This window comes from Saccostrea echinata, unplaced genomic scaffold (genome assembly GCF_033153115.1).
Source record: "Saccostrea echinata isolate AGI-Se365-2 ecotype Australia unplaced genomic scaffold, CSIRO_AGI_Sech_v1 ptg000083l, whole genome shotgun sequence".
Taxonomy (NCBI): Eukaryota; Metazoa; Mollusca; class Bivalvia; order Ostreida; family Ostreidae; genus Saccostrea; species Saccostrea echinata.
The window spans coordinates 1,361,991-1,434,079 of NW_026889832.1; the positions used below are offsets into that span (position 1 = coordinate 1,361,991).

At 33.4% G+C, this 72,089-nt stretch overlaps 1 protein-coding gene and 2 long non-coding RNA genes across 3 annotated transcripts; 1 reads left to right on the forward strand and 2 right to left on the reverse strand.

Annotated features, from left to right (window-relative positions):
- Nucleotides 1–19,567: 19,567 nt before the first annotated feature.
- Nucleotides 19,568–31,135, reverse strand: LOC133176857 (uncharacterized). Its single transcript, XM_061311919.1, has 4 exons — nucleotides 31,049–31,135; nucleotides 30,423–30,672; nucleotides 24,689–24,802; nucleotides 19,568–19,764 (listed from the first exon to the last, which is right to left on the reverse strand). The coding sequence occupies exons 1-4, from the start codon at nucleotides 31,106–31,108 to the stop codon at nucleotides 19,568–19,570; spliced, it is 621 nt and encodes a 206-aa protein (XP_061167903.1). The 5' UTR covers nucleotides 31,109–31,135.
- LOC133176849 (uncharacterized) lies at nucleotides 26,688–27,367 on the reverse strand. The gene is made up of 3 exons (XR_009719566.1): nucleotides 27,330–27,367; nucleotides 26,954–27,024; nucleotides 26,688–26,758 (listed from the first exon to the last, which is right to left on the reverse strand). It is a non-coding gene; the product is annotated as an uncharacterized LOC133176849 (long non-coding RNA).
- A 28,334-nt stretch (nucleotides 31,136–59,469) lies between the features above and the next one.
- LOC133176843 (uncharacterized) lies at nucleotides 59,470–63,026 on the forward strand. The gene is made up of 3 exons (XR_009719563.1): nucleotides 59,470–59,731; nucleotides 60,463–60,563; nucleotides 62,971–63,026. It is a non-coding gene; the product is annotated as an uncharacterized LOC133176843 (long non-coding RNA).
- The last annotated feature ends 9,063 nt before the right edge of the window (nucleotides 63,027–72,089 follow it).

The following is a 72,089-nucleotide window of genomic DNA, read 5'->3' on the forward strand; positions in this document are numbered from 1 at the left end:
CTTTTAACCTTTCAAATACATTATTTACAGTGATTAATTATCAAAGGTGAATGACAAAGGGGAATAACTTTGCTCAGCAGAATACAAGTCAACAGAGCCCTGGCCAGGACCAGAATACTTGACTAAATGGTCCAGGTTTCAAAATTCTGGTAAAAATACCCTTGCATATTAAAACTTTTACTCTGTTTGCCTTGAATATGCCCAGAAGCATAGAAGATTTTCAAAGAAATGCATTTTCACTTCATTATTAATAAATACGGTACCGACCAGACACAACCTAACAGAAAGCGAACCCAGAGCGCACCCCGGGTTCACTCTCTGGGTTCGCTTGGGGTTCGCTTGGGGTCCGCTAGTGCTGACCCCGAGCGAACCCGGAGCGAACCCACAGCGAACCCAGAGCGGACCAAGAGCGAATGCTGAAAGTGAACCCCAAATTCAGTAGCGGTCCCAGAAAGCGAACACGCGTTTTGTGTTGCGTAACAGAGCTGTCAATCAGGATTAGCGATTAACTCATCAGCGCGTCAACCAATCAACATGCCGAACAGGTCTGTCAATCAGGATAAGGGATAAAATGCGTTGACCATCAGCGCATCGACCAGTCAACATGCCAGTTTGTAATCTAAACATTGTACAAGCAAAGTGTGTGAATATACAGTATAACAATATTATTAATATGACTTTTAAACATGATTTTACATTTATATATTTGAATTCTCCAGACAACATGCAACATTTACACATCTATTTTCAATATTTTTTATTTTTAAAATCTATTAATACATTATATATTTTTATTATCCAGGTGGCATGGTACATGTATAGTTACATATTTATTTTCTTTATATTTTTAAAATCCATTAATATATAAATATACATTGCGTAAATTTATCAGACAATAAGCACTTTAATTCATAATAGAAAAAAAGAAGATAATAATGGTTATAACAATTGTTACTAAAAAAAAAGGATTTAAAAAAAAACTGTTCTCCAATAAATTATAGAATTTTATTATCTCAAGATACAGTATAAGAACATGTACGTGCTTTAATTTAAAAAAAAAATAACCATCGCAATTGCTATTAGCGCCCGTAATATCTTCGAAACAGGAGGATGATTACCGACACCTTGGCTTCACTTTGAAACTATATTTACTAAAGTGTTAAAATTAAATAATTATGACAATTACAAAGTTCAAATACAGGTACCTAGTATGTAATGAAAAAATATATGTACGTTTTCGTATTAAGGTATCTTTGCAAATTCAATTTACTAATGTTGGAATTACATGTACATTTCATGCACAAGTACAAAAGGTACCCGTCTAGTATTTTTTTTATATCCATATAAAGTATTTCGAAAATTACATGTAGTACATGTAAGAGGTTCATAAACATGTAAATCCGTATAATTATATATTACGACACGAAGGAAAGTGATAAGCATTTTTTTTTTTTTTTTTTTTTGTCTGACTCGTCTACATGTAGGATAATTAGAATTGACAAAATAATCTTTCCCTACAAGTATTTAGATCAAGCTAGTTTTTAAATTTTGGTAAAAGATTAATTAAAAAAAAATCATAGTTAAAAAAAGATGAGATTTTTTCTCTCCAATTTACGTATTGACATAATGCACATTTATACTGTACAATGTACAATTTAATTTTTTTCATGATCAATTATTAAGATCGATAATTTCGATGGTGATCTGGATAAATTAAAACGTGCATGTAAATTGAAATAATAAATAAAAAATATAATTGACACTGGCTAGCTGGATGTATACTGTCTCCATGGTCATGGTATACCAGAGTATATACTCCCCCTACATTCGATGCCCCTTAAGTTACATGTACCTGGTCTGGGCACGTTATCAATGAGAAATTCAATTATTATTCTTATTTTTTTTTTTTTTGATTTTTGAATTTGGAAACGTCATAGTTCTTTGGTACGTTGCATGAAGAGTACATGTTCATGTAATTTGCTGCCACCTGAATGCTGAAAATCAGTAAAATAGCTTTACGAGACAGAGAGAGAGAGAACACTGTATATTATTTGAAATTAAAATCGCTACAGCCGGCCCATAGAAAACAATTCGAGTATACGGAGAGGAGTGGGGGGGGGGGGGGGCTCATCGAAATAAAACAATTAAAAAAAAAACAAAACAAAAAAAAAACAACAAAAAACAAACATATATCGGGCGTTATCATCTTAATTTCATCTACTTAATCATGCAAGTTTACAGTTATTGAATTTTTGTTTTGTTTGTTTTCTTTCTTGATTTTATTCATTTTTAAACATTTAGAATTTTGTTTGTTAACATGCTGCTCCAGTATGTACATGTATGTAGTGGGGCGTAGGGGGGGGGGGGGGGGGGATGGTCATGAACTAGTAAGGAACACAAACTATTCAAATGATCATTTACATGTATTTGAAAACAACTTGAAAAAACAATATATTCTTATCAGTGGACCAGGTATTAGTTTTTGTTTGTTTGTTTGTTTTGGTTTTTTGATTGTTGTCGTTGTTTTTTTTTATAAGTCTTCCGTTAAACTCGCCTTTTAAAACAATGATTTATAGCATGGAAGTAAATTATAAATGATCTGTAAACCGATACTCAAGTTACACTGTATGAGAATTTTTAGTGATTATCTCTACCTACATATACATGTAATGGGTGACAACCTGGCTTAAATGTAAACTGCTAAATATGAAAACTTGGCATTTTACGTATACAGTGTGTCTCAGCTATTTCATAGATAAGATCATAATTCAGTTGTTTGTCTTTCAAACATTTAAATTACGATTTAGCAATTAGCAATTACAATTGGAAGTTCCAACTTATTTTAAAACGCACGAATAATGTAAACAAATGAAATTGAAAGCTTTTTTTTTTTTATCAAGATACTCTTATCAATTTCACTCCATCCAATACATCGAAAATAAATTTAACACCTTTTATTCTTTTTCTTTCGAGACACACTTAGCTTGTAAGTTATGAAAAATAAAAGTGATAATTCTATGTCGAATGCACGGTGAAATTCTTGAAAATTTATCAACGTTCTCCATATTGGCACTTACATGTACATGTTTCGATTGCCATAAAAACAATAATGATCGATTTCACTAATGTATTTGGAATATACAAGGGGCGGGGCTTACTGGCGGCAAGATTAAAGCAGGGTCCGCTTCACGCATGAGTGCGTAAAGCGAACCCGGAAAGCAGACCCAGAGCTGACCCCGAGCGAACGCAGAGCGAACCTGAAGCGCACCCAGAGCGGTCCCAAATTTTCTGAAAGCGGACCCACAGCGGACCCCGAGCGAACCCAGGAAGTGAACCCGGGGTGCGCTTTGGGTTCGCTCTGGTGTTAGGTTGTGTCTGGTCGGTACTGTAAAGCACCATCCTTACACCAGAACATCTGACCATTGGCCATGAATTCTGGAAGAAGCACCCTTGCTCATCATAACTATACACTTGTTTCTTTGCTTTATAGCCAGTAGTAGAAAAAATATTTCAAAAAAAATTATGCATTTTCACTATATAATCAATAGCCCCCCCCCCCCCCCGAATCCCTGACCCAGGGGCCATGAATTTCACGATTTTGGAAGAGGCATTCTTCCTTATCATAACCATGCACTTCCTTTGTTTGAAAAATACCCAGGAGCAGAGAAGAAGATTTTAAAGAATTTATGCATTTTCCCTATATAATCAATAGAGCCCCGCCCTAACACCAGAACCCCTGACCCTGAGGCCATGAAATTCATAATTTCTGAGGAGGCAGCCAGGCTCATGATAACTATGTTCTTAGTTTATTTAATATCAAGAGGCAGAGAAGAAGATTTTCAAATACAATCAACCAGAACCCCTGACCCTGGGGCCATGAAATTCACAATTTTGGAAGAGGCACTCTTGCTCATCATAATTATATACTTGGTTACTTTATTTAATACCCAGGAGCAGAGAAGATTTTCGAAGAATTAATGCATTTTCACTTTATAATCAATAGAGCCCTGCCCTAGCACCAGAACCCCTGACCCTGGGGCCATGAAATTCACAATTTCGGAAGAGGCACTCTTGCTCATCATAACTATATACTTCGTTAGTTAATTTAATATCCAGGAGCAGACAAGAAGATATTCAAAGAATTAATGCATTTTCACTATATAATCAACAGAGCCCTGCCCTAACACCAGAACCCCTGACCCTGGGGCCATGAAATTCACAATTTTGGAAGGGGCATTCTTCCTTATCATAACCATGCACTTCCTTTGTTTGAAAAATATATACTTTTTTAGTTTATTTAATACTCAGGAGCAGAGAAGAAGATTTTCAAAGAAATAATGCATTTTCACTATATGATTATATAGCCCCACCCTAGCACCAGAACCCCTGACCCTTGGGCCATGAATTTCAAAATTTTGGTAGAGGGATCAATGCTTATTACAATCATGCCAACAGTTTGACTGCTTGATGTCCAGGAGTAAAGAAGAAGATTTTTAAAGATTGCATTAATTTTGGTGGTTTTAGCCCCACCCCTCAGGTCCCAGGGGGGCAGGGACCATGAAATTCAAAATTTTTGTTCCCCTTTACCCATAGATGCTATATGCCAAATTTGGTTGAAATTGGTTGATCGGTTTCAGAGAAGAAGCTAAAAATGTTAAAATGTTAATGCACATCACACGACGACGGACAAAAACGGATAGCAATAGGTCACCTGAGTGACTCAGGTGACCTAAAAATGATCTATCAGCAATCAATGCAGTGATACAAACTAAGGAGTGCATTTAGAAGATTGTTTGTTTGTTGTTTAACCTCCCTCTCGAAAATTTTTCTCTTATATGGAGATGCCACCTCATGCCGGTGGAAAGCTGCAAATTTTGAACTATGCTTGGCACTCACAGCCATTGAGCAGTGAGGGATCTTTTTCATGCCAGCATTTACTGCAACATGGGTCCTCCATTAATATGGGCTCATCTGAAGGACCTGTCTCCACATCCCATAGTGGGATTCGTAAGGATCAACTCCTTACTCCAACACTTGCCTCTTAGCTATACAATAAACTTGGAAATACTTGCTACCAGCACTAGCAACTTCAAGCAGACTCTAGCACTCTTAACTCTGATCTCCATGAATTTACCTGACCATAACTCTTTCTATCATCAAACAGGACACCCCAGTGCACACATACTAAGTACAAGTAGCCCTTTGCTACATAAATAATCTTTATGTCAATCCTTTATATCGCTTGCTTAGCAAGAATTCAATTTTGTGCATGCTTTGTTCATTTAAACCAAACATTCATTTTTATTTTGTTTTTATATATATAAAATTCCTTCTTGTATTCTCATTCAATCAAATAAAACTGTTAATTAAATTAAACAGAAGAATTTTTGATTAAACACAATTTAGCAAAGGTAAGTAACTCTCATTTGCTTCACTTATTACAATTTTGTACTCTGCCTTCTAGATACCCTGGAGCAGAGAAAAGGCACATTTAGTTATATTTATATTTAAACCTTTACATTTATATTAGAGAAGATTTTCAAAGTATTAATAAATACGTTTCTGTTGTTTACTCAATAGAGCCCAGTCCAAATACCTGACTCAGGGCCCATGAAACATTAATTTAATTTCAGTATGTATTAAATACCCCCTCCTCGAAACCCCTGACCAAGGGGCCATGAAATTCATAATTTTGGAAGAGGCACTCTTCTTCATTATAATTATGCATTTAGTTTGTTTCCTTAATACCCAGGAGCAGAGGAGAAGATTTTTAAAGAATTCATGCATTTTCACTATATAATCATAAGAGCCCCACCCTAACTCCAGAACCCCTGACCCAGGGGCCATGAAACTCACCATTTTTAAAGGGGCAATTTTCCTTACCATAACTATGTAATTAGTTCATTAGCTTAATACCCAGGAGCAGAGGAGAAGATTTTCGAGGAGAATTTGTGCATTTTCACTAATAATCATTAGTGCCCCACCCTAACTCCAGAACCCCTGACCCAGGGGCCATAAAATTCACAATTTTGAAATAGGCACTCTTCCTCACCATAACCATGTACTTAGTTCATCAGCTTAATACCCAGGAGCAGAGGAGAAGATTTTCAAAGAATTAATGCATTTTCACTATATAACTATTACAGCCCCGCCCTTACTCCAGAATCTGTCATGCCAGGGGCCATGAAATTCAGAATTTTGGAAGAGGCCTTTGTCCCCATCATTACTATGCATGAGCCCCACCCTAACCTCAAAACCCCTGATCCAGGGCCTATGAAATTCACAATTTTGGAAGAGGCATCCTTTCTCATCAATTATGTACTTAGTTTATCAGCTTAATACCCAGGAGCAGAGGAGAAGATTTTCAAAGAGTTTATGCATTTTCACTATATAACCATAAGAGCCCCACTCAAACTCCTGAACCCCTGACCCAGGGGCCATGAAATTCACAATTTTGGAAGAGGCACCCTTCCTCATCATAACTATGAATTTAATTTGTTTCCTTAATACCCAGGAGCAGAGAAGAAATTTTTTTAAAGAAATAATGCATTTTCACTATATGTTCAACAGAGCCCCACCCTAGCACCAGAACCCCTGACCCAGGTGCCTTGAATTTCACAATTTTACTAGAGGGCTCCATGCTTATTACAATCATGCCAGCAGTTTGGCTGCTTGATGTCCAGGAATAAAGAAGAAGATTTTTAAAGATTGCATTAATTTTTATGGTTTTAGTCCCACCCCTCAGGCCCCAGGGTGGCAGGGGCCATGGACTTCAAAATTTTTGTTCCTCTTCACCCATAGATGCTATATGCCAAAATTAATTGAAATTAGTTGAGTGGTTCCAGAGCAGAAGCTGAAAATGTTCAAATGTTAACACACAACGGACAAAGCACGACGGATGAAAAGAGACAGCAATAGGTCACCTGAGTTTAGTCACCTGAGTAAACTCAGGTGACCTAAAAATCATCCATATTTTTTCAAGTTTTAATTTTTTCCCTTCAAATTTTAATCCTTTTTCCTGAATGCATCTTTATAAAATTGAAGACAGTGCTGAAATAAGCAAGATTTTTGTTTTCCTATAAGGGAATAATTTGTTAAAATACAACCCCCCCCCCCCCCCCCCATGTGGCAAATATTAACCAGAAGTCTTTGACAAGATTGTTCTACTGGTGCAGTTGCACTGAGGAATGAAGCAGTTGAATAGCTCTTCTTCAATATGTATCAGCATATGAAGTTCGATAAAAATAGCTTGATAACCAGCTAGTTGTATTTTAGCACCTTTCAGAACAGTGGTGTTTAACAGATGTAAGTGCCATTGTGACATGGAAAGTTAAATAACCCAAATGAATATTATGAGGGAAAAAAGACAAATTAATTTTAAACATACACTTACTATATTTTTACAATTATTTAACAGCCTAATTGTTTTAACTGAGCCAAAACAAAATGCATTCTGGTTTTTCTATAATTGAAAAGGCATTATATAGTGCCTACTGTGTTTTCTACTGTGCTGTGACAATAGCAAGGTTTCCTGGGTGTTATATTTGGTATTGAATGTTGTAAATTTCCAATGGAGTTCATAAAGAAGATAACAATGAATGTAAATTGACATGTACTAATTGAGTTTGATATCAATCAGACTTCATTAACATTAGTAGTAATTTACTTCTCAGAGGGTACCAGAGTACCAAAAATGATGTCACTAAAGCAAATGTTTCTCAAGAAGCTGAGCTAACAATATCTTTCTATGTTTAATGTCTATGCTTTTTACCCTTAATCTTTCACCTTTAAACCTTAGAATTAATATAATTTTCTTCCTCTCTATAAGTTTTTGGAATTAATTATTTTTTTCTTTAAAGAGGAAGAGGGGGGGGGGGGGGAATTTATGACTTCTTAAATGAAGCTCATATGATAAAAAAGAATTACATTAGCTAAATAGTCACACTTAAACAGATGTTCTATACCTGGAGTTTCCTCTTCTTGATGAACTTCTATATCTGTGAATAAAAATGTTATACAGTTGTGTAGTTAATGTAACGCATTAAAACTAACAATAATACACACATAATAAAATTGTTGCTAAATCATTTGTATCTTTGCTTATTTGTTTTCCCATCACTTTAATCATAAAAGAAGCCTTTAATCAAGAAATCAAAAACAACAATTCAAAAAGAAGAAATGAGGGTGGGATTTTTTTTTTTGGGGGGGGGGGGGATAATCCCTACATATTCCTATGAAAAACTTTATTCCCCTTGTAGCCACATCCTACTTTGGGGGGGGGGGGGGGGGGGCATGATTTCAACGGATCTGAGTCTGCACTACCTGAGAATGCTTGCATATCAATATGACCATCATCTTTTTGTTAATTAATGAGATTTTAAAATAAAGTGCCCCGCCACAGCATGATACGCCCGTCAAATACTGTTCAATTATCATAAACAGTTTAGAGTGCAAGAAAATCATGTCAACCTTGATACAAAAATTTCAATGACTTTTCCATTTCTTATAATGTTTAATATTTATACATCTCCTGTGGTGTAGGCATTAATTATAGCAAATATTACATCATAGATTTCTCAACTGGTTGTATTAGAGCTTAACAAATGCCCATCTGCAGCTTTGTTATTGTATATTTATGATAACTTAATCTATACCAAATAAATTTTGAAAATAAAAGGTTGGCCATCAAGTGACATATGCTATAAGAAAGAGACCAGCTGTTCTTCTGCCTAATTCCCAATGGATAAAGATAAGAGCTGCTTGATGAGACATGCTCTAACAGAAATGATTGAGACAGCTAGCTTTCCTACAATGAACTCATTAATTAATCTTTAACTGGATGCATGTTCACTCATTACTCCCAAAAAATGAATGGATCTGCAATATCTGCTTTGTAGTCTTTAGTTAAAAAAATGTATATTCATGTCATTCTGTTGAAAACAAAGTTTTTTTTTCTTAATTTGTTACAAAGATTTATAACATAAAAAAAAATTGTGTAATCTTGATGCAACATTTTTAAATAAGGTTACTGCATGACTCTTAGATTTGTAGGGACTATCTAAGGTACCATAAATATTTGTTCAATACTTGGTGATTTTTTTAAAATTTAATGACTGGATTTAATCTGATATTCATAGGGACAGACGGACATGCTGATTTCAATATATGCCCCCCCCCCCCTTTTTTAAATAAAAATTATAAAAAAGTTATATACAATATCAAATTAGTTTTAATTATACTATACATTATCAAATTAGTTTTCATTACTTTACATCAAATTTATTTTGAAAGTTAGGCTAGCCAACAAGAACTATTTAATCCAGAGGCTGATTCCTTTGCCCACTACAGATACATGTAACATCTGCTTGATCAGAGATGCCCTACCAATTATCCCCTCACACTCTTCTCATTATCTCTAATTTGACATGCAATTTTCTGTTATCAAAATTCTCCTTGACCAGTGCTTGATAATTACACCCATGGGAGAGGTGGAATTTCTCTTATAACATTAAAATTGTTATAATAGATTGCAGAAAAAAATATTTAATGAAAAAAAAAGTATTTTCTTGATTTAACATTTTTTTAATAAGTATATTGCAATACTCTTACATTTTTTGGAATTATGTAATTTAAGAGTTAAAAGACATAGTTTTTTTTTTTAAATTTCACTTCAAATTAAAGGTCACAGTGACCTTGAAGTAGATTGTGACAAACCTTCGTGATCTACCTAAGATGCATTAATTGGCCAAGTTTGATGATTTTAGGTCTAATAGTTTTCTAGTTATGAGCCGGACAGGGTTTTTCCATATTTGGCCATAGCATCTTAATTTAAGATCAGAGAGACATACTTTTTAATGTGTGACACACCTTCTTCCCAAGAAGTATTAGCTGACAAAGTTTAATAATCTTAGGCCACATAATATTGAAGTTATGAATCAACGCAGCATTCAACATTGATCCTGATGCAAATTACATCAATTCCATTATGCACACATGAACAAACTAGCCCACACAGTGTGTAACTATATCCCCTCCAACTCCGTTGTGAGGGGATATAATAAAAAGAAATCCTCCAACTCCGTTGTGAGGGGATATAATAAAAAGAAATCTACAATGTATACAGAAAATTTACACAATTTGAAATAGACTTATTAATAAGTATTCTTAATATTACATTTAACCAAGATAAGGTTATTGGAAACATTTGTAGGTATTTTCCCTATGTAAACAACACGTATTTCTCTTCAATAATACTAATAGAATCATTCATTACTATGAGTGTGGGATAGTGAAATTCCACCGAGGAGACAAGATTCACAGTGTAGGACGAGGCTTTGCCTAGTCCTAGACAGTGAATCTTGGCCCCTCGGTGGAATTTCACTATCCCACACGAGTACGTAATGAATGATTATTTTTCTCGTATTATTTTATCCAAAATAACGGCATGCCATCACCATTGAAAAATTTATATTTTTAATTTCAGTCCACTTAAATCATTCTGAATTAAATAAACTGGATTTTAAAAAAAACGATAGCGTAACATTTTAGAAGAATCCTTCCATGGCCTACAAATAGTGCCATTTAGAAAGTGAAAATATGACAATCTTTTGAATGAAAATAAGTTTGATTAAATAAATAAAACAAAAACATTTAAGAATATGTGATTTTTTTAGACATTGTTACAAGTATTTTATAAGAAGGAATGTTTATGTTACCATTCGCAGTGTAGTAATACACAGTGTAAGACAGAAAAATCTCACACTGCTGTCTCACACTGGATAGGTCTATCTACAGTCCCTGAAACGTTCTACTTTCCCACTTGAACGGTGAGCGAACGCTGAACGAACGCTGAAGGAACGCAGAGCGAACGGTGAGTGAACGATGTGTGAACGCTGAACGCAACTTGGTGAACGATGAGTGAACGGTGAGCGAACGCAGAACGCGAACGGATCGCAAACGCGAGCGCAAAGTGAATGGTGAACGAACGGTGAACGCAAGATAAACGATTTATTCGAAATGCCTCTGATCTTTTCCTTGTATTGAAACTATTCTATTGCATTCTAATGCCTGGTGCTAAAAAAATTAATAAATAATAAATAAATAAACAAATCAATGAAAATTGTCCTAAGAAAGACGATACATGCACATTAAGTAAAATTATTAATTTAAGTTTCTTACAATATTTTCTGCACATATGTACGATGTTTAAATTCAACTTTTTAATAACACGATTTTTATCGCTGTAAAACATTGTAATTGTTATTGAACGCTGAAGTATAACAGATGAAATAAATCTAGTTGTAAAATAAATATGTTTATTCTTATTTAATATATAAAACCATTTCAAATAATGTGGATTTTAGAAGAGAAAACTATGGACTTATAAAATGAATTACAACGGCTGTAACAACCATACAAGGCAATTCCGTGTTAAATAATGAGAAAAAAAATTTACAAAAGTATGTGTACCTATTGCATAAATACACTCGTATTTTAAAATTTTAATGCAATAATACATTTATGTGTCAGTTTTATTTTTTATGATGATTTATTGAGCAGACTTCAACATGTACATGTATCTGTAGACATTTCCCGGCCGTGATTATACTCGGACAATATGACACAAAGAGGCAATGATATTATTTGTTATACATTAAATTTTCACAACTTGATATTTAAGTAATATGCTGTCATAGTTGTTATTAAACAGACAAATGAGAGAGAGAGAGAGATTCGGTTTTAGCCCCCCCCCCCCCCCTCAAATGTTTGCACCTATATCAAACAAAAATTCTAAATCTTTTCTAAATATATCAGGCAGTGAAAGTAACCATTTTTTATCAACAAATCCATTTGTTTTACAGTCATAATCGGTTTTTATTTCACACGAAGTCCATATGCTTGACCTGTCAATCAAAATCATTCGACACTGTGCAGGTGTGAAAGTCTCGTCACACCGATTGAAGCCAAAGTGTTAGTATTTCCAAGAAGTTTTAATATTTTTCTTATCATTTCTAGATCCGATTCCAACATTTCTAAAATAAATAAATAAATAAATGAATAAAATACATTGGGAAAAAACACTTGGAATGATTAAGCCGCTTGAATTTGAAACAAACTCCCTGCCAATTCAAAAATATCACCACCGGCACATGTATATTTTGAACTACTATTGTTTAATGACTTTGTTTAGATGCATGTTTGTTTTGAGACAGAAATTTCTGTGCTACAAAACACATTAACTTCTTTTCAAATGTTAACTAAAATGTACTGGAAATACTAACCAAGTAACCGATTTATAGGGGAAGGGGGTGGGCTCTTAATAATATCGAATGACAAACATATAAAGTTACGGTGGAAAATATCATAACTGGAGAATCACCTTGGTTATATAAATGATAATCATGTTATAAAGGCATTTCTCTCTCTCTAATTAAAGACTTTATATATGTAAAGTAGGAAAAAAATCTTTAATGTATTAAACTAGATATCCGCAGTACTGTTTATCATTCTCAGAACAAGCTCTAACACGTTTTTCTGTATTATTTGAAAAAAATGTGATAGAAATAAATATTTTCGTAATTTTGCTGCAGTTGGTAAATTTATTGACATGGATTATTATCTCTCCATTAACGACTTGTCGTCTTTAACATAACAACAAAATGTTGCAGTGCTTGAAGTATCTGTATATTGCCCGTATTTAAATTTAATTTTTCAGCATCGTTCTACATAGGCACATACATGTACTTATAACAACATTTATTTTCCAGATAAATTTTATAAATAACCTAACAGCTAAGTTAGAATAATAAAAAAAAAATATTGTAGATAATTTTTTTTCCCATGAAATAATGATTCTTTAAACACGGTATGTTATTTATTAAATTCAAAACCTGTAAATCCTTCCTTAAAAAAAGATAAGTCCTTTCACTTCGGAGTTCCGAATGACACTGAAGACTGAACAATAAGTGAACACTGAACGCAAGGTGAACGCAAAGTGAACGAACGAAGAGCGAACGGTGAACGCGAGCGCACGGTGAATGCTGAACGCAAAACTGTGAACGGAGAGTGAACGGTGAACGCACGGTGAACGAAAGGTGAGCAAACGGAAAAATGGGAAAGTAGAACGTTTCAGGGACTGTATATATATATATATATATATATATATATATATATATATATATATATATATATATATATACATGTCTTACGAGTCTTTTGAAGCTTTTTCTGTTTAAAAGCCGGGAAATTTAATGAAGTCAATTTCCAGAACAGTCCTTTTTTACACTTTTTTTTTGATGGTAACATTTACATTTTCAACTCATAATTAAGCAAATCTTGAATCTTTTGAAAACATCCAGTTTTAAGGGCTTAATAAAGTCAAAAGTGCACGTTCTTCTTTTCTCAAAGTCCAAAAACATTTTTCGTTCATGTTTAACACTTCCTTAAATCAAAATTTTTATAACCGTTGAAAAAGATGGATCAGTTACTTTGACCCCACCCTGCATTTACTAAGGGGTTTTTATTTGACTTGCATACATAAATGAGGATGCTTTCATTTAAATATGATAAAAGGACATGAGGGACTTATCGCATGCTCTTAATAAACAAGAGGCCCATGGATGAATTTACTGATGTACTTGTTTTTTGATAGGACTACAGTGAAGGTATGCTAAAATGCTTTGTACAGGTAATATGCTTTCATGTTTTAGTCCTGATAGACAAAAAGAAAATGAACATACCCTTCATATTATTTTTCAGCAATTCTCCAGATGGATACAGGAGAGCATCATTTTCTTCTGCAAAGTATGAGTGAAAAATTATCTCAAATTTATTCCTCCTTTTTCCATTACAGATTTCTGGGTTTATAACTTTCTAAGTTAGAGAACTTTCACCTTGTAAGTGCATGTAAAGATTACATTCATAAAAATTAAATTATGCCACAATACCCAGTTTTGTTTGTTTGTTATTTAACGTCCCTCTCGAGAATTTTTCACTCATATGGGGATGCCATCACTTCCCAGTGGAGGGCTACAAATTTTGACCTATACTCGGCACTCAGGGCCATTGAGCAGTGAGGGATCTTTTTCATGCCTGCACCTACTGCGACAAGGGCCCCGGTTTATACGGTCTCATCTGAAGGACAGGTCTCCACGCATTGCAGTGGGATTCGAACCCGCAACGTAAGGATCAACTCCTCACTTCGCGACTCTAGAGCAGATGCTCTAACCACTGTGCCACGCGGGCGACCACAATACCCAGTGATACACGTATAAACAGACAAATATGCTTTGTGTATTTTTGTCAAGCCCATAGCAGTTTTTTACAGCAGTCTCAGATCTTAATTTCTCCTCTGACAAAGATGACAGAACAAAACAAATTATTTAATTCAAAATGGTGTCTACTACGCTTGTCCTAATGTTTAAACTTTAAATGTACTAGAAAATCACTTAAAACTTGTTTACCTGAGCTTGCTTCCACCACTGGTCCAGATAACATAATTAAATTTGTGCCAGGCTCATTCTGATTATCTTCTTCGTTTAGATCAATGCTTAGTTCTACAAAAGATGAGATGAGCCACATATATCAATCTTAAAAAAAAAATCTAGCTATTATTAGACAGTACCAGACAATATGACATATGAATTTTAGTAGGTAATATTCTCTATTTCTTATGTATTTCAATGTAAAAAATTCATCCCCATTGTGGCCCCACCCTAAAACCAAGGGTCGTGATTTGAAGAATTTAAAATCAACAGTTCCTCAGAAACCTTCAATGAAAGTTAACCTTTTCAGGCCCAGTAGTTCTTAAGAAGATTTTTAAGATTTTTCGTACATATTTCAATGTAAAACTTTCATCCCCTTTTGTGGCCCCACCAAAGCCCTGAGGGTCATGATTTGAACAATATGAAGTCTACACTTCCTTTTAGAACTTTCCATGAAAGTTTCACTTTTGCTAGCCAAGTGGTTCTTGAGAAAATTTTTAAAGGATTCAACCCTATTTTTGCCTATTCTTGATTATCTACCCTTGAAAGGGGACTTGGCCCTTCATTTGAATGATTTTAGAATGTGCTTTACCAAGGATTCTTCGTGCAAAGGTTGGTTAAAACTTGCCTAGTAGTTCTAGAGAAGTCGAATGTGAAAAGTTTACAGACGGAAGAAAGACAGATAGACAGACGGATGAACAGATTGATGCCAAAGTTGATCAGAAATCTCACTTGAGGTTTCAGCTCAGGTGAACTGAAAATTTCTTTCTGCATGCAATGTGCTAAGTAAATACATACATTGTTGTTACATGTACATCAAATGTTTCCCTCCATATTTTGCAATTAAGTTTCTTGTGTACATTCAAACATTCATTATAACAAGAGGCCCAAGGCCTTGAATCGTTCTTCTGATAAACTGTACAACTTATCACTTCTATTTGAAGCCTCTAAGTATCCTGTATACATGTATTAGATAAGGCCCTGAAATTCCAAAGTAGGTCATCATGACCTACATTTTAGATGAAACACTCTGAGAACCCAAGATGATTCTAAGCCAATTAGTACCTGAGAGTAGGTCATGGTGACCTACTTATCACCTGTCATTCTCTGAGGACCCAAGATGCATCAACTAAGTTTGATGATTCTAAGCCAATTAATACCTAAAATATTTTTAAAAATTATATCCATAAAATTTCAAAAAAAGGTCAGAGACCTACTTTTCATATGACATACTTTGAGGACCAAAAAGGCATCAACTGACAAAGTTTGATGATTCTAAGCCATTAAGTACCTGATATATTTAAATAAAGCCAAAAAATTTCAAAAGTAGGTCACAGTGACCTACATTTCAGTCAACTTACTCCGAGGACCCAAGATGCATCAACTGACAAAGTATGATGATTCTAAACTAAATTGTACCCTAAATATTTCATTGAAGCCTTATAAATTGAAAAGTAGGTACCGTGACCTTCTTTTCAGTAGACATACTCCGAGGAGCCAAGATGCATCAACTGACAAAGTTTGATGACTCTAAGCCAAATAGTAACCGAAAATATTAAATACAGCCATTAAATTTCAAAAGTAGGTCACGGTGACCTACTTTTCAGTTGTCATACTCCGAGGACCCAAGATGCATCAACTGACAAAGTTTGATGATTCTAAGCCAATTAATACCTGAAATATTTAATTAAAGCCATAAATTTTCAAAAGTAGGTTATGGTGACCTACTTTTCAGTTGTGGTGCTCCAAGGACCCAAGATGCATCAACTGACAAAGTTTGATGATTATTAGCCAATTAGTATCTGAAATATTTAATTAAAGTCAAATTTTTTTCAAAAATATGTCACGGTGACCTACTTTTCAGTCAACTTACTCCGAGTCAAGGTGACCTACTTTTCAGTTGACATTTTTCGAGGACCCAAGATGCATCAACTTACAAAGTTTTATAATCATATGCCTTAAAATGTCCAAATTATGCCTCTAAAACACTTTGAAATCGAGTTCAAAAAGTAGGTCAAAATGTCTTAAAATGTCCAAATTATGCCTCTAAAACACTTTGAAATCGAGTTCAAAAAGTAGGTCACTGTGACCTACTTTTTGATAAATATATTTTATGGCCCCAAGATGCATCATCTTACAAGATTTGATGATTCTAAACTTCTCAGTATTCAAATTAATGACCTTAATTGTTTTGAAAAAGATTAGCCATAAAGTTCAACAAGAGGCCCATGGGCCACATCGCTCACCTGAGCACATTAGCTAGGAAAAAGCACATAGGATTTTTAAAGATTTTTTCCTATATATTCCTATGTTAAACTTTGATCCCCCATTGTGACCCCACCCTACCCCCAGGGGTCATTATTTGAACAAACTTGAATCTACACTACCTGAGGATGCTTTTATTTCAATATGACTAATCATGGCTTTTCCATTCTTGAGAAGAAGATTTTTTCCTATATATTCCTATGTAAAACTTTGATCCCCCATTGTTGCCCCACCCTACCCCCGGGGGTCATCAAGTTTGAATAAACTTGAATCTACACTATGTAAAGATGGTTTCCTAAAAGTTTCAACTTTTTTGGCTGAATGGTTCTTGAGAAGAAGATTTTTAAAACATGCCACCAAATTTTCACTATTTCTGGATTATCTCCCCTTGAATGAGGGCATGGCCCTTCATTTGAACAAACTTGAATCCCCTTCAACCAAGGATACTTTGTGGCAAGTTTGGTTGAAATTGGCCCAGTGGTTCTGGAGAAGAAGTCAAAAATGTGAAAAGTTTACAGACGGACAGACAGACGGACTACAGACAAAATGTGATCAGAAAAGCTCACTTGAGCTTTCAGCTCAGGTGAACTAAAAAGTTGGTCAAGGTGACCTACTTTTTAGTCAATGTACTCCAAGGACCCAAGATACATCAACTGACAAAGTTTGATGATCATTGGAATTGAATTATTCAAAATGTGCCTCTAAATCATTTTGAAAAAGAACGGCAGCAAAATTTAAAAAGTAGGTCACCGTGACCTACTTTTGAGTCAACATGACATGAGGTCCTTAGATGCATCAACTGACAAGATTTGATGATCCTAGTCCTTATATTAAACAAAATATCAACATTTTAATAAAATGTATTTTTTGGTCAACTTTGAAGTGACCTTGAGACCATGCCCTTTGCCCCAGGGTGATGCGTTGTACAATTTTTAATGTACAACATATCTTCATCCTTTTGTGTAAGTTTGGTGATAATCTGCCCAGTTGTTCTTGAGAAGATTTTTTTAGCAACCAGTACTTTTGTTTCTATTTTCCTAATTATCTCCCCTTTTTTAAGGGTCACAACCCTAGTTTTAGAACAAACAGAAGCCCTTTGGCCAAGGATACCCTGTGACAAATTTGACAATAATTGGCCAAGGGGTTCTTGAGTTATGGCCCATATTCTAAAAAGTTTACGCACACCGCACAAATGGCTATAGCATTAGCTCTTTGAGCCTCTGGCTCAGAAGAGCTAAAAATGTAACAAATTAAGGTAACAAGTTTTTTTCCTTGGTCCCTTGAAATTCAGTATAAATTACCAATTTTTGCTGTATACACGTACCATTTTGCTTGTGGTTGTACTTTCTTTTTTGTCTTTTTCTACAAAGGTAGACCACAAGGAATGCAACATATATTGTCAATAAAAGAATCAGAGATACAACTATCACAGCAATACCACAACATGGTACTGAATCTTCACTGCCTGACCTAAAAATATTGAAATCATATTAACATTTTTAAAAAAAATCATTTTTATATGCTAATACAGACTCTTAACACAATGAATGATTTATAGATTCATTGACTTATAAAGATATAAATCATTGTGTAAAATGTAAAAAACAGACTCTTGGAAATTTTCCCAGAAACTTCACATTAAAAAAAACTCCATGCATGTTCATGTTAAGTGGGTTCTTATGATGTAAATTCATTTTCAACTTATCTTGGGGTTAAGCTTTTACTTTTACTTTACATTACCTCACTATTATATAAATAGTGCACGTTTTTGAGGGTAACAGTTGAAATTGACACCCCAAGGAAAACCATTGTCAACCGACGCGTCAGCAGAGGTTGACAATGGTTTTCCGAGGGGTGTCAATTTCAACTGTTACCCTCAAAAACGTGCACTATTTATTTTATTATACTGAATGTCTTATTGATTTCGGATGTCATAAAAAAAATTCGGAGATCGTCGTTAAGTTCACGCTTAGAAAGCTTTCAAACTCCCTGCTTCTATTTTTCTCAATAAGAAAGCTTCGGAAAAGATTTATCAACCTCTCTATTGTTTGTTTGCTACTCAAAAAGTCCTTTATCATCTAAAGTTTACACTCGCAAGGATGTTTCGTCTGTCGTTTGTTGTTTTCAAGTAAGCTACATGGGACGCAAGCTTTTATTGACGTCATTTATTCGGCTTCTTTCAAACGCACAACCGACGTTTTGAGAATTCTATGGTGAACCGTACGCGCATGATTTGAACGCATGTGATATTTTCGTAATGTTACCCGTTGTCAAGTGTGTTTCTAACGCTGAGGGTAATATTACGGATTGTTAAATGCTTCTAAACCAATCAGATTTTAGTATTTAACATGAAAGTATAATAAATGTATTTGCTATATTTGACAAAGTATTTGTCTCAGTATGATAATATAATTCATTTTGGTTAATGCAATATGTACATGTATTTTGGGATCAGTAAATTATATCTCACTGCACAATATAATTCTGTGTGCAGTCTGCATGGTAAAATAGGCATCCAAACTTAACAGTACTGTAAATACTTAGACAGAGAAAACCTTATCATTTTCTTCTAAAAAAAAACTTCCATCACAAAATATAGTCCCTTACTTAATGCTTCTTGTATTGAATTTGTAGATATTAAATTGAATGTAGATTATTTGGCACTGTAGAATCCATATTTATTTTCAGCTAAAATATGATGCAGAATTTTAGATATATAGTTCCAGACAAACATCTGCTCAAAAGCACAGAACTGAAATATCAGAAGCATGGTATCAAGATATGCATCTTATTGAAATGTTTGTGGATCATTTAAATAACTACACTCTTGTAATCATTATAAACCTCTCTGTTATGTTGTCTGAAGTGGAAGAGTCTCCCGATGAGGTTGTCAATGGAATCCCCTCTGTTGATTCTTTACCAATAAAGTGTTGTCCTGTTGTTGACAGAAGCGAATGCCTAGTCGTTAATGGTTGACTTGTTGTTGGTCTCTGAACTAAATTATAGCAGCCCTGGTCTACAATCAGAAAATTCATTATATTAATGTTATTTTACAAATAATGCAGTCATTCAGTTTTCCAAATGAAGATATAAAACTGAGACAAAGTATTGGACAAATGTTAACTATAAAATACATGGCTATTAATCAAAATTTTATAATTTTGATAAGGGCTAAGTACTCTATGTCATTGTGCTTACAGTTTGACAGCTACATTTGGATGTTAAACTGACAATTATATTCTTGAAGATTATGAGAAAAGTAATGTATTATCAATATATGCCAAATTAAGCCCCATTCTTGGGCCTAAACCATGGGCTATGAATTTTACATTTGTGGTGAGAGTTTTAAAAGTGTAAATTATTGCCAATCTAATTCAAATCAGACTTCTTAGATCCCCACAGTATGCACTTGGTGCAGAAAAAGGAAGTCCTACTTTAATTATTATGAAAAAATTGTGCTTTTTACATGAATGCTTGTAACAGATTTTATATCACATATGATTAAAATAATTCAAAAAGTAACTAGAAATATGTCCATAGGACATGAATGCCCCGCCGAGGGTATATTAGTAATGCAACATTTTAACACAAATTGAGAAAAGTGAGGTCAAGGTCAAAGGAAAGGTCTAGGTGAAAAAATATTGATGCAGTTGAATAGCTTACATCAGTATGTATCAGCATATGAAGTTTGACACTAATTTAAGAAAAGTGAGGTCAAGGTCAAAGGAAAGGTCAAGGTCAAAAAATGTTGATGCAGTTGAAAAGGTTACATCAGTATGTATTAGCATATGAAGTTTGATAAAAATATTGTGAATGGTTTCTTTAAAACTGAGCTAAACACTAATTTAAGAAAAGTGAGGTCAAGGTCAAAAGAAAGGTCAAGGTCAAAAAATATTGATGCAGTTGAATAGTTCTCATCAGTATGTATCAGCATATGAAGTTTGACACTGATTTAAGAAAAGTGAGGTCAAGGTCAAAGGAAAGGTCAAGGTCAAAAAATGTTGATGCAGTTGAATAGCTCTCATCAGTATGTATCAGCATATGAAGTTTGATAACACTATCTTGAATGGTATCTTTAAAACTGAGCTAAAACTTATTTCAGAAAAGTGAGGTCAAGGTCAAAGGAAAGGTCAAGGTAAAAAAATTGATGCAGTTGAATAGCTCTCATCATTATGTATCAGCATATGAAGTTTGTAAAAAATATCTTGAATGCTTTCATTAAAACTGAGCTAAACACTAATTTAAGAAAAGTGAGGTCAAGGTCAAAAGAAAGGTCAAGGTCAAAAAACGTTGATGCAGTTGAATAGCTTACATCAGTATGTATCAACAAATGAAGTTTGATTACATTATCTTGAATGGTATCTTTAAAACTGAGCTAAACACTAAGTTAAGAAAAGTGAGGTCAAGGTCAAAAGAAAGGTCAAGGTCAAAAAATGTTGATGCAGTTGAATAGCTTACATCAGTATGCATCAACATATGAAGTTTGATTACACTACCTTGAATGGTATCTTTATAACTGAGCTAAACACTAATTTAAGAAAAGTGAGGTCAAGGTCAAAGGAAAGGTCAAGGTCAAAAAATGTTGATGCAGTTGCATAGCTCTCATCAATATCTATCAGCATATGAAGTTTGATAAAAATATCTTGAATGGTATCTTTGAAACTGAGCTTTGAACAGAGCTAAACGCAAAGTGTGACAGAAGGACAGACGGAAGGACGGAAGGACAGAAGGACGGAAGACGGACATGATAAACACTATATGCCCGGCCATATTCATGGCGGGGCATAAAAATGATGCAAATTAAACTAAGACAAATTAAATATCAACATATTTTACTAAATGCACATCAAATTTACATTTGTATGCATTTCCAAATTATTTTAATTGATATAATTTTTTTAAGGATGTTGTGTACATTTATCATGTTAATTAGTTTACTTTTCATGGTATTGATTTTTGTTTCCATTTTATATGGTAATCTCCTAATTTAGGTGAAATTGTTGCAATGAAATCCATGAATATTTTTGCTTTGAAGTCACACATGCAGAGCAGTATTAAGCGATTGAAATTAGCCATGTGTGCAAATTTTGCTTTCAGTGTTAGCCCAATTGGACTAGCCCCCCTCCCCTTCCCCTCCTAGTCCTTTGAAAAGTGTGAAAAATTAAATGACAGTTTTATTTCAGTCCTTAGATTTTTTAAAAATCTTTGCTGTTTCTTAACTTTAAATAGTGGCAGCTAGTCTCTGCAACTTTTTTTCTTGAACCCTTCCCTTGTTCAAATTCTTCAGCAATTCAACATAGTGATCTGACAGGAACAATGAACTATAAATACCAAACAAAGCATGGACAGAAAGACATCAACTGGGATATGAAAATCATACGAAAATCATTGATTAAGTTGTATAATACTATTATCAAGATAATATTCAAGACAAAAATCTCACTAACATTTATAACAATACTGATAAAAATAGGCATTTATCAATGAAAATTCCACTAATCTGATTGGCTAATCGGGCTAGTTTCGACTAACATTGTACTAGCCTGACCAAATTTTTACTATAGTGTTCCAGCGCATCAGGCTAGTGCTTTTGGCGCACACTGAATTAGCAAGTAAATGCCAGTTAATTTGAAAAAATATCAGTGAAATTACTGAACACTTAAAATCTTAGAAAGTGGTGATTTGAAAACTATTAAGATCAGTTTTGTATCTTTTTTGGTATTTTGATTATACAAAATTTGTCATTTTTATACAGAATGAATCACACAAATGCTTCTGTCAAACAACCAATTCAAATAACTTTTTGTTTTCTTTTATATTCATTCAGAAATTCAGCATCAAACAAATAATGTTTTACAAATCATGGTTATAAACTATGTTTAATTCAAGAAAATGTAGTGAGTCTGATGGTAACAATAATTCTTCCAAGCTCCAATCGAGCTGTCTGCAGTTCAGGTAGACACTGATCTGTTGGTTTTTCTGATGTATACTATAGTCTAATTTCCACTGCACACTTGAGATGGTGATGTACATGAGATAGCAATTGATTAATAAAAGCATGGAAAAAGCACCGATTCATTCATTAAATTTTAACTGTAGATTTTCATCTTAGCTTGACTTGTGGATTTCATTTCCATAGGCTGAAATAAGCCTGTGGGAGAAAACGTTAATTCTAATCCTTAAATTTGTCTATACATTTTTATCAGTTAATCATGTTAATATAATTATGTTGCTTTGTTTTTTTTCTCCTTTCAAAAATAGCATATCTAATTATATCTGACCACTGACATTTGGAAGGACACTTAAAACTGTTATGCAAAATTTAAATTCAAATTAGCTTTGCTTAGCATTCACACAGAAGAACGTAATGCAAAGTAGTTTGATGCAAAGTGAATTAATTGGAGTTAATTATTAATTAATTTTAGGGATGTCAACGAATAGTCGACTATTTGACTATCAGTCGAATGGACCGACGATCGAATAATGAAACGACATTCGAATATTATTATCATTAAATAAATTCAACAAAAGAGTGATATAAGGAGATGGCATTCTCATCTTAAAATTGAGAAACTGCCTTTCCTCAGAGACAGTCGAAAATTTTCCTCAACAAAAACGATTGACTTTCCATGTACTCGTACTTATAGAAAGTACAGTAACTGTAAGTGCTTTACTACCGCGGGAATTATATGTCAGATACTGCTTCTGTTATTTTTGTAATAAATTACCCATCAAATTACTGGACTTTGTTTGGAAAACTATTAATTGGGCTTGATCTTATACCTTGTACCAGTTATATTTTGTTATTTTAGGATTGCTCAAATCCAAGGAACACCATAGCCGTGACAAGTTTTGACACTTCTATAATTATTAAAACAATCCGCTTACACTTTAAGGACATTTTGATAGCCGGGGCAATCAATTGAATAAGCTAGTATCTAACTGTTTAAAAATATCACGAGCACCTGATTTTTATTTATTTCATAATAAGCTAAAAAAAATTGTTTTTAAAAATATCGGCTGGCAATTTTTAAATAATGCTTACTAAAACATAAATTGACTGTTTAGACCGATCTATGAATTCGATTGATGGGGAAATTATACAGTTTGGAGAATTAGGTGTCTAAGTTTATTTCATATAATCATACTATCCACACGTTACGTTGCATTAATTTTGAGGTTACCTTTTCAATAGATTTATGTAAAAGGGTTTTTAAGTTACAAATACGTCATGTACCCGTGAAGTTTAAAATAAAATTTTATTTTCAGAAAATGTTCCGAATATTCGACTATCGTTCGAATAATGCAACTGAATAATCGACTAAGGAAAATAAATATTTTGACATCCCTAATTAATTTACATTAAATGTTTTTTGGAAGACAGTTCATATTTAATTTTTAACAACTTAAATGATCCTCTCCCAGTGTGAACAGGACATATCTGCTATAAGTCGATCAATAAGTAAACAAAATTAATGTACACTCAATACCCGACTAACTTGTACTCACATTATGGAGCTTTACAAAAGCTGCATTTGTGTACCTGTAACATGTCCTTTAGAAAAGAAAAGGACCCAAAGCCAAGAATTTCAAAATTCTGTATGGAAAAAAGGTTGAGCATACTCATTTATATATCGGATGTCTGTTTTTTTTCGCGTGTTGCAAATTTTGCGAAAAAAGGCTAGATTTTTACAGTTTTTATTTTGCACAAGTTATTTTTTGCGATTTAAAAAAAATAATTAAAAAACGTTTACGTTTTTATGGCACACAATAACCGATATAATTTCTGCGTGTTTTACTTTTTGCAAGTTAAAAATGATCGCAAAAAAAACGGATAAAAACGGATATACAGTAAGCTTGCAAACAGTTTGCCTGCTAGACATGTACTAGACACCAAAGAGGAAAGAAAAAAATATTGGGGTGGTGTGTAACAAACTTACATTTGTATGCCTCAGTGGATGGATATATAACAGGACAGGGCCTAGGAAACATTTTACAGTCCACCCTACTCTCCTGGATCAGATTTCCTAGAATGCTGTACTCTGTACATCTCCCTAAAATCAAGATACATGAATACATGGTATGTATAATATAATTTGTCTAATATGAATATTGTGTATTCTGAAATCTTACATTTATAAAATACATTGATTTCTCCAATTAACTGCATCAGATAAAGAGTTAAAATCTACCAGTAATTTAAAATACCTGTATAAAATAATGTGAACTAACATGATATCCTTTTCAACAGTGTGTTAAGTTCTCAACGCAGTACAGTTAAGGCAACATTTTCTATAAAAAGACACTGAAAACAAGACACTTGAAGTTTAACCTTCTTATTTTCTAGCATACGACTCTACTGAAAATATATTTGTGTCTTCTTGAAGAGTGTGTCCTTCGCTTTTAATTATAATATTTTTTGTCATCATGTGACCCTTAGTAGTCACGTGGGCTCCTATTTTAGCTCAAGATATAAAATATCAAATTTAACCGAAAAGTTCAAGGGCAAGGCAAAGAAATATTACACTGCACAAGGTTTCAATGTGTCCCCAAGTATCTATCCTATCTCAAAAATAATGCTCATTCAGTTAGATCTCTGGTATTATTTAGTTATTCAGTAAAAACAGACCGCTATTGAAAAAATAGGGTACTTTCCGCATTTCATGTGAAATAATAAATTACTTAGCGAATTACAGAGAAATGAGCATCACTTTTCAAAAAGTATGCAGTAAAATAAACAATTTGATACAAAAAACTACCTCTTCATATGTCGCCTTGCCCTTGAACTTTTTAGTTTAAAATCGAAGTCTTGAAACATTCATTCTAAATATAGTTTTCAAATGCATTAGTGACCCGCCACGGGAGGTAACTCTTTGGTATTTGTAGAGTTTGTTTACCTCGCGAATTTGAACATGTAACTTCTACAGACTATGCTAGGCTTTATTTTACTTATTCAAAACGGTATGCATATAAAAGATCTTGACTTTAATTACTTTCCTTTGTATGTCTTCGTCCTTTTCATCCACCAGACAAGACCTTGTTGAATACCTTCCGCATTTTCTCGATGATCTAGGCCTTTATCATGTACGTATACATGTATAACAATCAAGTTTATCGGCACTGCCACAAAGTACATCATACAAGTAATATTGAAAAAATGTCCATTACTAAATTTCAATCATTTCAGATAAACGTGTAGATCTCCCCTCCCTCATATGATGAGAAACCATTCATCCCCCCCCCCCCCCACAGACATAATAAAAAATAAATATCTACAACAGAATGAAGTTTCACATATGGGTTTTCCTCAGTGGCTCTCCAAAATCCTCTTTTGTTTAAGAGTTCCTGTTGGCTTAAAAATTATTCAGATATAAAAACCAGGTGAGGGTTATTTACACCTGTTAATATTATTAGTTCTATCCTCCTTTCTGCATATCTAACCCCTTATATTTTGCTTCTTAGCTCCCTTGATAAAAGGACAATGATATATACTTGGGCATTGTTAACTTGTAAACATCATGATCTAGTTTTTATTTATTAGGATATAACCATTGCATCTCATTTAGAGCGGGTGCTTTCATTTTGTTTTTTAAAAGGAGGGGGGGTCTTATCTGTGATAAACTTGTGTATAAAAGGTTAGGGATTGATATTTTCTCTTTAAAAAATGAAAGCACCCGAGCTAAATGATATAAAAATGTAATCAGAAAATAGATACTTCTTTGATACAAGTGATCATGATAAATATATAATTATGCCAATATTAGACTTTATTTGATTCAATGTATCAAAAACACCATGTTCATGCAAGTCTGGATTTTCACACCTTTACAGCCTTAAAAGCTGACATTCATATCACTGTTGCCATTGAAAGATAACATTTAAAGTATTATTCATCTAGTAAATTTATTTAATAACTACAGCTTCTCCCATACAAAGCCAGGCTGTGAGGGTAATTCTGAGTAGGTGCATAGTTTTTCCATCAAGACATGTACTCTGGGATAAAATCCATTCTAAAAATAAAATGAAATATTATTAAGTGTGCTGGTGATTAAAACAGTAAAACTTGAAACAATGTAATGAGTAAAATCTAATGAAATCACAAAAAATTTATCAAATATCTGTAACTCTGCTGTTTTTATTTATTAAAATAATCTTTAAAATAATAGTGCCATGAATATGTGTATTGTTGATATCATTAAGCATACCTTTTTACTTGGTCCATACACTTGCTGCCTGTGTCAACACTGGAATGGTTCAAATTCTTTGTGAACAGCTACTGTAACATAAAATATACCAAAAATGTAATGAGTCAAATACATATTAGTTAAAATAAATGGCACTGCAATGTGCAAAACAAACCATGTAATGTAACATTTTCTAAAATTCATGAAATCTTTTGTTACAAAACTTCTCTGGGAATTTTAAAACTCTGCCATTTGCAATTTAACAATTTAAGCTTGGAAAATAAGTGATTAAAGGAAACAAATTCATAAATGAAATTCTTGCATCTGTTCAAAATTGAAAAACTATTATATTGGCATACAATAAAATTATTATGAAATATGTTAATAGTGAACATACCATGTTTAGAAATTGTTGCATATGTTTTCTGTAGATAACCCTGGATTATAAGCATGCAGCACCTGACAGCTACAATGATGAAAGAATTGTACATCATGTATTCAGACCAGAAAAATAAAATAACATGATATTCAATTTTAAATTTAGAAATATCATTCTACAGATTTAGAATTTCATAATACAGATGCTAAGAATTATTTTAAAGTATGAAACACTAGCTGGTGAAAATTTAAACTTTAAATCCTATTTTTGATTTACAGGACTGGGGTATAAAATGCATATATGCATGTATATTACATGTACATACACAATACAGTTTCACTTTACAGAAATATACACTTTATGGATGTGCTAAATTATCATTTGATATCCTGCTTTCCTTTTCAAATTACATATTTAGATGATTGTATGTCAACATAATTATATGTCTAGTGAATCTTTTATCAATGATTGAAATTGAACAATAATTAATTTTAATAAATTTAACAGCAAACTTTTGCATGCCTGCAGATCTCCATGATACATGCATTCTCTCAAAAATTAGTTGAACGACAAGGAATTGCATATTCAGTGCAAATTAAACTGGTGGTGTGCAACTTCATATCATGTTTGTGTGTGTTGTGTGTGTAAGGGGAAGGGGGGGGGGGGGGGGTAGACACAGCTCCTGGGCACTACCAATATATCTTGCTACATGTATACATATTATACATACACACTCGATTATTTCATATTGATGTTAACAATAGTATGTCAAAATCTTGATACCTATGCGTACATAATCTTGATACTTATGCGTACAAATATGAAAATCCCTGCAGCTGCCCAGGGTAGAGAGGTGGGGTGCAATAGCCTCAGTAGTCCATGATTTCTCTAAATATCTGCATCATCTGATAAACAGACCATAAATCTGTTACTTTATTACTGTTCTCTTTAGAAGATTTAACTGTTTGCTGTATTTTTCACCGCAAATCTCAGCTGCTGTCTCCACGTCCTTTATGTAAACAACATTCCGTGTCACTGAGTGCAAGCGCTTGGCTGAAGCCGAGTGCAGCCAAACGACACAATAAAAAGCGAATTATTTCGACAACATGATGTTCTAAACAAGAGAAAATCACTACGTATAATTTATTTAGAGACAAGAATACGGACATTTGTTCCAAATTCTTGCAATTGTCGTTAAATAGGTATTTTGAGCTCTAATTCCTTATATAGATATATCAGGGCGGAGCGACTGTCATGACGTCAAACCTCATTATGACCTCATTACCATAAAAGTTTCATGGGTAGCCTTAACTGTACTGCGAAAGGGTTTTCTATTAGTCAAGATATTCAGTCATATACACATAGCTGACTCTTTATAGTCACATAAAATGTAAAATGCTTCGAGGACAAAGGAGGCAGAATAAAACTATAGAAGGTTACAGGGACATTAACTTTCATATCAAATTCCCCCTTGGACAAGTGAAGACAAACTTTGGATTGCCCAAAGGTAAAAGTGAAATTTAGAAAGAGAATTTATTACTTTGATTTCTGTAACCCAAGAAAGAGGAATGGAATGATAAAAGTTGATTAACATTTGCTAATGTATTAATACATGTTATTTGTTTCAAGAAATGGTTTTAGACCATGTCATTTCTGCTAGGATTCTTTGCTTTACATGTACTTTCAATTTTTTAATTGCTAAAAAATTTACTTGTAGTTTATTTAGCAGAATTATGACTGGAAAGCAACCCTGTATAAAGCATTTATGGATTATTAATATAATATAATTAAAGAATATAAGTTTCTATCAGAACTAGAACTGTCCAAAAGGGACAAATACCCCCCGCTGGGTTTTTCAGAGAAGGTACCAAATCACTAATGTTTTCTTAGACTAGATGTGAGAGGTGTTCACAATTTGCTTAAACATTTAGAGTGAAAATTTAATTACTCATTATATTTTTTTAATGAATGAAACTAAGGTGCAGCCTAATAAAACATCAATGCTAGTAATTACAGTATTTTTTAATTACATTGAAAAAATAGTGTGCAACTATCTGTCATCTTTGTGAGACATGACACTCTGCAAATTGATTGTTGAAAAAAAAATATCATAATTAATTATACAAAATCAAATTGATCTTAATACCTTTATATATCAAACTCATTTTAAAAATAAAAGGCTGGTTCCAGTAACTATGTATTTTGACAGACATAAATTACAATTAAGAGACTTAGACAACAGAGATCTTTATTTCTTTCTGCCCAATTCCCAGGAGATAAAGATAAGACTTGCTTGATCAGAGATGCCCTAACAGCTTCCCACACTGAACTCATTAATTAATCTTTAACTGGATGCATGTCCACTCATTACTCCAAAGGTACAAATGGATTTACACTATCTGCTGTGTCATGTAAAAACTGTTTTTAATACTTTGTGATTTTTTTTCTAGTTCTTATGAGTAGTTTTAAGCTGTAGTTCACATTTTTGTACAGATGTTCTAGATTCTATGTCTCAAACCTTAGACATGAATCTGAAATGACTAAGTCAATAAAAATGAAAAAAAAAAAAACACCTGTAAAATGCAGAAAAATTATCAAATAATGTTGAAAATACCAGGTGGACATCTTCATATAGTAAATAATAAGTGTACAAATTTTCATACAAATCTATGCAATAGTCTCTGGGAACAGATCCGGACAAACCACATAATAAAAATGAAAAAAACACCTGTAAAATGCAAAAAAAATTATCCAATCATGATGAAAATACCAGGTGCACACCTTCATATGGCGAAGAATAAGTGTACAAATTTTCAGACAAATCCTTGCAACAGTTTCCAAGAAATGGTCTGGACAAAATCTCGTCTACAGACAGACGGACAGACAGACAGACGGACAAGCTGATTCCAATATACCCCCCCTAAACTTCGTTTGCGGGGGGTATAATTATTTACTTGTCTGATCGGACAAGTCCATTGCTACTAAGTTCCCTTGCCCTAGCAGAGATTTACTTGGCCCGAGCAATTAGACATTCACCATTTAATTTAATGTCTACCTCTGAGGTTGGAAGAATAAGCTGGTGCTTACAATGAAATATTTTGCAGTACAAACCTAGAAGGATTCTCCTTCCATAAGCACACACTTCAAGAGTTTCATTGAGAAAGAAGTTCAATACACAATGATATACAAATCTGTCCGGCTCTGGACACAGTCCAGCAAGGGATGAACATTTTTTTCTTTTGGCTGCCTCCACCCACTCAGTTTTATTCTCTGGACATTTGTTGACTCTGGCCACAGTCCTTCTAGAGGTTTCACAGGAGTCAGCAGCATTCACACAAGATTGATCAGAAGAATATTTAAACTAGATAATTAAAAGAAGATAATGTAGATTTCCAAACTTTTGCAACACTTATTTTCAAGAGATGGTTAATTGGCATTTATAAGCCTGGGCTAGACAACACTTTCACTTATTTTGGCGATTGTTGTAAAAATATTTCAGTAATAAATATATATATAAGAATAAAATCTAGAAACTCTATATTTTTAAGACTGTTTTTTTATCATTTTCTTAAAAAATTACAATTAGTTTTAGTCATATAATAAAAATTTAATTTCATCATTTTCAAAATGATGGATTTCAGTCTCCCCCTGACTGAATATGATCAATAAAAGCTATAAATATCATATAAATTATCATTCCAAGTTGTAATTGTATGTATTATGTCTTGAAGTCTTACCAAAATTGCTGCTTCAAAAAAAATCAGAGTTCTGAGCAACTTCAAATTCAGCATCTTCATTGTGTGATTCTTTTTTACTTCCAATTCATGCCTGAAATTATATTAAACACATACATATATTGCATTTTTTTTTATCAGCCATTCAAGTTATTTAATATTTAAATATCTAAAGAGTCCAAATTTTAAGTATCAGACTAACCAGAAACTCTATATTACATGCAATACAATTTTTTAACCTCTGGATGTATGGGGTTATTTTAATGAATATGTAGGAGTGATCAAATATCAGTGGCGGATTTAAGGGGGGGGGGGGGGGGCAACCAGGTGCGCGCCCCCCTAAAACTGTCAAAGTTAGCTTAAATCATGGTTTCGTCAAGAAAATGAAAAAAATGTCTACTTGGTAGACCTCATTTTTACCCTACAAAATCTCTAGAATCCAGGAGCTTCCGGGGGCTTCGCCCCCTGGACCCCCACCAGGGCTTCGCCCTGGACCCACTGGGGGCCAGACCCCCTGCCTACTTTCTGCGCCCCCCCCCTAACTTCAATTCTTGGATCCGCACCTGAATATATATATATATATATATATATATATATATATATATATATATATATATATATATATATATATATATATATATGTATATACATATATATATAAATTTCTCGTTCAAGTGTAATGCAGTTGAACTTCGGTATCCATAACACCAATATCTCAAATCCATGGATATGTTGAAGTGACTTTTGAAATCGCAACTACTTTTTCGTTTAGTATTTTACCCTTAATATCTCTAATCCTCTGAAATCAAACTGAAAATATGCGCTTTTTATGCATGCATATATTTATTGGCATTCATATAATTTTTCATTCTTAATTCATTATTTTAATTTGCATTGTTGTACGTTACCGCAGTTCTTATAAATCATACAGAAAATCTCAATTCTTGGTATCAATATCCGTTTTCGGTTTTTGCATTTAAAACACAGGACTTGATTTACAGCTTTTGGGCAAGTGAAAATGCTATTACAACATATCAGATGTAATTTTGTTGAAATTTTTATGCATTTGGGAATTGGATTCAAGCTAGAAAATGTGTCTGAAAAAATTAAAGAAATCCTGTGCACCGATAATAAAGAAATCAATAATAATAAAAAAAAACCGAAATCCTGGACAGTCGGGCGTCGGGAACACTAGTTATACCGTATGCCATGTTTTACCACTCTTTTTACCACAATCACACAAGTAAACAATACCACGTGTTATGAGCAATTAAGTGGATCTCCCAGAATTTCAGTAACACAGATTTTTCATGCCAGTGCAATGTATACATGTATATGCAACGACAATTCATAAGCTTTTATGTGCAATTCTTGAGAAAATTTCCAAATATTTACCCATTAGTGATACGAGTTTCGAACGGCGCTCTCTTGCAAGCGGGAAATGCTGTCTTTTGCTCATTGGCTACGCGGGTAGCGGGAACCGGAACGACAACAACTATATAGAGGTCCTTGATTTTGCGCCAAGACCAAGAGTTGCACTCGGAGCTCCTCGGGTGGCTCGTACCTCACAGTGGCTCGCACACAGCGTAGCGGAGTTAGTCTCGTTCAACCAGACGCTCGGCTGTCTCCGTAAATCTCCGACCAGTAGGTCGGAGATTTACGGAGATAGCCGAGCGTCTGGTTGGCTCAGCTGTCTCCGTAAATCTCCGACCAGTAGGTCGGAGATTTACGGAGACACTCGAGCGTCTGGTTGAACGAGACTATAGCGGAGTCAGCCGAGGATATTGCCGATTGATAAAGTTAAAGCACGACCGTCGTGCCGATAGACACTTCCAAAGTTGAAGACTTGGATGGGTTTTGCCCCTCATATATGAACTTGTAAATATTTTATAAAAGTTTCTCTATTTGTAATTAAGTAAATAAATAAAGTATATATAGATTCATGCAACATTTGTCAGGTACGTACGTATAAATTGAAGTGTTAAGTCCCTGGTAAAGGCCCGTTTGTGTAAAAAAATCAAAGTACTGAAGGTACTGATGGGAGCTGATTTTAAGGACGATTTCAAATAAAATTTTATGTTTTTAACCTTGTTTACAGCTTTTCAAATTATTTACAACATTATTGCTTCTTAATTTGGTATGTGAGTATCAAAAGACTAAAAAAAATGTCACGATATTATAACTTTTGAATGATATGCAAAAACGTGTAAGACTTCTTCATTGCTCAATTTTTTTCAGTAATTTAAGTAATTTCAGTAATTTTCCTTACCAAAAATTTGTTTAAAAGTGCCAGAGTGACTTTTTTCGTCAGAATGTGATTCAAGTTGTTGATTCCGCTCCTATAAATATATATAATCTTTGAATAAATGATTTTTAAATGTACGTTTAAATTTGTATATAGAGAAATGGTGTATGTTTTGCTATTTTGCATAGGCGCCATATTGTTTTCAATATGGCAGATTTTTGTTCAATGCATTATAAAAGAAAAATAAAGCATAAATTAAAAAATATCAATTCGGAATAATTTCTTCCTCATTTGATTTTATCTTTTATTGTGTCTTGTATCGGAATGCAATCTTTCGTTTACAAAATGACGAAAAGTTGAAAGTTCATTTCAAGTTTGAAAATGTAAAGGGAAGCTTCATTACAACGATATTCATGTAGAAAAAAATGTGATGAAAGAGCTTACAAGGTCTTTATAAATCAAATTTATAAATATTTGTCATTTTCCGATTTCATCCTCATCTTGCGTGAAGTTGTCAAACTTGCAATTTCAGTTTCTAAGATACATGTAATTAGATGTTGGTTTCTTTTAAACTCAGTAAAAATCCCGTTTTAGACAGAATTCAGAAAAACTGAACAACACTCCCAGTGGGGAAAGATTTTTTGTTATTACCTGAGAAAATATTGAACTTCATTATTGTCATACTTTGAGGGATACAATCAAATAATTACTGATGTTTCATTATAAAAAGATTAATAATTTTTTTTTTTTTGAGAAAAATATCACAAAAATAATGAATATTCATTGGCAACGGTCACGTTGTCATTAATTCATGAATAAGGTGTACAACATTTAACCATGTGATGTACTCTGACCAAAGTTAAATCACGACAAATACCATCTATATTGGTGATGAGAAAATTAATACAGCAACATGTATACCAGAAATAAAGATTCTTCTCAAATTTATGCCCTCTTTCCAGATTGTATTGTTTGATAGATTTTTTGAGATCAATCACTGTCTGTTATGTTCACCTTTTTCATAGTGACTTGGATTCACAATATACATCTTCACTCTTGTAAAGGTGGAAAAGACTTACCAGATTTTCAAGTCTATTCCAATAGCTTATCTTTGATCTTACAATGTCGAAGTGTAGGGGAAATCTACCAAATTCAGATAGTACAGCAAAACTAGTTGTATATTTATGTACACCAAGTATTAATTTGCAAACTTTCAGTTTATCATAGAATGATTTGGATGACATCCTGTTTATTGTACCGCCAGGGAGGCTATTTTTTTTTTTTAGTAAATGGATTAAAATAAACCCAAATTTCATATGCATACAATAATTAAAATAGGGTTAATTGAATGAACAAAAAAGTGAACAGTGGTTTTAATGTCTAAATTTATTGAAACTATGAATTTTTTCTTCCTTTTTTTGATTAATTATTTATTTTTTTTTATAAAGTTAATATACTTTGAGCAAAAGATAAGAGCATGAGAAATGATACACTTAGGTATTTGCATTTAGATACATTATATGACATAACAGTGTATTTACATATAAATAAATTTCGTTTGTTTATAAATTAAACCTTATTCCGTGGCATAATTCATTTTTAAATGTACCGGGTATCATTTTTATATTTTATTTTTACTTTTCGCTGGAATCTCACTAAGATGGCAGGGAGATGAAATATTTCATTACAGGTATATTAAACCTCAAAGCAACATATTTGGTCTTCGTTCGCAAATGTACACGAATCACACGGTTTTGTTTTAGAGGAAAATGGGCTATTTCAACACCCCACTCCGCTCCAAAAATACTTAATGTGCCCCAAATTAGCAAATTTCTAGATCCACTCCGAATTCCGTTCTATCAACAGTGAAATAATTGTTGAGACGATTTCATGCACAGCATTAATATTCCTGCAAAAATAAAAATATTAAACAAGCCATCTCAATTACACATCTAATCAAAGTACTGAAGGTACTGATGGGAGTTGATTTTAAGGACGATTTATGTTTTTAACCTTGTTTACAGCTTTTCAAATTATGTACAACATTATTGCTTCTTAATTTGGTATGCGAGTATCAAAAGACTAAAAAAATGTCACGATTCTAAGGAGTCAAAAAAGTAAGGCTTGTTTTGATTTGACCACAACTTTTGAATGATATGCAAACACGTGTAAGACTTCTTCATTGCTCAAATTTTTTCAGTAATTTAAGGTATTTTCCTTACCAAAAATTTGTTTAAAAGTGCCAGAGCGACTTTTTTTTCGTCAGAATGTGATTCAAGTTGTTGATTCCGCTACTATACATGTATATATAAAATCTTAGAATAAATGATTTTTAAGTGTACGTTTGAATTTACATATAGAGAAATGGAGTATGTTTTGCTAATTTGCATAGGCGCCATATTGTTTTCAATATGGCAGATTTTTGTTCAATGCATTATAAAAGAAAAAAAAGCATAGATTAAAAAATATTAATTCGGAATAATTTCTTCCTCATTTGATTCTATCTTTTATTGTGTCCTGTATCGGAATGCAATCTTTCGTTTACAAAATGACGAAAAGTTGAAAGTTCATTTCGAGTTTGAAAATCTAAAGCGAAGCTTCATTACAATGATATTCATGTAGAAAAAATGTGATGAAAGAGCTTACAGGGTCTTTATCAAGCCAATTTATAAATATTTGTCATTTTCCGATTTCATTCTCATCCTGCGTGAAGTTGTCAAATTTGCAATTTCAGTTTCTAAGATACATGTAATCAGATGTTGTTTTCTTTTAAACTGAAAATCCTGTTTTAGACAGAATTCAGAAAAACCTAACAAACACTCCCAGTGTGGAAAATGCAAGGGTTTTTTTGGTTATTTTTTTTTTTACCTGAGAAAATATTGAACTTCATTATTGTCATACGATGAGGGATACGATCAAATAATTACTTATATTTCATTATAAAAAGATTGATAATTCATTATTATTATTATTATTATTTTTGTTGTTGAAAAAATCACAAAAATAATGAATATTCATTTGCGACGGTCACGTTGTCATTAATTCATGAATAAGGTGTACAACATTTAAACATGTGATGTACTCTGACCAAAGTTAAATCACGACAAATACCATCTATATTGGTGATGAGAAAATTAATGGAGCAACATGTATACCAGAAATAGAGATTCTTCTCAAATTTATGCCCTCTTTCCAGATTTGTATTGTTTGATAGATTTTTAGAGATCAATCACTGTCTGTTATGTTCACCTTTTTCATAGTGACTTGGATTTACAATATACATCTTCACTCTTGTAAAGGTGGAAAAGACTTACCAGATTTTCAAGTCTATACCAATAGCTTATCTTTGATCTTACAATGTCGAAGTGTAGGGGAAATCTACCAAATTCAGATAGTACAGCAAAACTATTTGCATATTTATGTACATCAAGTATTAATTTGCAAACTTTCAGTTTATCATAGAATGATTTGGATAACATCCTATCTATTGTACCGCCAGGGATGCTTTTTTTTTTGTAGTAAATGGATTAAAATAAACCCAAATTTCATATGCATACAATAATTAAAATAGGGTTAATTGAATGATCAAAAAAGTGAACAATGGTTTTAATGTCTAAATTTATTGAAACTATGAATTTTTTCTTCCTTTTTTTAAACTTAATTAATTACTTTATATTTTTGATAAAGTTAATATACTTTGAGCAAACGATAAGAGCATGAGAAATGATACACTTAGGTATATATTTGTTTAAGATACACTATATATGACATAACAGTGTATTTACATATAAATAAATTTCGTTTGTTTATAAATTAAACCTTATTGCGTGGCATAATTCATTTTTAAATGTATCATTTTTATTTTTTATTTTTACTTTTCGCTGGAATCTAACTAAGATTGCAGCGAGATGAAATATTTCATTACAGGTACATTAAACCACAAAGCAACATATTTGGTCTTTGTTCGCAAATATATACGAATCACACGGTTTTGTTTTAGAAGGAAATGGGCTATTTCAACACCCCACTCCACTCCAAACATACTCAATGTGCCCAAAATTAGCAAAATTCTGGATCCACTCCGAATTCCGTTCTATCAACAGTGAACTAATTGTTGAGACAATTATGCATGCACAGCATTAATATTCCTGCAAAAATAAAAATATTAAATAAGCCATCTCAATTACACATCTAATAAAAATTAATCCTGTGTATACTATCAATAATTATCATTCCAGGCACAAAAGTAAAAGGCTGCTAAATAAGTTAGTCAAGTAGGTCACGTCTGCTGCAGTTTGGAGATTTAGAACTTACACATGTTAGAGATACTGGAGGCACATAATGCCCGCTGTGATAATCAGTCTTGCTCGCTTATGTACATAAACATTATAGGGTTTACATCAGTTGTCTGTATCAATCTGATTTTGTGTTCTCTGTATAAACTGACATGCATGTAATCGTATGTCTGATTATTAATCCCGTTATTATGGGACTCATACTGTCGAAGCATGGTGTTTATGCATTGTTTTAATCACGAGGATACCTTCAGCCTTTCCCTACAAACTGATGAAAATGACGTATCTAAGCTATTTTAGGAGCGAGTTTCCTATCTTAAAATTAGAATATATGCACTATTTTCTTATTCGCAATATCTGTAAATCTATTTTCTTACATAAATATTTAGGCCTGCCGTTTACTGAGATTATACATTGCATTTTTAAATCTTCACACCCTGCTCAATTTGTAGGTTAAAACTCTAATTTCAACCTTTCTCCGATTTTCATAACATCCTGCATTTAATCGAGGACACCCCCTTGGTAGCTGTTTGTCATTTGTATGTATTGATGCGCCTCTGGCGCGCTGACTATGAGGAGTTGATAAAATCAACTCCCAAAAATCACGCACAATAGTAACTTATACTTTTTTTTTTTTTTTTTTTTTTTTTTTTTTTTTTTGTTAACAAACGCGTAGAACAGCTAGAGAACCACAAAGTCATGACACTTTCACACACCTTCACACGTAGGACACGACAATCGCATCTTTCCGAGAAATACTTGAAGTCCATTTAGTCAAGGATCGATTAACAATTGAAATGACATTTTTCATCAGGAGTTTTGTAGTCTATTGGTTATAGCGTGTTAGTCTCTTAGAAAAATTAAACTCTGGATTTTTAATGTTTGGGTTTGAACCCAACAAAGAGTTTTTGTTGTTGTTGTTGTTGTTTATTATTTTTTTATTTTAATATCATGTACGGTTAATTATTTTTTGATAAAATTAGGGACCTATATACTAACTACATACTTAGTATATACACTGTAGGTCCCTGATAAAATAGCAATTTTGCAGAGAACATTTTCCTCAGAAAAATTTGTTTATCATAATCTCATAAATTTCAATAATGAGAACTTCACTTGAAATGCTTAATTCACAATGTAATTTTTTATATATATCTGAAGCTATAGGCATTCTGCACGCCTTATTCCTCCATCTCTTTTTTCCATTATAACTTAATTATCTCCCCTTCTCGTCGTGCTCCGTCGTAATTGTAGGAATTCTTTGAGTCTACTCTATTGATAACTTGCTACATGTATCTATGGAATATTCACATAAAGATTTGAAGGCTGGTTTGGTTTGAACATATTTTATTAATTGTCTATAAACTTTACAACTGGAATTGGGCAAAAGTTCTTAAAACTTAATACGCCCTCTCCCTACATATGAATTATACCAAACATATTTACATATATGGGTTTCAGCTTAAAATGAACTAGTATTAATTGTAACGGGGACCGTTACAGATGTTCCCCAAACGCTCCCCAACTTCGTTTCGGTGTCTTATTCCCTGTAAGCTTCATTAAATAAGGCAATTAAGTATATTGGATTTTTTATGCATTACACGCGCGCGCACGGGCATGCGTGTACAAAATGACCATGTCAACTTGTCTACACTTTTAATACATATTTATATTCAAATTTCATCAAAAGATTAAACAAAAAATTCGTTTATATTAAGTATATCTGTCATTTTACGCATTGCAAGCGCGCGCATGTGCATGCATGTCCATGATGACCGTGTCGTCTTGTCAACACTATTAATATATCTACATATTTTGAGTATTAAAGCATTTCATCAGTATAAAAGTTACAGCTATATCACGTTTATTGGTCATTTTAGCATTGCATGCGCGCGCATGTGCATGCAGGTGCATGTTGACAATGTCGTCTTGTCTACATTTATAATATGTCTATATTTTCTGAGTATCAAAGCATTACATCAAAAAATGTAAAAGTTATGGTTATATCAAGTATATTGGTAATTTTACGCATTGCACGCGTACGCACGTGCATGCATCTGTGCGCTTACCATGTCATCTTGTCTACACTATTAATATATCCTTAAATTCTGAGTATTAAAGTATTTCATCAAAAGATATGAAAGTTTTGGCTATATCAAGTATATTGGTCATTCTACTCATTGCACGCGCACGCACGTGCTTGCAAGTGCATGCATGTGTGCCGATCATGTCATCTTGTGTATACTTCTAATGTATATTTATATTCTGAGTTTCAAAGCAATTCATCAAAAAATGTACAAGTTAAGTCTATATCATTTGTATTGGATATTTCAATCATTGCGCATGCGCACACGTGCATGCATGTGCATTCTGACCATGTCATCTTGTCTACACTTTTAATATAACTTGATATCCTGAGTATCAAAGCATTTCATCAAAAGATCTGGAAGTTATAGCTATATCAAGTATATCTGTCATTTTACTCATTGCACGCGCGCGCACGTACATGCATGTGTGCGCTGATCAAGTCTTCTTGTGAACACATCTTATATTTATTTATATTCTGAGTTTCAATGCAATTCATCAAAAAATGTACAAGTTAAGTCTATATCAATTGTATTGGTTATTTCAATCATTGCGCATGCGCGCACGTGCATGCATGCGCATTCTGACCATGTCATCTTGTCTACACTACTAATATATCCTTATATTCTGAGTATCAAAGCATTTCATCAAAAAATATAAAAGTTACAGCTATATCAAATATATCTGTCATTTTACGCATTGCACGCGCACGCACGTGCATGCGCGTGCGCGCAAAATGACCTTGATTCCGCAAATCTACACAACATGCCTACTAACCCTAAAAATGTTTCACCTCAATTGGATGAGTAGTTTACGAGATCACTCATGGACAAAAAAGTACCCAGGAAGAAAAATAATAATAATAATAATAATAATAATAATAAGAAACAGAGTAAAAACAATATGTTCCCAAACTTCGTTTGGGGAACATAATAAAACACAGAAAAGCGTAATAATCAGAGAAACATTATACAATACACAAGCTGTATAGAATTTGCAAGAAGTAATTATTGCATCAACCAAAACGACCTTACTTTTCAATAAATGTTTGTACAATAGAAAATAAGTATTCATTTTCAACATCGTGAAGGTTATAGTTGTATAAGTTGTAATAAAAATTAATAAAATTAATAAAATTAAATATGTTATTGTGGGACTAGAACACACAACATCGACGTACATCTACAGCTAGTGTATATATATTTCGATAATGACTTAATTTTGATCGATGTATTGGATCCAGTGAAATGCATGAAACCTGCAGAGCACCTTCACAAATACTAGTATATTCTTCAATGACACTCTTTAAAATTCTTTATGCATAAATAATTTTTAAAAATTAGAAATAAAAAAAATAGTCCTAAAATTGAGCAAAATGAAAATCATGAAAAGATCTACACATTTCTGGAAATCCATATCAGCTATTCAATGCTATTTTTTGCACTGATTTGGAAAATCGTATTTTATTTTAAATATGAACGGTTATTTTGATTAATCGTGTAATTTTTATGGATTTTTGAAACGTAGCCTACATGTTGGCGCGAGAAGCATATATTAGTGCCACGTAATATATATTTTTTAAGTTGGTAATTCCAAAAATTCCAACTTTAAAGCTGGCCTTTCTAATTTTAAAGTTGGCTTTTCCAACTTTAAAATTGGCTTCTCTAACTTTGAAGTTGGTTTTTCCATCTTTAAAGTTGGCTTTTCCAAATTTAAAGTTAGTTTTTCCAACTTTAATTTGAGCTTTTTTAACCCTTTCTTTATTTTCTTCTTTATTTAATATTATCATCAACTTTATTAATGTTAACTTAATACACTGAAACAAATTTGTGAGCAATTAAAGTGTGTCAATTATTTCTGACCTTCACCTTCCATATGACCTTACATTATGATATAGCTTTCAACTGTAAAAGTCTTTATATTTCTTTTGGACTAACTTATCTAATTTTAAAGAGGATATACAACTTCATATAACGCTGTAAATGAAAGCATTTCGACCATGCACACCTACACGATTTATAAGAAGATGCATAAATCAATTTGTTGAGAAGGAGTTTTAATAAGTGAGTCCATATTAGGTTTTTGATTTATAGGATGAATCAACACTATTTTTCATGCTACAAAAGACAACTGTACAAAATGTATCAATTCTGTATATGGAAACACAATGAAAATTATTCTTTCATCATAATTATATAAATCAATTATTTTATAAACAGCAACTCGAGTCTAATTAAGGACTAATGACCCTCTGATCTAACTTTCACATTTTTTTTAAATTCCCAACATTTATTTTCATCAAGAGCTATAGCATCAGCTTTAAATGGAAAACTGTATGAGGTATGAAGCGCTGCTTATTTTTTCAGAATTGATTTTTATGTCGGATCACGATATGAAGAAATCTTAACACAGAGGATAGAAAGAGTAATGATTTATTATCACAACATAAAATTAAAAATATGAGGTGCATATGAAAATAATATTTAGTATCATACCTATTAAATTCATATTAGAAAACATAATAAAGCGCTGCTTCCTAAGTCAGAATATCACAATGTTGTATGTAGTTGTAAGAAAAGAATACATCTGTTAGCAAGAGTTATCTTTCTTATAAATATCTTTTTCATTGGAAAAAAAAATGTAATACTAATAAAAATTCTATAATTGGTACTTGAAACATTAATTAAACCATATTTAAAATGGTCCTTAAAAAGATAGAACTTATTCAATTTATAAGGCTTTTAATACTGAATTTAAATGATATTTGTTAAATATAATAAAACAATTTGAAAAGTATAGGCAAAGGAAATAGAAGGTAATGTTTCCATCATACACATGTACATGTATGTTATGTTTGATCGAATTGACTATTCCAAGGTCTCGGTAATGAAACTCTGAAAATGAAAACTATGAGTAGTATTCATATTTAATTTCATACTTGGAAAGTTATCTCTCTTATCTGAGGGTCGGTCTCCCATAACTACAAAGTATACGAATAAAACACATGAAGCCCGAAAAAGTTGTTAAAGCCAACTTTAAAGTTGGAATTTCCAACTTCAAAAGTGTAATTTCCAACTTAAAACAAGATGTGTTTGTGAAACACTGATGCCCCCATATGGCAACTTATAGCGAAGGTTAAACTTTCTCAAATGCAAATCAAATATAATATTGGTACCCAAAGTAAAGTCTTCTCACAAGAAATACACTTGTAAAATATGAAAGCCCTAGCACCACCTGTTCAAAAGTTATGGCCAAGGTTAAAGTTTTTAAAAGTAGGTCAAACTCCAAGGTCAACGTCAAAGGGTCAAAATTGTTGGTATCTAAAGGAAGATCTTGTCACAAGGATTAAATATGTGAAGTATGAAAGCCCTAGTCTTTACCGTTCAAAAGTTATGGCCAAGGTTAAAGTTTTTTTTTAAAGAAGGTCAAACTCCTAGATCATGGTCAAAGGGTCAAAGTTGTTGGTATCCAATGGAAGGTCGTGTCACAAGGAAGGCCAAAGTTAAAATTGGGTAAAATTTTGCAAAACTGGATCAGACTCCAAGGTCAAAAGGTCAAATTTGATGGTACCCAAAGAAAGGTCTTGTCACAAGGAATACACATGTGAAGTATGAAAGCCATAGCCTCAACCAATCAAAAGTTATAGGCAAGGTTAAAGTTTTTGCGGACAAACAGACAAAAAGATTAACAGACAGACAGACGGACGGACAGGGCAAAAATAATATACTCCCGAATCTTCGACTAAAAAATATTACGTGGCACTAATAGGATTCCGTATTACAGCGCGAAACAGAAACGGCACGACTGAAATCGGATTTATGAGAAACGCGAGGGGTTCCGAGTGAAAAAATGTGAACGTTATAATTTTGGTGAAAGATCATAGCCGCAACTATATTAAAATGTTGCTTCAGACAAATAATTGGTGACTTCTAAGCATTTAATTTTCTTTGACCAATATGTGTGACTTTGGAAACTTTATACTATAATATTTTCAAGATAATGTTTTAGTCACGTGATATATTGTGCGTTCAGTATCATGGTTACAGGAAACCTAATTGGGCTTGCTTTCGGTAAAAAATTATTTTATTAAATTTAAAAAAAAATCAAAATCAGATAGAATGTTTAAATTATTTTAATGACGATGTCCTTTAAACCGGGTTTAAGGATAGAATGTTCCGTGTATTAGTATGTAGCAAAACAAACACAGGCGGCGCGGCGCGTTGTGCTTTTTGTAGGATCAATCCAGAGAGTTCCGAATGTCAACAAGGAGGAAGCTGTAGAGAAAAAGTTGCGAAAAACTATTGAGTCTATTGAATTCTTCCATTATATGGATTCGTTTTGTGGCTGAAAGGTATCTACAATCACAAAAGGTTTGTTATGATAAATCTGACAGTTATTTTCAAGGCAACTTCATTTATTTTCTCCAAAATCGTTTCGAAGATGTTCTACATTTTTTCAGGCAGAGATATTGCCGGCCGGGTGGCTATGTGGAAGGCATTCTTACAGTGGCTCGAGAGCCTGTCTCGAGACAGATTATTCTCAACCAGTAAAATAACACTTTTAAAGTAAATAACACACCGGAAGCAAGCCCATCCAAGGAAAAGAAAAATAATTGTCAAATTTATCTTATTTTTACAGGTTGGGACCAATCGCCCAAATGGGATATAACAGCCCGTTGGAGATATAATATCCCAAATGGGATATAAATTTACAGTGCAAAAAATGAAAATTTTTATTTTGGCTATGAATATCATAAATCTGCATCAGCATACTTATAAAGGAAAAACGTTTTTCTGTATGCCCACTGTTTAGGAGATTGATCCCTCGGAAGTTCCTAAACTTCTTGGGAATCAATCTAACAAACGGTAGAGTTGCAGAAAAACTTGTATTCCAAAAGTTATTCGTTTTTAAGAATTCTGATGCGGATTTATGACATTATAGTCAAAAGGAAAATTTTCATTTTTTGCACTGTGAATTTATATCCCATTTGGGATATTATATCCCAAACGGGCTATTATATCCCATTTGGGCGATTGGTCCCAACCTGTTTTATCCCTATTCCACTGACCTTGACCTAAACTGTTCCAGTTCAATACGTAGCACCTTATAGCTACGTAGGTAGTTAAACCTGCTCCAGGTAGCTATTTTTACCTACTTTATGCTTTACTTGCATTTGGCCAAACACAGAAATGACGCAATATGATGAGTACCAAATTTCTTAATGAGGTCGAGTCTAATTATTTCTATCATTACCCTAGATATTTTGATAAATTTTCTTGAATGGATTTTTACTATTACATTTATTATTTTAATATAAAAGAATCAAATGTTTACCATCCAGATTTCTTAGGGGGCCATCTCAAAAGTTGTCAAATTTTACTATTTGACCCTATGGGAATTTGTTGGAAAAGTACCAAATTATCAGATTTTCCCTATATTTTTTGTATTTTTGCCTAGTGATTTCCTTTTCAGTCAAATACATGAAAGTTATTGTAAAAAAGTTACCAAATTGTGAAATTTCAAAAATGTTGACCATCTGGTTTGGTCTAGGTATTATTACAATGTTTTTTTCCCAGTGCCCAATACCTCTAAATTCGTCATATTGCGGTATATATTTTGTATATATCGGCACAGATGAATTATTTTTGGTAAAAAGAATAACAATGTTTAGATTGCTGGTTTGTTTCTTTTGATGTTCTGTCAACAGTTTTCGACTAATAAAATGTCCATGAACGTCTTGAATACTCAAGCGAGTTATGCGTCATTCTTCAGCGTCATCCGTTGCTTACAGAATGGGAAAACAGTGACGTCGTGAAAGCCATTTCAGCGTTTATTCCTAATCATTATCTTAAAAGCACATTTTAAGACACATAAACGTTACAGATAATGTAATATAATGTTAATTTTGCATCAAAATTACAATACTTAGGATAGGTGTTACATGTATGTTGCCCCTACAACTGAATGAAACTAAAAAGCTGTGCAAAGTCATGCACACTCAAATTAGACTCGGCCTCGTTAATACAGTCACACTGATGAATGCTACAAAAATTTTGGCCAAAAAATGATTACTTTCTAACTTATCAATTTGCACCAAAAACTACATCCAGCTTCATTTTTTAATCATTAGGATCAAAAGTAAGTCCAAAATGTCTTACAGGCCTGTATCAATCTTCAAGCAATTCTAGATAACATGTTTTTGGGGAGATTTTTTAAGCATTTCCTCTCCATTCTACATCCTCAAAAAGTTTTCAAATTAACACCCTGAATTTTTCTGTGCAAGTGCGCAAGATGATGAACAACAAGTGTGACCTGTTTTAAAGATGCACCATAATTATTATTTAATTTTGTTTTCAAAGACAGGTAATAGTAGGTAAAAGTAGCTACTTCAGGTAGGTTTAAATACCTAGGTAGCTATTAATAGCTACATAGGTAGAGATAGTCTTTGGACTGGACCTGCATGCTAAAACAGGTCTGGAACGATCACTAGATTTAGCTAGGCCTGTAAAGCTTGAATAACCTACATAGCTTTATTTACTTGTCTGAAGTAGCTTTATTTAGCCACAAAATCATACTTTTTTTCTTAAATTAACATTTTTAGAGGATGTGCAGAAAATTGCACGTTGATCACGGGGCTTGTCACGATTTGTCTTCTTTCTATTTGACCACCCCAACACTATAATATACACAAGGGTTGTGTATTTTATTGAGTAGGGGTGGTCAAATAGATGATAAATTAATCAAGATAATCCCTTGTGCTTTGATGCAGCGATAATTTTTAACTTTGCCCTGATCTGAAAACAATTCATGAAAAAATACACTCTTAAACACTGTTGAAGATGCGTCTCTTTCAGAACAATTGCAATCAAAGTTCTTAAAGTTTTGGGCTAAATACAACAGTAATTTTTTGACCAAACAGTTACATATTGAATGATATAACAAAGAAGACCAGTTCTGTTTAACATGATAATTGATTGGTAATAATTCAGCACAATGTAAAGAAATCATATCCATGCTTCACAACAAGGTGGTGTACAGTTAAACAATGGATTCTGAAATACATCTTTTGCTTAAACATGCATCCCCCCCCCCCCCCCCTGAACTAAAAGTATGGTATCCGTTAATTAACCATATATTTTACTCTGATTCCTAATATTTTATTAACCTTTCAGGTTTCGTTAATCCAACACGACCCCAACATGGACATCGGAAAACAAATTTTTAGAGCTGACATTCCAAGGCCAAAAAGGCAAAAACCATTGAAAAGTAAATGAGGTACATGTATCATTATATACCAGGAATTAATCTAGGTTTTGGGGGAAACTACCCTTTCTGGAGAAATGGGGAAAATCAGCCAGGGGTCTGGGGGCCACTCCAGACGCCCAGCGGGTGCAGGGCGAGCCTAATTGGGGCCCAATTGAATTTCAGCATTTTAGTGACCATTTAGAGTGCATACAATAGCCAAGTAAAACCATATTTCACATCCTCTGAACATTTTTACTTTAAATTTCCACTTTTTATGAAGGAAAAAAAATTATTTGAGCTCTTTGTCATTGTAAGGGGAATTTTTTACTCATCAAAAGGGGAAAATGGGATATTCAGGGGAAATTTTCTCTTGAGGAAAAATACCGAATATCGATTAATCCCTGTATACTGTCTTTCTAGTGCTTCTTATGACAAAATTTCCATTTTGCAATACAGAGGAATATAATTAGCAGGTTTAGGTGTTATATTTCTAACTATATATTCATTAACTTTTTTGGAGAAATGACTATTAAGAAAATTAACATATTCATTAGACAATTGGGGGAAAAGGGTACCTCTTTTGAATTGGGAATGGGGCCTTTAAATGGCTCAAATTATAGGCAATTAAGAGCCATAATTTTAGGTTTATTGACCCTCTGATAAGGGAGATAACTCTTAATTCACTTGAATAACTGAATATTATTCCTTTTATAAAACTGTCACTTGAAGTGTCCATTTCTGTCAAATCTTGCCCACAAAAGTAAATAATGCTAAAATATTTTATAATAATATTTAACAAGAAGTCTGTGAGCCAATGCTCACTAATAATACCCCCGCTCTGATGTGAATACACAAGTTCAGTTATGGACAAACACAGTGATAATCAGGAAATTGACATCGGATTTGTAAAAACTGAATCCCAACATATGGCATGCCTAAACAAAGAAAAAATTTCAAGCATCTGCGATGAGTAGTTGCTGAGAAAACTACGACCAAAATTTATTATGTATGGTACGGACAGATGCACGGATAAACAGGAAGTTGACATCGGATTTGTTCCAAAAATGAATCCTATTATATGGCATGCCTAAACAAAGATTGTGCTAAAATTTCAAGCATCTGCAATGAGTAGTTGCTGAGAAAACTGCGACCAAAGTTTGTTATGTGTGGTACGGACAGATGCACGGATAAACAGGAAGTTGACATCGGATTAGTACAAAAATTAATCCCACCATATGGCATGCCTAAACAAAGAGTGTGTTAAAATTTCAAGCACCTGTGATGAGTAGTTGCTGAGAAAACTGCGACCAAAGTTTGTTATGTGTGATACGGACAGACGCACGGATAAACAGGAAGTTGACATCGGATTCGTACAAAATTGAATCCCACCATATGGCATGCCTAAACAAAGATTGTGCTAAAATTTCAAGCATCTGCAATGAGTAGTTGCTGAGAAAACTACGACCAAATTTTGTTACGGACAGACAGACAGACAGACGGACAGACAGACACACAAGGGTAAAACAGTATACCCCCCTCTCCTTCGGAGCGGGGGTATAATTATAAATTTGTTTTCTTTTTGAAAATTGTAAGAATTAAAGCAAAATTTTACTTGAGCAAACAGAGGGATGACCATCAAACTTAAGGATCCTAATTACTATTTCAGGAGCTGATTTTTGTGCAGAAGATGCTTTCCATACTGGAGTTTTTCAGTGGGCTGGAAGGGGCTAGAAGAAAATTGTGGAATGAAATTGTTCCAAACTTCCATAATTATTGAGATGTCGTATAAAAAAATTTCTTGTTCTTGGGTATTTTTTTATGTATATATACGGCACAATGGCAGTTAAAACTATTTATGTTTGTCAACTTTTTGTAATTTCTTTATGTCATTAATTTTCAAATTTTAAGCTTGATTTCTATAATGCCTCATTCATAATTGTTCATTTGCAGGTATCTGATTCCTTGAAGCAAAACTGTGCTTAAAATTCTTTGATCACAGAAAAAAAGATAAGCAGCATGGATCAGTTTCTAACAGGTATAAGATTAAAATATTGACACCCCCTCCCCCATGTCTTCTCTCCATTCTCTCAAGGGGCCAGTTATTCAAAGGATGGATAACTTTAACACCAAGTTAAATGCAGGGATATCAAAGTGTTAATGTGAACCTCCTTTGAACAACTAATCCTGGAGATCTGTCAGTTGGAGATACATATTGTTTATAGGTCAGCCGAGTGAGTTGACCTATTGTTATTTGTTTTCATCTGTCGATCATCATACATATATTTGAACCCTTTTTGTATGCACAAATTGCAGCTTTCCCCAAACCTCTGTGTATTTTGAGGTGGATATGTTTACTGTCAATATTTCCTATTAAAAGTTACTTATTAAGCTGTATATTTTTCTGCATCATTGTTGATGAACCAATTAATGTATGTGGGTCACTCTTACCCACAAATTGACATCCCCTCAAACCATAATTTTGTCAACATATCAGTTCATTTAATTTTCTGTAGACCTGTACATGTATATATATACAAGTTAACCACAAAATTAGTCAAAATTACATCCATATGAATCGGTTAAATTTTGATAGCTCACAGAAATTTACTCCAAGGAATTAAATGATTCCACAGTACCTAAGTTTTATATAGGAAGACTATGATAAGTTGTATTTATATGCCAGCATTCTCAGGGCATATTAAACTACAGTCAATTCTCGAATTATTGCTATATGTGATTCAGCGCCATTCCCGTATTACTTCAAACAATGCAAAATCTGCTTTTAAAATAGTGAATCAAAAAAGTATTAATTCTGAAAGTTTTAGCAACAATGTAGGGGTTAAAATTTTCCTGGAAAATCCACTAGCCCAGGGGATACTGATCAGTAAAACATTACTAGCCCAAATCTCAAACTAACTACAGTACCGACCAGACACAACCTAACAGAAAGCGAACCCAAAGCGCACCCCGGGTTCGCTGCCTGGGTTCGCTTCGGGTTCACTTGGGGTTCGCTATAGCGGACCCCGGGCGAACCTGGAGCGCACCCCGAGCAAACCCGCAGCGGACCCAGAGCGAATGCCGAAAGCGAACCCCAAATTCAGTAGTGAACCCAGCAAGCGAACACGCGTTTGGTGTTGCGTAACTGAGCTGTCAATCAGGATTAGCGATAAGACGTGTTAACCAATCAGCGCTTCGAGTGATCAGCATGCCAGGTTGTCATTCGATCTAAATAAAACATTCTACAAGCAAAGCGTGTACAGTGAAATTATTATTAACACGATTAAAAAAAATATTTACATTTATATTTTAATTATCCAGGTAGCATGTTATATTTACACATTTATTTTCTTTATTTTTTATTTTTAAAATCCATTTATTTATATTGCGTAAATTTATCAGACAAAAAGTTCTTTAATGTATAAAAGAAAATAATGGTTATCACAATTGTTATAAAAAGAAAAAAAAGTATTTTGACAAATTATAGCATTTCATTTTCTCAAGATACTGTATAAGAGTATGTATATGTACGTGCTTTCATTCAATTATTTTATTTTTAGGTCACCTGAGTCTCTCAGGTGACCTATTGCTATCCGTTTTTGTCCGTCGTCGTGCGATGTGCGTTAACATTTGAACATTTTTAGCTTCTTCTCTGAAACCGCTCAACCAATTTCAACTAAATTTGGCATATAGCATCTATGGGTAAAGGGGAACAAAAATTGTGAATTTCATGGTCCCTGCCCCCCTGGGGCCTGAGGGGTGGGGCTAAAACCACCAAAATTAATGCTATCTTTAAAAATCTTCTTCTTTACTCCTGGACATCAAGCAGTCAAATTGTTGGCATCATTGTGATAAGCATTTAGTCCTCTACCAAAATTGTGAAATTCATGGCCCCAGGGTCAGGGGTTCTGGTGCTAGGGCGGGGCTATATAGATCATATAGTGAAAGTGCATTATTTCTTTGAAAATCTTCTTCTCTGCTCCTGGGTATTAAATAAACTAACTAAGTATATAGTTATGATGAGTAAGAGTGACTCTTCCAAAATTGTGAAATTCATGGCCCCAGGGGCAGGGGTTCTGGTGTTAGGGCGGGGCTCTATTGATTATATAGTGAAAATGCATTAGTTCTTTGGAAATCTTCTTCTCTGCTCCTGGGTATTAAATAAACTAACTAAGTATATAGTAATGATGAGTAAGAGTACCTCTACCAAAATTGTGAAATTCATGGCCCCAGGGGCAGGGGTTCTGGTGTTAGGGTGGGGCTCTATTGATTATATAGTGAAAATGCATTAATTCATTTAAAATCTTCTTCCCTGCTCCTGGGTATTAAATAAACTAACTAAGTATATAGTTATAATGAGTAAGAGTGCCTCTTTCAAAATTGTGAAATTCATGGCCCCAGGGGCAGGGGTTCTGGTGTTAGGGCGGGGCTCTATTGATTATATAGTGAAAATGCATTAATCCTTTGAAAATCTTCTTCTCTGCTCCTGGGTATTAAATTCAGTAACTAAGTACATAGTTATGATGAGCAAGAGTGCCTCTTTCAAAATTGTGAATTTCATGGCCCCTGGGTCAGGGGTTCTGGTGTTAGGGTGGGGCTCTATTGATTATATAGTGAAAATGCATTAATCCTTTGAAAATCTTCTTCTCTACTCCTGGGTATTATTGAAACACATTAAATACATAGTTATGATAATCAAGGATGCCTCTTTCAAAATTGTGAAATTCGTGGCCCCTGGATCAGGGGTTCTCGTGTTAGGGTGGGGCTCTATTGATTATAAAGTGAAAATGTTTTAATTCTTTAAAAATCTTTTTCTCTGCACCTGGGTATTATTTAAACAAACTAAGTACATTGTTATGATAAGCAAGGATGCCTCTTCCAAAATTGTGAAATTCATGGCCCCGGGGACAGGAGTTCTGGTGCTAGGGCGGGGCTATATAGATCCTATAGTGAAGGTGAATTATTTCTTTGAAAATCTTCTTCTCTGCCCCTGGGTATTGCTTAAACAGGCTTAAGTACATTGTTATGATACACAAGGATGCCTCTTCCAAAATTGTGAATTTTATGACCCCAGGTTTAAGGGTTCTGGTGAGGGGGGGGGGGGGGGGGGGTTCTATTGATTATAAAGTGAAAAAGCAAATTTTCTTTGAAAATATTCTTTTCTTCTTCTGGTTAAAAAAGCAAAGAAGCTAAGTGTATAGTTATGATGAGCAAGTGTGCTTCTTCCAGAGTAGTGAATTTCATGACCTTTGGGTCAGATGTGCTGGTGTGAGGGTGGGGCTCTTGATAATTTAGTGAAAATGCATTAATTCTATTAAATAATTCTGTTTGCTCCTTAGTGTTAAGCAGATAAACAAAGTGATGATGAGCAAACATATGGTCCCAGGGTCAGAAGCTCTGGTGTTTTGGGGGTGGGGGGGGGGGGCTCTATTGATAATATAGCGAATCTGTAGTAAAAATGCATTATTTATTTAAAAATCTTCTCTGCACCTGGGCATATCTGAGGCAAACAGAGTAAAAGTTTTTATAAGGAAGGGAATTTTTACCAGATTTTTGAACATCTGGACCATTTGGTCAAGTGTTCTGGTCCTGGCCAGGGCTCTATTAGTTTGTATTCTACTGAGAGGAGTTATTCCCCTTTGCCATTTACTTTTGATAATTTATCACTGTAAATAATGTACTTGAAAGGTAAATAGAGAATTATGCAAAAACTTTTATTGTATAATACGAAAAGTACTTTCATAGTTTTAATGATCAGATAGATTTGTAAGTAGTAGATAAATAAAAATGAGACAAAAATAACTTGTCTTATTAAATATTCATCAAAGACCAAGAGATGCCAATGTAAGAGATTTCAACAAAGGATTAAAATAGTACAGAAGCATTGATAATTTGTTAATATACTGTATAATGATAGTGATAAATGGGGAACAGATTAGAACCTAATTTATGAACTGTTAATGAATATTAAGACCAATTATTTTGTTGATCATGATCACCCTATTTTTCTTGCTTTTGGGCAACAAAGCTTCACCTTTCAGTTCATTTTATACTCTATGCATCCTTGAAATTGTTTTATCATACTCAGGTGACCGTTAAGGCCCTTGGGCCTCTTGTTATAATTCTAATTTACATTTTTGTTAAAATCCAGATCAACATCAAAATTATTAATCTTCTAAATTGAAAAAAAAGTAAAAAAATAAATAAATAAATAAATAAAGACCAGCATAAATGTACATGTACAGTATGTCCAATCGTAAACTACTATGGTATTATTTTGATTTATGTTTTTACAAAAAAATAATGTAAAGCTTGATTTACCTTGTTGTTTTTATTATTATTATTATTATTATTTGAAATAAAAAGAAAAAAAAGAAAGCGCGATTTACATGTACATTATTGAACAAACTAATTATCGGTACTAAATAAGCAATACAATAAGTCGTGCAGTATTGTATTCTTTTAAAATAGCATAACTTTAAATGATAAAGTGTATTTAAGATGTTTAACGATTTTTTTCTCTGATAATGGGTCCCGTTAACTGCTTATTGTGGTCATGATATTTTTTATATCAATACATCAGAAATGTACATTTTTACAAAAAAAATTAATAATTCCAAATACTTACATAAATAATTAGTCGACAAATGTACACGACATGATTGTCGAGGTTACTTTTTATCCCTGATACTTATTATTATTTTAATTTCTGCAGATGAATAAATTTTAAAAAAAATGCTGATTTTTGAAATTCATATATGGAAAGATGGATATAAGTATTCATTCATTATTTAGGCCACTTTTAAAAAAATTTTTACCCCCGTACTGCATAATATAAAATCCATTTGAATCAAAACTCACATTCAACCTATATCATGTGATAGAACATGCCGCATTCGATCATAAATTACATTTTTACGTATCAAAAAGATAAAAAAAATTCTAAGTCAGAGAATTATATTAATAATTATTTGTAATCTGAAATACCTATTAAATCTTATTTACATGTAGTTTCAAAAATATTTTTTTCTATATTTTTTTTCAGTTTTCCAAAGTCGATTAATTGCAGCAGTAAATATTTTTAATCTAAAATATCTATTAATAAGTTTTTTGTTTTTTTTTTTTTAAATATCCACTCCTAAATATTTTTAACTATTTTGCGTAAAACCTGATCGTTCGTGTATGTTGTCAACAATAACATTGCAGCCACTGCACATGCATCGATCGCCACAAAAACAACAATGATCAATTTCACTGCTGTATTTGGAATAAACAAGGGGCAGAGCTTACTGGCGGCAAGATTAAAATGGGGTCCGCTTCGCGCATGAGTGCGTAAAGCAAACCCAGAAAGCGAACACCGGATTCGCTCTAGCGGACCCAGAGCTGACCCTGAGCGAACCCGAAGCGAACCCAGAGCGCACCCAAAATTTCTGAAAGCGGACCCGTAGCGGACCCCGAGCGAACCCAGAAAGCGAACCCGGGGTGCACTTTGGGTTCGCTCTGGTGTTAGGTTGTGTCTGGTCGGTACTGTAGCCCAAACATTTTTTTATGCAAAATGAAAACATAACAAGTTAAAGTTTCAAACGCTTTGATGACAGAAATAACTCGGTCAAAAGAAACCAGTCTACATAGATAAGCGAAAGTAAACTGATGAGAATTTTTTTTTCCATTCTGCTAGTCCAAAGGACTATTGCTACATTTAAATTTATTTAGCTAGCCTGAGTCTTAAAATGACTAGCCCCAGGCATCGGGCTACCATATATTTCAACCCCTGCAATGATGCTATAAACTATGTACATGTGTAATTACAGGAATTACATACATGTACTATCAGCATTAGATCTTGAAAATTCACACTGCTTTTTTAAATAAAAAATTATCAGACATTCAGATTTACATGCATGTACATGTGTTCATTTTATAATGATACAGAGGTTAGTAGGAGTGAAACGGTTCACCGCGGTATCGATTCACCGCAGTATTTTTTCTCGGTTTGATACACGGTGCAAAATCTCTAATTTTCGGTTCAGTTCATTTTTTGGTCGGGATCGTTATTCAGTCGGGTTTGGCATAAGGTAAAACACGTTACTCAGTATAAATAAGTATAGAAAACGTAAATTTTTGATTACTGATAGCTTGTAAAATAATTTTTGACAGTCAATTAATTTTAGTCAATTTCTTCTAGTCAATTTGCAAATAAAATTCATAAAATATGTGACTAGATTTAGAAAAAGAAAGCATAAAACAACGTTGAATTTGTTTCCTTCTATCAAAATGTATCGTATCGAAAATAACCGAACCGAGACAAAATTATACAATACGTATCGAACCGTGAAGGAGGTGTATTGTTTCACCCCTAGAGGTTAGGTTTGTGCTATCATGATAGGGAACAAATTTTTATGGTATGGTATTTGAAAAAAAATCACAGGCCTTCATACCCCCAGTATGTCAGTTTAAGTGATCTGATGACCTTTGAAAATCTTCGAAATTAAATCTTCGCTGCAACAGCACAGCTTGGCCATAAATTAGTACTGTCATATACACTGTAAATGTTAATGCAAGCATCATCAGGCAGTGCAAATTCAAGTTTGTTTAAATAATCATTCATGTTATCTCTCTACCACTTTTTTACTGCATTTCCTGCCCACCACTTTTATTAAAAAATCTACCATTTCTTTCTACAAAATCTATTTTTGGATGATTTTGGTAGCCATTTTTGAAGCCTCTGGGTCATAAAATCTCATTGGTTTTAATGATATTGCATGAATTGACTAGTAACATACAAATGTTTTTATCATACTGATGTTAACGTAGATTTCAAGCAAACATTTGACAATTACTGTGCACACATCTCCGTGATTACATTGATTACAAATTTCGTTGAGATCCCTGCCAAGAAAAAGGGAGAGATCCATGTAGTATTCGAGAACCTGCATGAAAAACTTGACTTCACTCATCAAAGTGAAAATGAGAATCAGCATTTATTAAATACTTTTTAGGTCACCTAAGCCAAAGGCTCAAGTGAGCTTTTCTGATCAAAATTTGTCTGTTGTCTGTCGTCGTCAATGTCGTTGTTGTTGTTGTTGTTGTAAACTTTTCACATTATCATCTTCTTTTCATGAACCACTGGGCCAATTTCAACCAAACTTGCCACAAAGTATCCTTTGGTAAAAGAGATTCAAGTTTGATCAAATGAAGGGCCACACCTTATTCCAAGGGGAGATAATTACAAATTTGTGAAGAATTTATGGCATAATTTAAAAATCTTCGTCTCAAGAACCACTGTGCTAGAAAATAGGAAACTTATGTTTAAGCATCCTCAGGTAATGTAGATTCAAGTTTGTTCAAATTATGACCCCCGATGGTAGGGTGGTGCCACAATGGGCGATCAAAGGTTTACTCAGGAATACATAGGGAAAATTTTTAAAAATCATCTTCTCAAGAACAGCAAAGCCATAATTGGTCATATTTACATGGAAGCATCCTCAGGTAGTGTGGAATAAAGTTTGTTCAAATCATGACCCCCAGGGGTAGGGTAGGGCCACAATGGGCGTTCAAAGTTTTACATAGGAATACATAGGTAAAATCTTAAGAATTCTTCTCAAGAACAGCAAATCTATGATTTGTCGTAATTATATAAGACCATCCTCAGTAAATGTAGATTCAATTTTGTTCAGATCATGACAACCACAACCCCCCAGAAGGATAGAGGGGCCATAACAGGGGATCCTAGTTATACAAAGGAATGAAAACGATATATCAATAAAATAATATCAATAAATTCTTCTTAGGAACAACAAAGCCATTATGTGTCTTATTAATTCAAAAGCATCCTTAGGAAGTATAGATTCAAGTTTGTTCAAATCATTGTAGTTGATTAACCAATGCTGAAAAGTGGAGAAGTACTCCCGAATTGTGGGCAGAAAATGATGCACCATAAATTGCACCATATTTGCATTATGGGATCTGTAGCATTATGATCAAAGACTAATATATAAAACCATAATGCTACAGTTCTGCAGATACCATCATACTTGTAGGGGGGGGGGGGGGGGGTTATCATTTTATGAGCTCAGTGCTCACAGTACCTCTATTTAAAAAAAAAAAAAACAACAGCAAGGAAATGATAAGTCATACTGATACACAAGCATTCCTCAGGTAGAGCAGATTCAACATGGCTTACATTATGGTACTAGGTGTTAGGGTTTAACAACAATGGGGGATAAGAACTGTGAGTGCTAAATCCTGATTTCTGTCTACATTTTACACTCATACTTCAGCATTTTTGAAATATGTGCTATTTAATCTTTTTTGGAATGCTAAGTTGACTTCATTAGTAAATGACTGATAGCACTGAAACCAGTGTTAATGAACTAATTGCTGTTAAATGCAACTCTTCCACATAAGGGGGTATAAAATTTTTTCCCTTGAAATCAGACTTTAAAATGTAGCCAGATTTATATATACTCATGGACGTTAGATTTGGATAAATGATCTTTTAATCTTTCCTGTCACTAAACTTATGTAAAATAATGATATTTGAAAAGTATATTCCATTTTCTATTTATACTGAAAACAATGTTTTACCAAAATTACTGAGTTATCTCTCTTTGTTTTCACAAACTAGTTCTGTTTTGTGAAAATTCATATAAATATCTATATAAATCTGAAAAAAAAAACATTGAAATGTGTTAAACTTTTAAAAATTGACTTGGAGGTACATGTAGGCAGCAGAATAAACACTATTGTTAACAGTTTTTTTAACATAAGAATATAAAGGGAGAAAACTTAAAAAAAAACTTGTAAAGAACAGCTAGAAAATGATGAACCATATTGATATATCAGTGATTTTCCTACACCCAATTTAGGTTTGAATATCAGCCCTTTCCCCTCTCAAAAATTACCAATTTTTCCCAATTTCTGTTATTTTTTTTCCAAAAACAAAACTGTTGTTTTTGTTATATTGAATTTTTTATATACAACTTATCTGAAATGGAACGCTAATTATTCTCGGTCATTCAGACTCCTGAAATAATAGTAAGGAACAGCAGATTACTTTGTGCATTTACAAGACCTAGAAAAACACATGGGTCTTGTCGAACTTGTGTGTAAATACATTGTAAGAAAGTGTAAGATGCATGTGAACCGGCGAAACAGCTTTATTTGTAAATCCAAGTACTAGTATACTGTAAGTCGTTTTAATTCCACGGTGTTAAAATTTCTCGATTTCTCAAAAGGTACCAATCGCAATGGATTTAATTTAACACAGCAGGAAATTAATTAAAATTTCGTATAAGCATTTAAACGTTTTCAAAAACTAATGATAGCATTCACGATGGGTTTAATTTCACGGAAAAATGATGAATCGCGAACATAGTGAAATTAAAACCATCGTGATTATTTGCCAATGTACAGTATGTAGTTCTACAACAAGCATCCCTGATTCCACAAAAATCAAACTGTTTCTACATCCGGCATATATAGGTTGGTAACAATGACAACATTCAAAGATTAAAAAAAAGTTAAAATTGTGTCTTATATATGTTATTTTGTAGCAATTGAAATAAATTGAATAAATGATGGTACAGTGTACATGTACATTTACATTTACTTATACATTTTATTTTACCTGCCAATTAAGGTTAAATTACAATCTTTTTGATTTTTCACAATTTTATACAAATGACAATGATTTTTCCCAATTGTAAAGGCCCAGGCCCCTTTTAAAAAATGTAGAAAAGTCACTGTATATGCAAGTACATGTATTTTCATGTACATGTAGTGCAGATTCTTTTCTTCCATTCTTCATCTCTAGGGTAGGGTTTGGCCAAATATGGGAGCAAAGTTATACAAGTGAATATTTAGAAAAATAATAAAAAATTGTTCTCATGCATGATGGGTTCAAGATTTGTCATAATAATATGCATATAGCCTTAGATAATGCAGATGAAAGTTTTCCAAATCGTGATCCTAATGCTATGGTGGTGCAAAAATAGGGGATCAAATTTACCTGGAAATATATAGGAAAAAAAATCTTTCAAATCATCTGGTAACTTTCAGAACAACAGGGCCATGATTACAGTCATATTGAAAAGCAAGCAACTTCAGGTAGTAGAGTTTGTACAAATCCTGGTCAGAGTAAAGGGGGGGGGGGGGGGGGGTAGATGATGAGAGTTTAACATAGGAATTTTTTCTGATAATGGAACCTGGGGTCAGCAAAGTCAAAATTGGTGATCAAATTTTACATAATGCATGTAAACAGGAAAAAAATTTCTTCTCCAGAGGCAAAGCCATGTTAGTCAAATTGATATTGAAGCATCCCTGTGTTAATCTGTTCAGTTACCAGGTAAATCAAAACCCTTTGATGTTTTAGTGGGTAGTAGGGCTGCAGTGTAGGATCCAAATATTTCATCAGGATCATAAAGCCCAGGTGAGCACTGTGGTCTGTGGGCCTCTTTGTTCACTCAGTAAGTTATTAAAAATTGTCTAATTATCATTATGCAGGTTGCATTCACATCATGTGTAATTTTTCTCACTTTGTTGCAGGTCTGTTGTATATTGGCAGCTGTTTCTGGTTCATTATTTGTGCCAAGAAGCATACCACACATATCCTCTGTTGTTGGACAGGTTCTCAAAAGATACAACCAAGGCCACATTTGAGCTGTGTGGGATCTATGTCCCCTTTCGGATCCCCTCATTTCTTTGAGCGTCTTCTCATGAAACATTGTATACAGTATTAGGACTTCTAATATCTGATGGAAGAATCAAGCCAGGCCATTTTTCCCTCCATTATGATTCCAGTGTGGTAATCTACCTCAGGTCAGTAACTTCTGTAGGTCTTTTGTGATCCATAACTTAGTGAAGTACTGCGAACAGTTTCAAATTTGGGTGACCTATAAACACTGTTACTGCATAGGAGTCATCAAGCTTTGCCTTGCCCAGATTGCAAAAGCATCATTTCACTGCTCCAGCCCTCTGCATTGGTTTCTGGAAAAATTCATTTTTATTTGTGGCTGCACATTAGCAAAACCTAAACACTGCCATTCTTTCTATAATATTAGGGGGTCCCATCTCTTATACACAACTCCTCCTGTAACAATGAATAAAATTTAATGATGCTTTCTTTAACAGAATCTTTATTACATATGGTGCCATTGCACACCTCCTATTTCACATTTTAATTGAACAGGTATTTCGGGTTTCCCACAGCAAAATATGGACTTTTCCTTTATACTAATATGGGATCAGAGGTTATCAATTTGTGAGTGGCAGTGCAGTGCTCACATTACCTCTAGTTTACTTAGTCTTCTTGTAGGAACTGGTAATAGGCCTGGGTTTGTTGTTCCTGAGTTTTGGTATTGCAAGCCGTTATTGTGAGGGATACTTCCTCTTTTGTGTTGATGTTCATGCAGCCTCTTTGGTCCTTTCTTTGGCATAATTTTCATTATTTGTATACATAGACAGTTTATACTGTAGTCAGTATTGTTTATGATGTACATTTTTATCATGATCATGTTTCTGTTTTGTAAACTTTTATTTCTTTATTTTAGAGCTTCATACACTGGACATGTGACTGGACTTTCAAGAGAAACTCCAGGTGGCAAGCCTCTTCACCCCTACTGATATAGATCCAATCACCAGCCACTAATAGGTGAATATTGTTAAAACAAATTCCAAGGTACAATACTGAAGTCTCTTTTAGCACCCTTATTTCTGTCTCTAACTTAAAATAAAAAATAAAATGATAACATTTTTATGAGCGAACATGAATATTGCAGGGGTTTATAGTGTTTGTCTTGTCTGTCTTCTGTCCATCCACACTAAAAGAAATCATATGCAAACATTCCCAAGTTATGTACTAGTAGATTGTTTTTAATGCCCCTGTAATCCAGGGCTCTCGATTCTCTATAATTGGGGCCATTGAATGGCCCCATTCCCAATGCAAAAAAGGTACCTTTTTCCCCAAAATAAAGGTGTAAAATTCCCAATTTTCTGTAGCAAAATATTTTTAAAAAAAAATCAAATTCAATGAAACTTGATAGCCAAAAAACAAACACTTACAAGCGAAACAAATAGGTTCTCTGTACGACTGTATTAATTAGTTCACATCATATATATTTGTAAACTGGTTCGGGGAACCAGGTTATTGTTATTATGGACTTAGGTAACAATGAGCCATAATGCGAATTATTATGTCTGACTCAGTAAAATTGACAAGAAAACATCATCTAGGTGCCATAAAATAGACATTTTATTTAAACAACAGTAAGCTGTGCTTAGCACCACTTGCGCCAGTCAGTTTCATGCTTAATCTGAAAACCGCGATGACCATGTGATCGAGGAAATTCAGAAAGGTGTGACTAGCGACTGTCACTCAGAAAGACAAATAACTACAATTTCAACACTCAAAGTTAATAATGAGCAAAGCCAATGTACTTCCATAAATATCCTATCCATATTTGTTTGTACTTCCATAAATATCCTATCCATATTTGTTCTGTTTAACAGTTCATTCAAAAACAGAATTGATGACAAAATGCTAGAAAACAAAATTTGAGGGTTTTTTTTTTATGAATGTTGGATTTCCCAATTTTCCAAAAATGATGGTAATTTCCCAATTTGAACGGCCCCGGGCCCAGTCCCAAAAAGTGGTGTGAGAGCCCTGTAATCCAAGATTGGGATGCATATTAGTTTTTGCTCTGCCCATCCATCTGTCTGTCTGCAAAAACTTTAACCTTGCCCATAACTTTTGATTGGTTGGAGTTAGGGATTTCATACTTTACATGTTTATTCCTTTTGAAAATACCTTTCTTTGGATACCAACATACATGTATTTGACCTCTTGACCTTGGAGTGTGACACTTTTGCAAACTTTTACCAAATTTGATCCTTTACTAACTTTTGAATAGTTGGTGCTAGGGCATTCATACTTTGGGGCTGGGACGATACAACTTTTTCTATATCAATACATATCACGATAATTGAGCCATGATAGGAACTTTAATAATCAATTTAGAGTTCTGCAGATACTGATAAAATTTCTTCTCTATTTTTTTCTGATTACATTTAGTCCAGCTTAGGTCTGTCCAGCCCAGCTGTCCATCCATCTCTCTGTAAACTTTTCACAAAACTGTTGCACCAATTGCAACCAGACTTGCCACAAAGCATCCTTGGGTTATGGGGATTCAAGCATCTTCAAATAGAGGGCCACACTTTCTTACAAAGGGAGGTAATAAAGAATTAGTGAAAATTTAATGGCATCTTTTAAAAACATTCTTCTCAAGAATCACATGGCCAGCAAAGCTTGGGCTGTCAAGAGTACTCGAAATAACCGAGAATCGCAGTCCAAGTTGTTCGGTTCGGTTTCGGTTCCATTTTTCCGCATTTCGGTTCGGGTCTGGTTTATATATTAGAGTCTGTTCAATACAAAAAATGGCATCGAAATCAAAGGAATGATGACGATAACAGTGATAAATAACCATCACAACTGAAATCTAGTTAATTCTATGACAAAACACTTGTCACGGAAGTATTAGATAATTATTAAAACGAGCAGGAATGGTCAGGTTGTGGCTAATAGTAGGCCAAGTAGTTCTACACAGCGATGTCTAGACGTTCGCATGGTTAAGACTTGTTTTCAATGTAAATTTAATGTCACAAATAAAGATTTTTCAAGTTAAATTCATGAAATTAAGGTTTAAAATAGATGTAAATAACCGAACCAAAAAACCCAAAACTGAACCGAAAATTTACAGAACCAACCCGACCCGAAAAATGTTGGAAGCGTGACAGCCCTAAGCAAAGTTGAAATTTCTGAAAGTAGGGCCACAATGGACCGCCCAGAGTTTCCCATAAGAAAATATTTAGTTTGTTTGCTTCGTTTAACTTCCCTTCGAGAATTTTTCACTCCCATTGAGATGCCATCACTTGCTGGCTCAGACTCAGGTTGTTGTTGCCCATGGGCCTCTTATTTCTTTTTTTCATTTTTTTTTTTTGGACATCTTATTTTAGTTTTAAGATCAAATATTGTCTTTTTAATTTAAGGAACCTTTTTGTAGGTGCATATGATGCGAATATCTAGATGGTGTGTAGACTCTCAGCTTGTGATTCTGGGGTAGGTATGCTTACTTTTAATTTCTCAGCTAAAAGCCACATAAGGCATTTTTTTTCAGATCTCATTTTTTTTTTAACTCAACTAAGTTGAGAACTAAAGTGAGTTTTTCTGATCACCTGTTGTCCGGCATCTGTCCCCCACCAGTAAACTTTTCCCATTTTCCTTTTCTTCTCAAGAACCACCGGGTCAATTTCAAACAAAGTTGGCATAAAGCATCCTTGGGTAAAGGGGATTCTAAGTTGTTCAAATGAAGGAACAAGCCTGCTTCCAAGTTTAAGTAATCAAAACAAAAAACAAAAACAAAAATAGGGTGGGGTCATTAAAGCAATCTTCTTTTCAAGAACCATTGGGCAAGAGAGAATGAAATTTACAGGTAGTGTTGATTCTAAATTGTTCAAACCGTGATCCTGGAGGTAAGATGGGGCCATAGTAGGGTTTGAAAGTTTTACAATTAAATATTACAGAAAAAAAAATCTTCTCAACAACCACTGGGACAGAGAAGGTGAACTTTTGTGAAAGCTTCCTGAAGAAGTGTAGATTCTAAATTCTTCAAATCATGACCCCAGGGGTTAAGATGGGTCGCAACAGGAGACAAAAGTTTTACCTTGAATATGCAAGAAAAATCTTGAAATATACAGGAAAAATCTTTAAAAACCTTCTTCTCAAGAACCACTGGACAAGAACAGATGAAACTTATGTGAAAACTTTCTGTGGCAGTGTAAATTCTAAATTGTTCAAATCATGGCCCCATAATTAAGGATAGGGTGAGAGCCAAAATAGGGGATAAAAGTTTTACATTGAATTATATAGGTAAAATCTTTAAAAATCTTCCTTTCAATAACACTGGGCCAGAGAAGGTGAAACTGATGTGGAAGATTTCAGAGGATGTGTAGATTCTAAATTGTCTCAATTTTTGCAAGGGAATACAAAAATCTTCTTAAAATCTTTGGAGTAAAGTAATTCAGGTGAGCATTATAGTCCATGGGCCTCTTCTTGAATTAATTATTGTCTATGAGTTCAGCTACATATTATTAATTTAATAAAGGCTATTTATTAATAATTATATATGAATTATTTCATTCTTTGAGACATTTAATAAAAGGCTGAAACAATGACAAATTTCATTGTTAATTTGTTACTATATATAGCCTTTCCTTGGGATTACGGAGACCATTGCTCATTTTCACTTTCAAAATTACTACAAATATCTCCTTTATAATAATTGATGGGTAGCAGTTTATCATGAATCAGTTAGTAGATGGGATAATTTGACCTGTGGCCGGTTACCAGTTGTGGTGGGTAATGATAATAGAGAGGTTTAGCAAACCAACGTGTACGCGTACGTGTAGCAGGGGATTCCCCCAGGAAATCTGTGCGTTACGTCATCAGTTTTGCTAATGACGATTTTCTACACGTATCCACTTACATGTAGATTACCGAGTACACGTAAGTCCAAACTTGTAGCCTATATTTCTTTAACTGCTGTTTATTTTTTAAAAAGTGTGTGTTTTCCTAAAACCTGAAGATTTAATGCTAATACTGATATAAACATGATAAAGAACAAAACGTCTATAATTGAAAAATATAATTTTATAGAGTGTTAAATATACAACATCTAGACTTTCAAAACAAGCTTTGACAGATCAAAATTATGAGAGCTCTTTTCATTCTTTTTCTTATGAATATAAGCATATATTCATTTAAAAGGGTGATATGCATATAAAATTTAATGTTGTTTTCTATTTTTTTTTTAATGTTAAGCACTTTTACATTTAAAACACTTACAAGTACACGTACAATTTATACTTTGCAAAACGAGAAAAATAATGTAAACGTGTACATGTAATTCTAACTTGTAGTTTACACGTACATGTACACATACAAGTGAGCTTGCTAAACCTCTCTATTATTTTGCGGGTGTGAGCCACAGAATGTGAGAGGGGTGGCAAGTATGCTTTTATTTAAGGAAGCTGCTGTATAAGTGATCTAGCTCCATGATTCTTGAAAAGATTTTAAAATCCCACCCCAATTTTTACTATTGATTATTTTCCTTCATAAAACATTGTGACCCCTTGAATATCCAGCAGAGTTGAGGTAGCTTAGTTAAAATTGATCCAATGATTGTAGTTAAAAAGTGATGTTCAAAAATGTAAAAAAGTTGACATGGTTGGAGCCACAATAGGTGATCAAAATTTTTAGAAATAGTGGACTTTCTCAGTAATGCTACAAATTGTTGATAAAAATTATTTTATTTTTATGTCTAAGAAAAAAGTTGAAAATGTACATTACTTAAGGTGAATATATATATTGTAGGGTTGAAGTTAATATTTGGAGTTGCCAGACCTCAGACAGTGAAAATTCCAAAGACTCAGATGGATTTGTACATGTAATAGGACTGGTATCAACCGCTGAGATGAGACAAACTGGGAATTCTTTGATAAACTTTTTTCAAGCATTAAGGAAATCTGATAAACACAATAAATGCTCATATATGATTCACATTAATAATTTATTTATAATTTTTTCTCAGTTTGAAAAACAGTAGTTATCACAGAATACTTAGAACAATTGGTCCAAAACAACAATTTGGAACAAAAGGACAAAACATATCACGGTTTGCTTAATGAGTTTGTATCATTAAATCAAATAAAAAACAATTATTATTGCTGATTTTCAGTCAATACGATCATTTAGCCACCATCGAAGTACAATATTCACCTTGCCCTTCAGGCTCGGTGAATAATGTACTCCTCAGGTGGCTGATTCATCACATTGACCTAAAAAAAAAACATTAATTGTGTAGTTTTGTATAACCAAGTCATACATAACTGAATGTTGACCAGCTTATGTAAAAGACACCAGATACATGCAAGTAGAACATAATCCAGTGATTCCTGTATTTGTCATGATGAGTCTGCCATGCATCAAATGAATTTAATCAGTATGCAAGGCAGAGACTGCCATGCTCAAGTTAAGCTGTTTGGCAAATGATTGTTCTATATTCTTGAACAAGTCTTTAAAAAAATCCTCGAACATGCTTAGACAAGAAAAATGATTAGATGGTTAAGTAATTGTATAAGGCAAAACTGTATTGTGCGAGTTTCCATTTTTCTCATCTAGTTTGCTTTTACTACTTTCAAGAAAGACAATTCATTCTTGTGCTCTTGAAAAAGTTTATGCTGTAAGAGTTGCAATTCTTGATTAATTTGAAACTAGTCTCTCTCTTGAAAATTTGAAAAGCTCTCTCTCTCTCTCTAACTCTCTCTCTCTCGAGGTTATCAGGTGGATCCTAAAAGTTGAATATTAATATAACTCATGGGAAAACCACAACCTTGACGTCCTATGATCCATTTATCAACTCATATAAAAGACTTACATTAATTAAACTTTGTAGAATCTGTGAAGAAGCTGGACAATACAGAAAGCATTCCTTTATAGTTTCTTAAGTTATTAGGTAAAAATTCAACGGCATTGTTACTGTTTTGTAAAGCATTTCAGGTGACAATTAATCGGTAAATGACAAATTTCAGTGTAGTGTTATCCTTCTCAATCTTTATGAACATTAATTTTACGATTTGTAATTGAACTTTCGATCGTTATTTCAAGTTACGTATAATTCCAGAGTTTGCTATCTTTTGCCCTTGTCATACATTTACAGGTCTGAATGTCGGAGTATATAATGAGATATTCTTTGAACGACTCTGACCACAAACATCGAATGTTTCATAAAAAAAATTGAATGAAAGTGAAAGTCACAAGAATTACACTGACAGAAACAAATTATAATCTACATAACAATCTGACCTTACACTGAACATATTATAAGATAATACAAACGATTCAGGTGGGTGTGGAAATTCGATTAATTACGTAATTTTGTGTAGACCACCTAGTAAATGTAGTTATACACAAAAATATAAGGTTAAAGTTGAGCAAGACATAAAATTTGATATATATAAAGTCCTGAAAAATACTCACAACAAGGTATTATAAACATCTACAAATTTAGTCTTGACAGAAATAGTCTTTTCAGCATCAATTACACATGCGCAGTGAAAAGACATACTGTATATAATCATTATTATATAATCTACATTACTCATTTAAAACAATAATATGTATTTAGATAATTTTAGGGGGAAATAATGAATCGGTGCTAACCCTTGCAATTCAGTAAGAGTAATTGTTTCTCGTGACCACATGATTATGTTTAATGTATGCATGCTGTATGAATCATACACGGTGCATGCATACAGTGCGTCACGCACGTGAGTAAAGAAAAAGTTTTTTATTGTTTTCTTATCAAATGCAGAATGGTAAGTTCTTTCTAGTGTAAAATCAACATGGCAATTTTCACTGTTTCTTCACACAATGTAAGGTGTGAAAAATATATAACTGAAAGAAGATGGATGAACATGTCGAGCGAAAAGCCTATAGAGTGACAAACATGAAGGTGAAAAATTAAATCTCAATTATGTCAAATTTTCCTTGATATTTCATATAACATAATTTCATTAAAATATACTTTATGTAAAATCTCTCTACAATTTGCAAAAATCTCTCCAAGATTGAATTTTTTTTTTGCCTATGAAAATGTTATACACGCACTAAAGAGGGCAAAAAAGTCATTTTTTCGTACTATAACACTATTTTTCGATATGAGTGGGTCTTCGCTCCTTTTTTTTGAAAGTTGATCCTCAAAGTTTGCATAAAAATATACATTTTTTGGTTACCAAAATATGGAGCAAAGACCCACTATACCTTAAAAACATACTTTTATGACATAACATTCGCATCTTTTCTAGGAATACTTGAAGTCCATTAAGTCAAGGGTCATATCACAAACATGATTTAAATGCCATTATTCATCAAGACTTGTGTAGTCTTGTGGTTAGCGTGCTAGTCTCGAAAGAAAATGATACTTCGGATTTTTATTGCTAGGGTTCGAACCCCACGAGTACCATTTTATTTTTTTTCTTCATAAAATAATAAATTTTCCCGATAAAATCTTCCACAGAAAAGTTTTGTTTATCATAATTTCATATTCTTAATAATGAGACCTTTACTCTAGATACTAAATCCCAAATTGAACATGATTTTTAGCATATCTGAAGCTATAGGCTTTTTTGCACGTTACATGTATGTTCGCCAATCTCCTTCGTATATAAGGTATGCACAAATTTTCAGTTGTGTGAAAAGTCTCAATCGTAACTATGTAGATGTTGATGTTCACAGAGTTTCTTCCCGATTAAAAAGATCAAATTAATATATGTGATCATGCCAAGAAAAAGTGCGCATTCTAGTTTTAGAGCGAACTCAATAAAAGCGGAATTAGCGTTGATCTGTGATTGATGTGCGCGAGGCAATTAATGTCAGCAGTTTTGAGGGAAGGATCTTAAGTTTTACTGGTTTTAAATGAAAGCTAGAATACTTATTATATAGAAGCCTTTGCACCTTTTTTCCCGTTTTTTTTGTTTTTTGTGGAGGGGGGGGGTTCCATGCAAATCATATGTGGTTAAAAAAGTAAAATAGAAGAAAAAGAAAGTGAAATAAATTATCTTAAACTATTTAACTGTTCAGTAAAAATTAGACGCCTTTCAAATTTTTCAGTGTTTCCATATCAAAATTTTTTTTTTTTTTCATACCGGTAATTGACCAATGAAAATGAACAATTGTAGTTCCATACATATAAAATTATTATTTTTTTTCTATTGAATTTTTTTTTATTTTCCTTCCAGTCTATTTTTACAATTTTGGTACCTGTGTCTAGTGCATTTTACATATTTTGTAAATAAATGAAGGTTTTTGACAGGAACTATTTTTTTCAGGGCATATAGAAGGCTACTTAATTCCTGGGGTAGAAGTTTATTTTTCTTTTTCTAAGAAAACGGAAAACTTAGGATCCACCCCTCAAATCTGCTGCCGTTAATTGTCTCCCCAGGGTTAGGGGAATATGGGTGATTTGCATCAATTACTCTTCTATTGACTCCATCGCTGTGGAAAAATGGACGGGATTTCTTGGCATGCATGAGCATAGGGGCTTGTCTTCTGGATTGTTAAATGTAAAATAAATTAATAAAATTTTGAATCTACTTTAAATACACTTGAAAAGTTGATACACTAAAGATTCTGACACCTTCAGACAAGAAAAACCATTTAAAAAAAAAAAAAAAAAAAAAAAAAAAAAAAAAAAAAAAAAAACGTATACCACACTTTTAGGTCAAGGAGTATCATATCATGAAATAATTTTATCATATGGCTCTCTAGAAGTTAAATTTATGTTATAACTCCACTTTATAATTCAGTACCTTGGAGGAAGAAGAAATTTAAAAACAAAATATTTAAACTACTAAATACTCAAACAAGAAATAATACAATATCATTTATAGTAATGCATGCGTGTCGGTGAAAAAAGTATCAAAGTCATGAATCTAGCTGGCCGCGACTGAACATTCTTAATTGCATGTATTTCATATGGGACTGTATGATACTGCTAAGTAGTCCCACAGCAGACCCAAAATGCAGTTCTAGGGGCTTCATTCTGCTGGGACTAATTTCTGTTAGGTTGAATCTCATTGGTACTTATTTCGCCAAGACCTCAGTTGAACAAGTTTTAAAATAACCCCCCCCCCCCCAAAAAAAAAAAAACAAAAAACAAAAACAAAAACAGAAATACGATTTCAATAATTCAGTAAAGAAAAAAAACCCCACATGTTCTAACTATAATGTAAGCTCCATTTGTTTTATACAGAGCTCTGAATACTTTTCCAGTAGGTTTAAATAGTCTTAATAGTATTATTTAATTAGTGTACAATGTTTTCATAATTGTATTATTATTAATATGTTTAGAGGGCCCCGAGGAAGACTAGTGCATTGCACTAATCGGGTTACCCTCTTTAAATAAAGTATTATTATTATTATTATTATTAAAAATGGCATAAACCCTCTTGAAAGAAAATCCTCTGACTCTTACCGGTAGTTTGCAATCGGCATCCTCGGATGACTCATAGGTGCTTGCGGACCCCCCCCCCCCCCTGGTGTTCCGTACCTCAAGGATTCTTTAACTTGTTTAAATAAAATATTTTTCTATGACACATTCACAAAGTTTTACAACTGAAAAATCCAAAATTATGGCCTAAACCTAACCTAGCCTTTTGTATAAAAAAAAAAATCACCCTCTCTGTTTCTTTTATTATCAGCTTGTGTGCGAATTTTAAATTTTTCTTCAAACTCCTTTTCAACTATCAGAACGTTTAAGATTTTTTTGAAATTTAGAATTTAGATTCAAATTTCAAATAACGAAAACACTATTTTTCCATTCTGAATTTTTAGAATTTTACTTAAAATATCCAAAAATATCAAATTTCAAAACCCGATTTGAATTTTGAAACAATGTCTGTATCAATTCAATATTCTAAAAATTCCAAAAGAGTTTTTGACATAGTTTCCAAATTCATATTTCAATATACGAAATCTGTTTCGAGTTTAGAAATTTTATTCCTACAAGTAAGAGCCGGCCTACACTCCTGGCGCGAAGTCAAAAGTATCGCCGTGAACCCTCTCGCATGCTGGAGTGTAGAAATTTGAATTAATATATTAAAATTCTAAAACTATGAATTATTTTAGGAATTTGAATTGTTAAGTGTTACACGGACCCCGTACCTCGGCTAAACTGGTAAATAAAAAATATCTATATCTACAAGTACCATATAATTTACAGCTAGGGGGTGCCTAATGCACTTTAATCCCTGATTCCTCTGACTCTAACTCCTGCAGGGGTTAGAGTCAGAGGAATCTCGGATTAAATGCACTTTAACTCTGTGTAAGATCAATCTGAGCCTTGGTGCGTCGTCGCAAGCCAAAGATAGTGCCTTTTCAAAACGTGAATGCGTGCACATGTACTCAATATTTACATTAACTAGTCTAGTGTGACCTTGGACACTGAATCTAAAATAAGTAACACGGAATTCCCCAACTAAATTTCGTTTTTTTTTTGTTGTTCACTACATGAAAAGCTAAATATTACTAAGTACAAGTACTAGCTTTTCAAAAAGCTTGCCTGACTTATCAATCAATATTTATGGAACGTATAAGCAAGAGAGGTGCTAAACGTTTCCGTCATCAAGGAGCGACATACTTGGAATACTTCATTACACAAGATGTACAATTGACTTTCTCAAATGCCATAACCAAATACTACAGATTAACGAATATCTAAGACATGCCAATATTCGGTCATTTATTAGTTAGCCCACGGGCTGACTAGTAACGTTGGGATGAAACTGCAAGTGCGCTAACGTAGATTATAATTCTAGGAAAAGTAGTTAGATGATTTGTTTTAAAGAAATTCATATTACATGTACTCTCTTCTTCATCCACACTCTCTGGTCAGTGATAGATTGATGAGACGGCCTCTATTTATAAACTGGTCCGTTTTCCGTCGTTCTCGACGACGAAGTAAATTGTGAACAGTTTTAACTGGGAAAATTATCTTGAAGAGTTTGAGACAAAAATGCTTCAAGGACGCAAAGTAAATGGCCTGTACACTTTATAGCTAGAACAAAACAAGATATAATACCCCCCCCCCCCCCCGGACAAAACTCACGCGATGATGGTCTTACCATATATAGATGTACATGTATTATAAATGAGTTTAAAATACATCTTTATGTACAGTTTTAAAATTGTTTAGTTTTTCTTTTCAATCGATTTTAGAACCTCTCTCATAATTATAACAAGGTGCTTTTTTATGAAATTAAAACTAGTGCAAATCATGATGTCTTCTTCATTTTGCCGATTCTTTACTTAGAACCTTACGGGAGTGAAGCCCATTCCTCTACGGGTACTGACCTACACTCTTGTCACTGTATTAAAAGGAAACCCTTATTCATCACAATTAAAGCATGGAATATTATGCTCCTGGCTGACTTTCAGCTTCTTTTTAAAAACCTAACCTTGTAACGTACATTATAAATAAATGTAATATTGAAAAAAATGTGGAAAACAGACTGAATCAAAAAGGGATGTCCCATTTACTAGATGGAGGAAGTTTGTTTATGATTG

Excerpts from the sequence above, each read along its gene's own strand:
- LOC133176857 (XM_061311919.1), bottom strand. The coding sequence starts at position 31,108 with ATGAAGATGCTGAATTTGAAGTTGCTCAGAACTCTGATTTTTTTTGAA. Across the intron at positions 30,673-31,048 it reads TTTTTGAAGCAGCAATTTTG|TTTAAATATTCTTCTGATCA; the intron begins GTAAGACTTCAA and ends TTAATTATCTAG. Across the intron at positions 19,765-24,688 it reads ATCCACTGAGGCATACAAAT|ACCAGGGCTGCTATAATTTA; the intron begins GTAAGTTTGTTA and ends TTCTGATTGTAG.